The following is a 71856-nucleotide window of genomic DNA, read 5'->3' as shown; positions in this document are numbered from 1 at the left end:
CATTTTAGAGTCAAAACTAAGGTATCTCCAAAAAGCCGTATAATAACCTAATTAATGGAAATATCTCTTGAATCCATCTATTAACACACCACACATTGAAAAAAAATGGAAGATTAAGACCCTTTATTTGATGTGTCTTCAACACCTGATGAATTTAGGTATTCGTCAAGGTTTTCTAAACAACTTGCTCACTATAGTCTGAAGCCCCAAAACATTTTTGACAATAAATGAGAGATATCTAATTTTTGATCTGTTATCCTTCCCCCTGCTTTCCAGAAGCGTGTAAAAAGCACCAAATTGTAACATCAACCCTCAGACAGGCAATACAAAATTCAAAGCTTTTGAACCCCGAAAAACAGTTTGCCTACCCCCCCCCCTCCGAAAATTTGGTTTGGATCTGCCCCTGCGTCTGTCCCGTGTCTTGCACAATTTATGCACGGAAACTTGTTTACAATCTACGTACAGGACTATTCAGCTTATTATTCTTAATAATATGTGCCTAAATGATGTGTACGTAGGTGACACCTTACTCACACATCATGTACCTGGTGACTTTTTAATGCATGTTCAACCATGGAAGTGAACGTAGCCTAGCCGGGTAGAAGATCTAACATCTTGTGATGGTATCACATTAAGTTTGCTTATCATCCAGTCTTCATGTGGTACTTGCGTAAGGACAGGCCCAGAAGTAAATACGGGGGGAGGGGGCTTGTTTTGGGGGCCTAAAAATGGATTTTTTTAGGTAGCCTTTTATGGCCTTTCTGAAGGAATTGCTAAATTTGGAAGCTTTTGCACGCTTTTTCAAAGACGGAAATGAAATAGGCCCGAAAATTAACCGTTCTCATCATAAAACCAATCTTTTTTTTGAGTTGGGGTCCTTTGCCCCCGGAGACACACACACTCAGATTCGGGCACTTTCATTTCTAATTTCTAGACCACCACAAATTTTGACCACCATTGTGCCAATAACGTTTCCAGAAAATTCAGTCTTGGTTGGCAACAATTTCTGCTTCAAAATGCCCATTTTACATATCTGTCTTATAAATTGGGAGACAATTCTATTTAGCAGTCAATACAAATACATGTACATGTATCTACTATTTTACTGTAATAGTGTTTTAATATTTGCATAAGATTTTTAATACTTTTTATAAACTGTTCTTTTGGTTTTGTACGTGCGGCCACCTATAGTTTTGCAACAATGGCTGGCCAAAACGAGTGCTTTTGACCTAGCAAAACAAAGATCTGTTGCGGGTTTCTGCAGCGTGAACCGAACGTTCAGTTGTCTTGCGGGATGCCTCGTGAGTGATTGCTTCAAGTTCACTGAACATCCATTACATTTAACAAGTGTGAAAGAGAAGCGTTGCGAAACTGTAAATCAATTCACTCTGTCGGGCAATAATTAAACAACTGTAACTACACTGTAAGAAAGAGAAGGGTATTTCGTTATTCAGCTTCACTGTGCAGAAATCATCGCTTTTAGTTAGAAGAGATGTTAATGTGGGGGGAGGGGCGCACAGGGCTGGGGCACGTGCCCCCAATGGAGGTCCATGCTCCCGGGTATTCCCACACTGAATCTTTGAAATGTACACAGCGTATAATAAAATATGCACGAGCCGCAATTAATCAGCTTTTGTGCACCCTTGAAATAATGCCCGCATCCCTCAGGTTCCCCCTACCAAATGTCAACCTACTTTACGCCTCTGTTCATTAGTATACCTATGAACCACGAAAGGGGATCATATCAAAACCTAACATCATACACCTTGACTGTTTTCACTAGCATCTCTGTAAATCAGAATGTATTGTGGGCAAGGCGGTATTGTTGGGTTCGGCAATTAAGACTTGAAACTTTGCATGGTGGAAGGTACATGAGATTTTTGCTTGTGAGTACACCATAGAATAAATCTCTTTTGGATGAGGTGTGGTTCTTAGAAGAATCAGTAAGTGTTAACTCGACGTTTCGGCCAGACTCTCTGGCCGTCCTCTAGAGAGTGTGCCAGACTCGGTTGTTGTCTTAATGGCGCTTTCAGCTACTAAAGCTATTTGTGCCAGTAACTATACGTTTATTCTTAACCTTTATTAATCAGCATCCCATGACGGAGTTAGGAAGAAGGTCCAGTTTTTAGAGGCAGGAGGAAACCAGAGAAAACCTGTGAGAGCGAGTATGGACTGGAAACAAAATGCACTTAAAGCCAGGGCCAAGCCGGGACTTAAAGCCGGGCCTCAATGGTGCAAAGCCAGGAAAGAACCACTCAGCTAACCCGCTCCCCCGATGCCGGACTCAAATGGAGATAAAAGTAATTTGGAGGCGGTGGAGCATGAAGTGGTAGTCGCGGGTTGGGTAACTGCTGTGTGTGCGTGGGCATGAAGGTGTTGGATCCTGTGGTGGTGCGGGGATGCAGAAATGGCGGGAAACCTTGAGTTCGGGAATAGGGGACCCTTATGCCAAAGGGGAGAGGTGGTGATGTGGCTTCGGGTAGAGAAGACCCTAACACCTGGGGTGGTTGGTATGGGTTTCGGATATAGGGGACCCTACTGCCCGGGTTGGGTGTCGTTTTGAGGTGCTAGTAGTGTGCATGGTCGGAGATCACGAAGGGCTTCAAGTTCTGGCTTCGTGAGGTTGCAATGGACTTAGTCGGTTTGGCGTGGCGAAGGGCGTGGCAGATCTTGACGCGGCTGTCATCGGCCGTGGTCGTGTCAAGCTTGCGTAGTGCTGGTTGCGTGGCTTTGATGATGTCGACTAAGGGGATGAAGTGTGATGGAGTGGCGAAGTTCATGCCTAGGGACAGGACATCCGTCTCTGCGGATGACAGAGTGCGTTGGCTGAGGCTAACGACGGTGTAACTGCGGATTTCGTCTTGGCTACGGAGGTGGGCTAGGCTGAGAGGGGCGTAGATGACAATCACCTTCGAGATATATAGAAGGTCCTTTAGGCTCAACCTATTGGAAAAGATAAATAGATGATCTCATTTTCCGGTAGGAAATGGGGTGCGCGGGTTGTGTAACTGCTGCGCGTGCACATGGGATCTCCTATATCTCCGGTCCTAGCTAACATCTTCATGGAAGAATTCGAAACGTCATCACTCCTCACCGCCGACCCCAAACCCTCCCTATGTTCATCAGCCTTTCCAAGCCCAAGGGCGATAGGGTCTTCATATGACTGCGCTGTGTTGACGACACATTGGTCATATTGCGCCATGGACAAGGTCACCTCCAAGAATTCCTCGAGTATCTCAACCAGCACACCCACCATAAGGTTCACCGAGAGAAAGACCAACAACCCTCCCTCCTGAATGTCCACCTGTCCAGGAACCCAGACGGCACCCTCAACCACCGTGTCCACAGCTAGCCCATCCACACCGGTCGGTACCTGCACCAGAGATCCTTCCACCACCGAGCCATCAAAACCTCAGTCAACCGCACCCTCGTCCGTAGAGACTTCGAGATCTGTGACCAGAGCAACCTGCGCCAAGAACTCCAGCACATCAAGACCACCCTGCAAATGAACGGGTACCACCACAAGCGCATCAGTCTTTCCAAGCCCCCTTCCAAGGGCGCTAGGTTCTCCTATACCCAAAGCCCCCTCTTCTCCAGCGGCGTTATGGTCGCCTATACCAGAAGCCCCCCCCCCACAGTATGTCTACCGTACCTGGGCCCCACTTCCCACCCACTCCATAGTATCCTGCACTCGACCAACATCTTAGTCTATCACTCGGCACTCAACAAGCTGCAGTCTGTACTCTACACCCCAAGGACAAGCACCCACCCAGCAGTCGCCCCGGTGTTTATCGCATTCCATGTAAATGCGGCCAAGCAGACATCGGAGAAACCGGCAGGAACCCTCCCCACCAGGCTCCAAGAGCACCGCGTGCAAGGCCATCGTCAAACATGCATACTCCTCGGACCACCGCATAAAGGAGGACGATACGCCCATGCGCAGCAAACTGAAAAACCATAAACAGTGGACGGGGTCAATTCTGAGGTATTTTCAAATTGATGATTATAATGAATGATTCTTTATCAATGCAGGTAACAAACAGGAACAGTTGGCAATCTGGCAGCGCAAGTCGGTGCCCCATCCACCCTTGGCCACTCAACTGTGCGGGGCGTACAGTTAAAAAAAGGAAAGACATGCAATCACGCTGAATTTGCCATTTTGAAAATTGGAACGAAAGTTTCCTGCATATTCAATTACCAATGTCAATTTATTTCAATTTCTACACACTAGTGCAACTACCTGTACTTGGATGCGCTGATACCGTGAACTTGTCAAAAGTTATTGACCCCCGAGGAGTGGCCTACGTGGAGTACACAGTGCTGGGGGCACTCAGTGGATTTGGTCACGGTTCAAACGCTGACCCAGGATGATTTTCTGAGAAAGCGCCCGGGTCTCAAGCGGGGAGGGGGCGCTCCCCTTCCCCATCTTACGCCACCATGTGCTGTCAATAATGAAAGCGACAAATGCACGTCCGAAGAAAGAAGACTTTGAAGTGATTTTTTAATTGCAGTTTGATGTCTTTACGAGCAAAAAGGGCTTAACTGAACACTGTCAAGGTTGTTACTGATTAGTTGAAGAGACCGTTTAGGAGGTTTGTTACCGCCATATCAAATTAATATCTAATCAACCTTTGATAATGCTCCAAGCAGGCCTGGACGTCACCAATATTTAAGATGCAAAGTGGACGAGTAAAGCACACTCGCTCCGCCAGCAAACCTCAGCTTGAAGATCTTCGACAGGTAAGTCAAACTTTTCTACTTTCCCTTTCCTCTGCCTTTGAGGTGGTGTGAACATCCATCGTTGTACCACACATTTGTGCCGTAGCTGCACAATATACTTACGTTCAATTTCAATGTGCAACTTTTTAAATATATGAAATTTCTAGGACGAGAAATAATTATCAATGCTTAAACAACTGTCTCTTTGCGGTATTATAGCAGCCATAAAACAGTCGTCGAATTACTTCCACCCACCATTTAAAAAAGGTTTTGTCTTTTCTTCGTAGGAATTGGACAAAAAATCTTTCACAGCAAAACACTTTCCATTGCCTTCTGAAACAAAGTTTCTCATAGTAAACCGTGTTAAGTTAAGCAATGTTCAGCCTTAACCGAAAACGATAGCTGAGTTCGGACGGCTTGTTCTTGTATGTTCACGAACATCGTTAGATTTGTTGTTCGTGGGTCGGCCGCTCGACCGCCTGGACCAAACAACCGGTTATTATTGCTGCTACTTAGTGGCAAGTCACACGCATATGGTGGCGTCCATTTTACATTACTTGAGAGTTAATGTTTGAACAGGATGAATTCTTCTCAGATTCTTGACTGGACATCGCCGCAATGCATCATTATCCACTTTAATCAGGAACATTCGTTTCTGTGTTGTGGAAAACAATTGATGTTAATTTTGCAAATCTTCTCACCGTCCTTGGCCTTGGAGGCCATTTCTCTACTTTTTGTAGCTGTTCAAAAATCTAAATCTCACGAGTTTTTGGTGGTGTGGGATCCTTTTCCGAGAACAGTGTTCTTGATTAGTGTTCCCGCATCGGATTCTGCGCAGGAATAAGAGATGACCAAGTACTTTTACACAGAGATCATAAACTATTTTGATCTCTGATATGGAAGCGACGTCCTTTAGGTGCGTGCACAAGTTTATGTGCGTTCGGTGCACAGGCAGTAGCCGATTTTACGAAACTTTTCACAATGGCATATCTACATGGACTACAGGCTCGTTAGTAAAACTATCCCATTTTCCTCTGAGTGCCACAAAATTGTGCGATTATGTCAATTTTATAAACATGAATACGAAATGTTTGATTTGGAATTGCTGATAGGCCTATGAGTTAACCCGTGGTTATATTCGCTCCTATACAGGAGGCAAACGTTGGTCATGGCATCAGTTGACTCATCAACCCCACTCCCTGATTTGAACGACAGTGACACAAGCTCGGGCCTAGAGATAGTTATCGATCCTGTCTACGGCAAGCCCATGCAAAAAGGCATCGGCATTGTCACCTTTGTCATCGTCGCTGTCGGTCTTGTGGCCAACTCGGCTGTCATCTATGTCGTAATGCGACACCGTGACATGCACACCACTTCTAACTTTGCCTTCGCTAATCTGGCTCTTACCGACATTCTTTTGCTTATTTGTCAAGCGTTGTCCTCCTCCCTGGATATTTTTGGCGTTGGTGTGTCGGTATACCTCAACTGCTGGCCGACATTCTACTCTCGATACGTACGTAAAACTATTTATGTTTGAAGGTCTAGAGGGCGTACTCTGTTCGTTGATTTAAAGCTGGCGTTAAATAAGTGCTTCAAAAAGACCACATGGATTCCCTTTTCCGATTATATGGACTGCTTCGAGTGGTATATGGTAAAAATGGTAAAACTAGTCTCTCAAGGTAATTCGTTGTAATTCAAATTTGGAAATCATAGAGTAATAAATCATTAGAGTGGCCACCCACGGTATAGCCTTGCTCAAGGCGTTCGTCGTTAGCCACACAGTACTGGCTAGTCTTGCACCAAGACTGGTTTTACTGTTTTGGCCAGTGAACCTTACAGGCGACATACGGTGGCGAGCTCAGCTGAATAGTGTTATACCAGTAGAGCACGCTATATTTATCAGGGGCGAATTGCTTGAAAACCAGTCTTGTAGAATCTGGCAGGAGGCCGTGTCCGAATTAACTTGGCCGTGGCCTGAAATTATGCATGAGTCTGTGGAAGTGGCCACAGACAGTTCTCATAGGCTGTGTCCGAATCCCTCCGCTACGGCTGGAAATTACGCATGATTCTATGGCAGTGGCTGCGGTCAGTTCCTTCGGACACGACCTGTTTAAATAGAGTCGTGTGTAATTCCAAGCCATAGCCAAGTAATTTGGACACTGCCTTTATCCAAAAAAGTCCGAAAATATCTCACGCCCTCAAGTTACCATGAATAATTGCGCATGCACACTGCTGCCGAAAACCACAGTTTCCATGGTCTTCGGCAGTGCGTACGTGCAATATGGGCATTTCAGTGCACGAAATCTGTCGACCCAACGCGCGTTTGGAAACAGTCGACAGATTTTGAGCACTATGATTGGTGAAGAAATAATGTTTTGTTTTAAAGTATCTCATAAGAAAGAACAAGAGAATGTATATCTCGTACAAACGAACTCTGGAAAATGTATCTCATGAAAACGAAGTTGTAAAAAATATATTTCATAAACATAAAATTCGAAAAACATACTTTCTTTGTTGAAAATTTGTACTTGATGGCACCACAGGGCTCCCGTCAGCGTGCAGTTTTGGGGTACGTTGCACTTCTATCATATCCAGCTCTGAAAGCTCTGGTACCCAACTCGAGATCTTGTTTTGTACTTATAAGGAAAGCTAGGAGTTCGCTACTTTCCTCCGACATAAAGCAAGCGAAACAAAAGCCATTTTTATAGTCTGCCGGGGACTAGCTCGCCTCGACAATTAGGTTTTAAAAGTTCCAGTGCCGTTTCCACTATTCACTTTCAAACCTTGTTATAGAGTAGACGTATTAATCTTTATAAGTGCAACACTACAAATAATTTTAATTAAGAGTAACAAAAAATCCAGTGGTGAAGTATGAACCCCATTCTAACAACTCCTAGCGATGACAACCTATACCGCATATCCTATACTGAAGGTTAACTGCGCCCTCAATGCTTTTTGACGTATACTAGGTGGTTGGCGAGGCCACGGCTCTGACCTTGGCGATGATGTCATACGACCGATGGAGACTAGTTGCTTACCCACTGGAGGCCGTGAAGCACGCCCGAAGACGCAAACGGGCCTTTCTGTTCGGTGTATTGATGCTTTGGACCGGTGAGGGACATCAAGGCGTAATTAAGTAGAAAAATAAGCAACCAAATACAAAACCAAGTCAAAATGAAAAAAGTATATATTTTGAATTAATATTGTTTCGATGGGGGACAATATTTTGTTGACGCTTTTAACTCTTTGACTGTTACTTTTTTCACCCCACAGCTTCACTTGTCCTGTATTCTCCCGTCACCAAATACGCGATTAAGGCCACAGCTGATCATTCGAACTTACCCCGCCGCTTTATCTATTGTACCATGTATTTCCCTTGGGAACACGGTCTGAAGCTTTTCGAAACCTTTACTGCGACTTGTACGTACATCATTCCACTGATCTTCATTTCTATATGCTACCTGAAGATTTGGCTTAAACTTCGAGAGAAGAAACCAGGCCAGGATAGGGCCGGCATGAACTCCAGTTCTCGACGCATGCGCCGAACCCTCCGTTTAATCTTAATCGTAATCGTAGCTTTTGCATTGTCATGGTTGCCCTTTCGAGTATTTATTATTTGGGTTGTATGGGATCCTTCGTTTCTGGCAACTACGAGCATTTTTCAAATCTTTTTAGCTGTTTCGGGTTTAATCCTTTACTTGAATAGCGTCATCAACCCTTTCATATACCCGTTTGCCGGTACCGGTTTTAGGAAGCACATTCACTGCCTGCGCACCCGAGAACAGACGCCTACATCAAGAACAACCAAGATGTCTGCCGTGGCAGCCTCATCTTCGATTAAGAACACAAACGTGATGAGTCTGAGTGTAATCAGCTAAATGTCAACCAAGCTGCAACACGACTCTCTTTGCTTAACTTAGTCACGAAGTGTGCCTAGAGTCGAATCAAGTTCAACTGTACCTCTGTCAAGGACAACGTCAATGTCCTAGCCAGGCAAGTCACTGTGATACCTTTCCTGGGAATTCCAACAAAAAGATCACCACGGTTCTTATGTTCTACAGTCACTGTTTGCTTAAATTACAGCACGTACATGCACGTACACTGTTAAAAATTGTGTTGTGCTCAATGCGTTTTCTGTAAAATGTATCAGAAATTAACAGAGAATCTTTGTAACGGGCGTAACAAATTAATTGTAAATCACTGCACAGTGATTTTTGTGTGTTACAACAGAACCCACGTAAAATGTTTTGTAAATTTACAGTTTTCCTCTGTAATATGAATTAACATAAATTTGCATATTGAATTTGGTGAAGAAAACCAGTCTCATAAAGTTTTCTCGTGTTTCCCGTTATTGCGATATTTCCCATCGTCTTGCGTTCCAAAATATAAGAACTGCTAACAAGTATGTTTTTGACCTACCATCCAGCCAACTGTGACTAAATTTGAAAGAAAAAGCGATGCACATGTAAGTGAGCTGCGTGCCATTATAGATTAGTCTAGGAGCAACCATGTAAATGTACATATGTGTATATTACTTCTGCATAGGGAAAGCATGAGTTTGCCGACCAGATCGGTTCATAGGCTTATATGAGGTAAGATTTCTTTCGTATATGGCATTTTCTGAAACAAAAAGATAGAGATAATAATTTACTCTCCACCATTGGCTAATAGGAACGCAACTTTAACGTCAGCACACTAACATCAAAGTCTAGACCGCAACCATTGACCCTGGCATAGATGCTGTACATCATGGCTAATGATAGGTTAACCAATGATGCTATACCTCGATTAAATACGATTGGTCCAAAAAGACAAATTGACCGTCGTCGACTGGTGTGTAGGACAGATGAGGACATTTGGATTTGACTGTCTATCGAACTTGTTAGTTGCGGTAGATCGTCCTATGAGGCTGCTACACCAATTAAGCTTTTTACACTGCCAGTTTGTGAGAGTCACTAAAGTATAGAATTATGGCTAGACTACTTTTCACAAGCATAAATTCGTCAAATCTGAAGTACGCCAACACATTAAATGACTCAGATGTTTTCTTGTAATCCATTATCATTCAAAACTGCAAGACACGCCATAATTAGCAGTACCAAAAAGTTTCAAGGTAGCTTAGCGGGGATGAAAGTGGGGCGTTAAAATACTACTTGTTTGCGCTTAGATTCATGTTTAAAATGTTCAATGTTCTTAATTATGCGTAATACTGTTGTATGTACATTTAAAACACATGACACCTGGTTAGTTTTAATGCACTAAATGTACCTGCGCAGGATCCTTCAATCAGTTATAAAAATCAGATGAAAATTATTGTGTTTGAATATTCGGAAAACTTCTCTGAATGATAACATGAAATATCTGCGGAAATATCTACCATCATTTTTCTATAAAAGGCAATCTTTTATCTGTCTCAGTAAATAATACTGCATCTAACTGTTCATCGAAATACTTAAGCTCAATACGGGCGATTCACAGTAGTGCACCTTCAAGAGTTTGCAATGCGTTGGCCAATCACAGTGCGCGAAATTAAATATGGGTCGACAGATTTCGCGCGTTGTGATTTGCCAACGCGTTGCAAACTCTGGGAGGCGCACTATTGTGAATCGCCCGTATTGCAGCAATTTGTCTTTTCATGAAAACATTTTCAAGGGGGAAATCAAATTCAATTCTAGACCTTGGCAACTTTTTCTTTACTAAAAACAAAGAGAACCACCAGTTTAGATGGACAAATGCACATCACCGTATAAATATCATAAACGTGTTTATCTTTAAAGGCCGATTTGGTTTGACACCAGACTCATAAGTGTATACAGCCCTGCTGGTCCTGAGAGACGACTCTGCATACACGTATTTGTACTGTAATCTTCGCACTACTGTCTTCTTTGTTATTTGAATCAAGTAATTCTGTATTAATACGAAATTAACTTGTGTTACTAATTATCACTAATCACCAATGTATGAATAAAAAATCTGGACGAAAATAAATATACCCAGCTTGATGCTGTACGTCTGAGGTTTTGGGTTTACTAAAACACGCACAGAGAAGAGAGTACGACTTGTCACAAGCAGTTAAATGGTCCTTCCGACCGCGACAGATGTCACAGAAAGTGAGCGGCGGGTAGGGATTGGGGAATGTATTCAACGCGTGTGACACTACTCGTCGACTTTTTAAAAGTATAATTTTGCTATCGCTCGTGTGATGATATCCACTGTAACAGCCCAAGTCAATTCAAGACTTTTATCACGAAATCTCATTGTCTTAACCTTCTGCTGTATGGTGTGCGTTCGATAGTCTCAACATCGCTCTCAACGGTATCTTTGCTACGTTTCTGTAACCTTGTGGTGCTGTTCATTCAGTGTAATTTAACGCAAATGCAAACATACATTATGCGTTTCACAACCACTTAACTTAAGTCCAGAAGCATCAAATACCAAACCATTGGCAACAAATGCACAACGGTATCGAGGAGACTGAAAGTAAGCTGAACTGAATCTGCATAGTGGGAACTACTCTACCAACCAACGGGAGATTATGAGACGCTGGTGGGAGCAGACATACCGGCCCTTTCTCAAGGTGTTGAGCGTGCTCAGAACTTTGCACGCATGCTCAAAAAAACGAGCGCATGCTCAAAACCACTGGCCTCTATTTTATTATAGAGATCAGTGCTGAAAACTGGTAAAAAGGACCAGTATGTTTGTCGCCACCAAGCGTCTCGAATTCTCCGTTCTGTATAGTTACTGCACTGACTTCACTTCCTTGGCAGCATCTCTCGACGGGTCCAAATTACATGGCAATTAAATAATTGGGCTGCTTAAACACAAAATCTGTTTAAGAGCGAAAAAACCTAACTTAAAAACAAAGGTTACCAGGTCAAACTCTATCTGATAGCCAAAAGACAGCTAAATTCGATCCCAAAACAATAATACATCACATGGATTTGGGCTGGTTACCTGATTTATCAAGCAAGGTTTTCTCGCGCTTAAGCAAATTTTGTGCTTAAGCAGCTCTATGAAATTTGCCCCCCCCCGGCCGGTATTGGCAGCAAGTACGGTAAACGCAGTTTACTACACCTCATAAATATTCATGAGCAAATCGGAGCACGTCATTGGCCGATTCCACCTCGTGTCTGGGAAATAATACGCCCCCAATTGACGTCATACTGGTGAGTATCCACCTCGCTGCCGTGCGGTAATTTTTTTTGGTAGCATCAAAAAATCTCTCTGGAGCCCGCCGCGTAAAGATGTAGTTTGTATCATTTAATCTTTACGTAACCAGTCTGGATATGTATCCTTATAACTATTACAGTAAAGAACCAAAGCGTATGTCTGAACATGACCTTATTGTGCTGAATAAAATTCAAAATCAATGAAAGCAGTTATTGACAAGGCAGGTCAGTGAGGCTCCCGAAAAAATACAGTCAGACAAAAAAACTGGATTTTGAAGAGGTTTCTCATTCAGAACTTGAAGAATTAAACATTTCATTGAATATTTATGACATGCAGTAAAACAAATACAGCACGGAAATAGTGGCAATTATACTGGTCCCGAGGTGCCGGTGTAGGTCAGTTTGACTACCTTCCGATGTACTACTTCCCCTAAAACCACGCTGTATTTGTATAACACTGGCTCTCACGTTATTTTCAGTCGCAGTGATCATGTTCTGGGGCAGCTTCTTACGTTTCCATACCGTACCCAAGCTAAACAAATGGACTACACGCATAATGTGTAGCTATACAATGAATTTCGGGACTTTTCTTAAACTTTGTGTTCTTCTTCAGAGTACGAAAATTCTCTTACATTCCTATTCGGTTAAACGCGTTGAAAAGTGCACTTCTTGTTGCTTGTTGCTATTCACATGAACAAACCCATGAACAAAATCGCAAAAACCTTGATGAAAAAAATTGCTCTGTACACGCGTTATGTATGATTCCTACTGCAACCAATCATTTGCTGCCCCTTTGGGTTATTTTCCCAGAGACTGGGAGTAGACTTGTCACTGGAGACTGGGAGTAGACTTGTCACTGGAGACTGGGAGTAGACTTGTCACTGGAGACTGGGAGTAGACTTGTCACTGGAGACTGGGAGTAGACTTGTCACTAACCCCTCCCCCTTTCAAAGTCTACATCAGCGGGCAAAAATGACGACGGAGGTCTTTAACCCCCTCCCCGTACGGTTTGTGCACTCGTAAAAATAATGAAAATTAAGGAAAGCCCCTAACTTGTTCACGGGAACTGGCATAAACGAATTCACTCGTACAATAAGCGTGTGAGATGGCTCTTCAACCAAAATGATTGAATCACGTGAATTTTACTAAAACGGAGTGTGTTTGGCGTGGGATTAAAGAAAGATGATGCCTCCAAACCAAACTTCCCTCTATCGTAAAAGTTTGCGATCCGTGCCGGTTGTATACCTTAGGTGTTTATGAAATTTTACCTGAAATGAATATTTTTTGCCCTGTGAATAAAGCCCTAAACCAAGAGTCCCTGCACTTCGTTGCAATTCAATCCCGTCGTGCCTTAATAGGCATTTTGAGTGTATTCATTTCAGGTAGAAAACCTTGCTAAGTCTTGGCCTAAGACTGGACTTGGATCCCAATATCGAGCTCAAGCATCTGGTCGGTTGAAATATTGACCTCATGACTATTATTAAGCGTATATAGGCCTTATCCGAAATAGCTAGGCTTCTAGATCTTACGGATACATTTGCACATCTATTATCAGCGTGTCCCAGCGTGTTTTCAACGGGGGAAACATGGACTTAGTTCATAGTCAAAGATTCGGGTGCAGCCACAATTACAGACGATTTCACCTTGTCGAGGAAAAGAACATGTAAATCTAGGCGCTGGCGAGGCATGCATATGTTTCCTACAGGCCTCAACCAGTTTTCTCAGTGGTACAAGTTGCACCACTCACGACCACTAGATAAGGTACACTCTGGGAGTCCCTGAAGGATCATGGATAGCGGTAGGAATCTTCGGGGGAGCAAGCACTTTTTTTGGAGGGAAAGCCGCGAAATGACTTCATTCGGTAGGAGGAGGTCAGTTCTGAGGTATTGTAAAGCGTTCCCATCATCTTTCATACCATTTGTTGGTTTTGCTCGCTTTTTTCTGTTATTCATTCTTTTTGGGGGGGGCACTTTTGTCCCCTGCGACGTCTGTGCTGGGTTCCCCTGAAGATGTTTTGAACTTATCTCGACAGCTGCCCATGTTCAATTGCGATCCTCTTCACATTTGATTTTACCATAGAGGAAGGACACAGAAGGAGTTTGAACTGCACATCTAGCCAATTACTGCTTTCTGGCATGCCTTGTATGTCCATAGCCAGAGCGCAGAGAAAGCTTGCTACGTACCCTCTGTTAGAACCACGAAACCCCTTTGTGCCCTATGATCGCTGCGCCACTTTGTCACTGGTAATCTACATCTTTAAAACTTTATGCACTGAGGCATAGGAAATTGAATATTCATGTCTTTGTTGGTGCTTGGTATGATCTCATGACAACATCAAATTTAATGCTTGCGCAGTTGCTTGCATTATACGCTGTGTGCCCTAAATCTATATGTGCAGTCGTTGCCCTTAATGAGCTCTTTCTTCTGGTGTTATTTTGGAATAAATAACCCGGTTATTTACAATTTTTTTTTGTTTTGTTTGAATCATTTTTATTATGGCATTTACACAAAAGCGTATTTTGTGAGATTTCATGATCACTACCTCTGATGAAATAGCACACTTTGTTAATTATGAACTTAGCTTTGCAGTAAAAGTCAACATTTTGTCGGCCAGTCTTAGCCAATTTCGAACAAGTCTTTGAAAACTGATGTGTTGGAGGGAGGAGAATAAAATTACAAACTTTGCATAGATAATGGAACAGTGTGTCAAAATGTTAAGAAAATTATTTACGATGGCAAAAGTAGGTGTAATATCAGGGATTTCTCTTTATTTCCTGGCAACAGCAATAATTTGTGTTTCATTGCAAGCAAAAGACTATAAGTATTGCCAAAATATTACTGACCCTGTCCGGCTAAGATGCAGGCAGTAATCGGGCATTTTGGGAATGTTTTCTACTATTCGTCTGACTCGGCAGGGACCATCATTGAACACTTTGAATTGCTAGAGTTGCATCTCCTTCTGTGTCCTTCCTCTTTGCTGATAGTATGCAGATCGACCTGACAAGATTTACCCAATGCATATCGGATGGATGAAGGAAATTTATTCATGGTCCAAAGATTTGAAATATGAACTTTCTAAAGATTCACAATAGTGCACCTCCGAGAGTTTGCAATGCGTTGACCAATCACAAAGCGCGAAATCTGTCGACCCTTTCGAAACGCGCATACACAGATTTCGCGCATTGTGATTGATAAACGCGTTGCAAACTCTTGGAGGCGCACTATTGTGAATCGCCCGTATTCACAATAAAACTCATAACTGAACTAACTAAGAAGCCCTTACAGCAGCGTATGCACCGAAAGGAACGTGGGGAGTTGCTACCCCGACGAGTTTTATTTTTGTTGTGATTGTGTTGTTGATCAGTCAACAATGAAAACTTGGGACAGTTACAGTTGTGTTACACAAAATTCCCCTCCCCAAGACCCTGGACACGCCACTTGTCCGTTACCGCAACTCAGCTTGCAATTACAATGCACTTAACCGGGTCGTAAGTACGGAATGCCACGAACAGCATCAATCGACAAAAAAAAAATGACTGATCCTCTAAATCTCGCATTCGCTCTGTGACGCTGCAGCATTACCTGGCGGAGGGAAGCGACTCAAGTTTCATAGTTTTGTACGTGCGACCACCTATCGTTTTGCAAAAATGGCTGGCCAAAAAGGTGCTTTTGACGTTACTCGCAAAACAAAATCAGTTGTGGGTTTCTGCAGCGTGAACCGAACGTGCAGTTGTCTTGCGGGATGCCTCGTGGGTTATCGCTTCATGTTCACTGAACATCCATTACATTTACTAAGTATGAAAGAGAAGCGTTGCGAAACTGTAAATCAAGTCACTCTGTCGGGCAATAATTAAACAACTGTAACTACACTGTAAGAAAGAGAAGGGTATTTCGTTATTCAGCTTCACTGTGCAGAAATCATCGCTTTTAGTTAGAAGAGGCGTAACATGTATGGAGGGTCACGGGGCTGGGGCACGTGCCCCCAATGGAGGTCCATGCTCCCGGGTATCCCCACACTGAATCGTTGAAATGTACACAGCGTATAATAAATATGCACTAGCCGCAATTCATCGGCTTTTGTGCACCCTTGAAATAATGCGCGCATCTCCCAGGTTCCCCTACCAAATGTCAACCTACTTACGCCTCTGTTCATTAGTATACCTTTGTGTGCTGGACTCAGTTGTTGTTTTAATGGTGTTTTCAGCTACTATTTTTCAGCGAAGCTATTTGCGTCAATAACTAGGCTTATACGCTTATCCATAACCCTTCTTAATCAGCATCACCTGACGGAGTTAGGAAGAAGGTCCAGTTTTTAGATGCAGGAGGAAACCGGAGAAAACCTGTGAGAGCGAGTATGGATTGGAAACGAAATGCACTTAAAGCCTGGGGTAAACTGGGACTCCAACCAGGGCCTCATTGGTGCAAGGCGAGGAGAACCATTACGCTAACCCACTCCCCCAATGCCGCACTCGAGTGGAGAGCTGGGTTATAAAAGTAACCCGGAGGCGGTGGAGCATAAAACGGTATTCGCAGGTCGTGTAACGGTTGCACATGGCATGAAGGTGTTGGATCCTGTGGTGGTGCAGGGATGCAGGATTGGCGGGAAACCTTGAGTTCGGGAACAGGGGACCCTTATGCCAAGAGGGGAAAGGGGGTTATGTGGCTTCGGGTAGAGAAGACCCTATCGCCTGGAGTGGGTGGTATGGGTTTCGGGTACAGGGGACCCTACTGCCAAGGATGGGAGTGGTCTTGAGGTGCTAGTAGTGGGCGCCAGATATCGCTTAGCCTGCAACAGATGTCTTTGTGCGGTTTGGTTTGGCGTGGCGAAAGGTGTGGTGGATCCTGACGTGAATGTCATCGGCTGTGGTCTTGTTGAGCTTGCGTAGTGCTGGTTCTGTGGCTTGGATGATGTCGGCTAAGGGGATGAAGTGTGATGGAGTGGCGAAGTTCATGCCTCGGAATAGGACATCCGTCTCCGTGGTTGATGGGTGCGTTGGCTGGGGTTGACCACGGTGTGTCTGCAGAGTTCGTCTTGGCTACGGAAGTGGACTGGAAGGGGTGCGAATGACGATCACCTTCGAGATATAGGAGATCCCTATAGGTTCGTAGTGTTGGAATGAAGATATTGATGATCTCATCTTCCAATAGAAAACAACCCCCGATATGGCTGTGCTATGTTGACATCACATTCGTTATGGCCCCATGAATAAGATTGTTTTCACGAAATCCTCGAGTATCTCAATGAGCAACACCCCACCATCAAGTTCACCACGGAACAAGTACAAGAAAGACAACTCTCCTTCCTGGATGTCAACCTATTCAGGAACCCAGACGGCACCCTTAACCACCGTGTCCACAGCAAGCCCATCCACACCGAGTGGTACCTACACCAGAGATCCTTTCACCACCCAGCCATCAAGACCTCAGTCAACCGTACCCTTGTCCGCAGAGCCTTTGAGATCTACGACCAGAGCCAAGAACTCCAGCACATCAAGACCACCCTGCAAATGAACGGGTACCACCACAAGCGCATCAGCCTTTCCAAGCCCCCTCCAAGGGCGCTAGGTTCTCCTATACCCAAAGCCCCCTTTTCTCCAGCGGTGTTATGGTCGCTTATACCAGAAGCCCCCCCCCACAGTATGTCTACCGTACCTGGGCCCCACTTCCCACCCACTCCACAGTATCCTGCACTCGACCAACATCTTAGTCTATCACTCGGCACTCAACAAGCTGCAGTCTGTACTCTACACCCCAAGGACAAGCACCCACCCAGCAGTCGCCCCGGTGTTTATCGCATTCCATGTAAATGCGGCCAAGCAGACATCGGAGAAACCGGCAGGAACCCTCCCCACCAGGCTCCAAGAGCACCGCGCGCAAGGCCATCGTCAAACATGCATACCCCTCGGACCACCGCATCAAGGAGGACGATACGCCCATGCGCAGCAAACTGACAAACCATAAACAGTGGACGGGGTTAATTCTGAGGTATTTTCTAATTGATGATTATTATGAATGATTCTTTATCAATGCAGGTAACAAAAACCTGGAACAGTTGGCAATGCCACTCGGTGCCCCATCCACCCTTGGCCATTCAACTGTGCGGGGCGTACAGTTAAAAAAAGGAAAGACATGCAATCACGCTGAATTTGCCATTTTGAAAATTGGAACAAAAGGTTCGTGCGTATTCAATTACCAATGTCAGTTTAATTCAATTTCTACACTACCAGTGCAACTACCTGTACTTGGATGCGCTGATACCGTGAACTTTTCAAAAGTTATTGACCCCCGAGGAGTGGCCTACATGGAGTACACAGTGCTGGGGGCACTCAGTGGATTTGGTCACGGTTCAAACGCTTACCCAGGCGGATTTTCTGAGAAAGCGCCCGGGTCTCAAGCGGGGAGGGGGCGCTCCCCTTCCCCATCTTACGCCACCATTTGCCGTCAATAATGAAAGCGACAAATGCACTTCCGAAGAAAGGAGACTTTGAAGTGATTTTTTAAAGGCAATTTGATGTCTTTACAAGCAAAAAGGGCTTAACTGAACACTGTCAAGGTTGTTACTGATTGGTGGAAGAGACCGTTTAGGAGATTTGTTACCGCCATATCAAATTAATATCTAATCAACCTGTGATAATGCTCCAAGCAGGCCTGGACGTCACCAATATTTAAGATGCAAAGTGGACGAGTAAAGCACACTCGCTCCGCCAGCAAACCTCAGCTTGAAGATCTTCGACAGGTAAGTCAAACTTTTCTACTTTCCCTTTCCTCTGCCTTTGAGGTGGTGTGAACATCCATCGTTGTACCACAAATTTGTGCCGTAGCTGCACAATATACATACGTTCAATTTTGCTGTGCAACTTTTTAAATATATGAAATTTCTAGGACGAGAAATAATTATCAATGCTTAAACGACAGCTGTTTCTTTGTGGTATTATAGAAACCATAAAACAGTCGTCGAATTACTTCCACCCACCATTTAAAAAAGGTTTTGTCTTTTCTTCGTAGGAATTGGACAAAAAATCTCTCACAGTAAAACACTTTCCATTGCCTTCTGAAACAAAGTTTCTCATAGTAAACCGTGTTAAGTTAAGCAATGATGAGCCTTAACCGAAAACGATAGCTGAGTTCGGACGGCTTGTTCTTGCATGTTCACGAACATCGATAGATTTGTTGTTCGTGGGTTGGCCGCTCGATCGCCTGGAACAAACAACCGGTTATTATTGCTGCTACTTAGTGGCAAGTAACATGCATATGGCGACGTCCATTTACATTACTCGAGAGTTAATGTTTGGACAGGATGAATTCTTCTCAGATTCTTGACTGGACATCGCCGCAATGCATCATTATCCACTTTAATCAGGAACATTCGTTTCTGTGTTGTGGAAAACAATTGATGTTAATTTTGCAAATCTTCCCATCGTCCTTGGCCTTGGAGGCCATTTCTCTACTTTTTGTAACTGTTCAAAAATTTAAATCTCACGAGTTTTTGGTGGTGTGTGATCCTTTTCCGAGAACAGTGTTCTTGATTAGTGTTCCCGCATCGGATTCTACGCAGGAATAAGAGATGGCCAAGTACCTTTAAACAGGGATCATAAACTATTTTGATCTTTGATATGGAAGCGACGTCCTTTAGGTGCGTGCACAAGTTTATGTGCGTTCGGTGCACGGGCAGTAGCCGATTTTACGAAACTTTTCGCAATGGCGTATCTACATAGACTACATTTTCCTCTGAGTGCCACAAAATTGTGCGATTATGTCAATTTTATAAACATGAATACGAAATGTTTGATTTGGAATTGCTGATAGGCCTATGAATTAACCCATGGTTTGCATCTCAATGGTCTAAGGGAAGAAAAAACACCATGATTTGTTTATACACAGCTGTCCTCAAGCTTGGTAGACGTAAACGCTAGCAATGACTCTCAATGTCTCGGACTCTTATACTACAATGACTCTATTGTTTTCCAATGTAACGTCTAAAAGTAAATCCCCAAGTTCACGAGGTGTGTTATATTCGTTACTATACAGGAGGAAAACGTTGGTCATGGCATCAGTTGACTCATCAACCCCACTCCCTGATTTGAACGACAGTGACACAAGCTCGGGCATAGAGATAGTCATCGATCCTGTCTACGGCAAGCCCATGCAAAAAGGCATCGGCATTATCACCTTTGTCATCGTCGCTGTCGGTCTTGTGGCCAACTCGGCTGTCATCTATGTCGTAATGCGGCACCGTGACATGCACACCACTTCTAACTTTGCCTTCGCTAATCTGGCTCTTACCGACATTCTTTTGCTTATTTGTCAAGCGTTGTCCTCCACCCTTGATATTTTTGGCGTTGGTGTGTCGGTATTCCTCAACTGCTGGCCGACATTCTACTTTCGATACGTACGTAAAACTTTGTTCTTATTTATGTTTGAAGGTCTAGAGGGCGTACTCTGTCCGTTGATTTAAAGCTGGCGTTAAATAAGTGCTCCAAAAAGACCACATGGATTCCCTTTTCCGATTAAATGGACTGCTTTGAGTGGTATGGTAAAAATGGTAAAACTAATCTCTCAAGGTGATTCGTTGTAATCGGATGACCGATTCAAGTTCTTTTTTATGAGTTAAATATTTTAGAAATTCGTTTCAATGAGATACAAATTCAAATTTGGAAATCATGGAGCAGTAAATCATTAGAGTGGCCACCCACGGTATAGCCTTGCTCAAGGCGTTCGTCGTTAGCCACACAGTACTGGCTAGTCTTGCACCAAGACTGGTTTTACTGTTTTGGCCAGTGTACCTTATAGGCGACATACGCTGGCGAGCACGGCTTAATAATATTATACCAGTAGAGGACGCTATATTTATCAGGGGCGAACTGCTTAAAACCAGTCTTGTAGAATCTGGCAGGCGGCTGTGTCCGAATTAACTTGGCCGTGGCCTGAAATTATGCATGAGTCTGTGGAAGTGGCCACAGACAGTTCTCATAGGCTGCATCCGAATCACTCCGCTACGGCTGGAAATTACGCATGATTCTTGGGCAGTGGCTGCGGCCAGTTCCTTCGGACACGACCTGTATAAATAGAGTCGTGTGTAATTTCAAGCCATAGCCAAGTAATTTGGACACTGCTTTTACCCCCAAAAAAGTCTCATGCGCTCAAGTTACCATGAATAATTGCGCATGCACGCTGCTGCCGAAAACCACAGTTTCCATGGTACACGGTCTTCGGCAGTGCGTACGTGCAATATGGGCATTTCAGTGCACGAAATCTGTCGACCTAACGCGCGTTTGGAAACAGTCGACAGATTTTGAGCACTATGATTGGTCAAGAAATAATGTTTTGTTTTAAAGTATCTCATAAGAAAGAACTAGAGAACGTATATCTCGTACAAACAAACAACTCTGGAAAATGTATCTCATAAAAACGAAGTTGTAAAAATATATTTCATAAACATAAAATTCGAAAAACATACTTTCTTTGTTGAAAATATGTACTTGATGGCACCACAGGGCTCCCGTCAGCGTGCACTTTTGGAGTACCTTGCACTTCTATCGTATCCAGCTCTGGAAGCTCTGGTACCCAACTCGAGATCTTGTTTTGTACTTATAAGGAAAGCTAGGAGTTCGCTACTTTCCTCCGACATAAAGCGAGCGAAACAAAAGCCATGTTTATAGTCTGCCGGGGACTAGCTCGCCTCGACAATTAGGTATTGAGAGTTCCAGTGCCGTTTCCACTATCCACCTCCAAACCTTGTGGTATAGTAGACGTATTAATCTTTATAAGTGCAACACTACAAATAATTTTAATTAAGAGTAACAAAAAATCTAGTGATGAAGTATGAACCCCATTCTAACAACTCCTAGCGATGACAACCTATACCGCATATCCTATACTGAAGGTTAACTGCGCCCTCAATGCTTTTTGACGTATACTAGGTGGTTGGCGAGGCCACGGCTCTGACCTTGGCGATGATGTCATACGACCGATGGAGACTAGTTGCTTACCCACTGGAGGCCGTGAAACACGCCCGAAGACGCAAACGGGTCTTTCTGTTCGGTGTATTGATGCTTTGGACCGGTGAGGGACATCAAGGCGTAATTAAGTAGAAAAATAAGCAACCAAATACAAAACCAAGCAAAATGAAAAAAAAGTATATATTTTGAATTAATATTGTTTCGATGGGGGACAATATTTTGTTGACGCTTTTAACTCTTTGACTGTTCCTTTTTTCACCCCACAGCGTCGCTTGTCCTGTATTCTCCCGTCATCAAATACTCGATCAAGATCACAAGTGACCATTACACCTTGCCCCGCCGCTTCATCTATTGTACCATGTATTTCCCTTGGGAACTTGGGCAGGAGCTTTTCGAAACCTTTACTGTGACTTGTATGTACATCATTCCGCTGATCTTCATTTCTGTATGCTACCTGAAGATTTGGCTGAAACTTCGAGAGAAAAAACCAGGCCAGGATGGGGACGGCATAAACTCCAGTTCTCAACGCATGCGCCGAACTCTCCGTTTAATCTTAATCGTAATCGTAGTTTTTGCATTGTCGTGGTTGCCCTATCGAATACTTATTATTTGGTTGGTATGGGATCCCAATTTTCTGGCAACTGCAAGCATTTTTCAAATCTGCTTAGCTGTTTCGAATGTAATCATTTACATGAACAGCGTCATCAACCCTTTCATATACCCGTTTGCCGGTACCGGTTTTAGGAAGCACATTCGTTGCTTGCGCACCCGAGAACAGACGCTTACATCAAGAACAACCAAGATATCTGCCGTGGCAGCCTCATCTTCGGTTAAGAACACAAACGTGATGAGTCTGAGCGTAAGCTGTCAAACAGCACCCCAGATGTAACACGGCTCTCTTTGCTTAACTTAGTCACGAAGTGTGCCTAGAGTCGAATCAAGTTCAACTGTACCTCTGTCAAAGACAACGTCAATGTCCTAGCCAGGCATGTGACTGTGATACCTTTCCTGGGAATTCCAACAAAAAGAATACCACGGTTCTTATGTTCTACAGTCACTGTTTGCTTGCATTACAGCACGTACATGCATTTACACTGTTAAAAATTGTGTTGTGCTCAATGCGTTTTCTGTGAAATGTATCAGAAATTAACAGAGAATCTTTGTAACGGGCGTAACAAATCAATTGTAAATCATTGTACAGTGATTTTTGTGTGTTTCAACAAAATGTTTTGTAAATTTACAGTTTTCCTCTGTAACATGAATTAACATAAATTTGCATATTGAATTTGGTGAAGAAAACCAGTTTCATAAAGTTTTTCTCGTGTTTCCCGTTATTGCGAGAGGCAATGTTTTTGTGGAGCGAGAATTTTAGTGTAAGTCATCTTGTTTGCCAAAAAATAAGAACTGCAAACAATTATGCCATCCAGCCAACTGTGACTTAATTTGAAAGAAAAAGCGACGCACATATAAGCGAGCTGCGTGCCATTATAGATTAGTCTAAGAGCAACCGTGATCACACTGCAGCTATCAGGTGAGGACCTGTGTTTGAACATATTAGGCCTCAATAAAAATGAGCCTCTGTACATTAACATGACATTTGTAATAACAATTGACATAAGATTCTATGTAAATGTACATAAGTGTTTATTACTTCTGCATAGAGAAAGCATGAGTATGCCAGACCAGATCGGACCAGATGAGGTAAGACTTCTTTTCGTATATGGCATTTTCTGAAACAAAAATATAGAGATAATAATTTACTCTCAACCATTGGCTAACAGGAACGCAACTTTAACGTCAGCACACTAACATCAAAGTCTAGACCGCAACCATTGACCCTGGCATAGATGCTGTACATCATGGCTAATGATAGGTTAACCAATGATGCTATACCTCGATTAAGTAGGATTGTTCCGAAAAGACAAATTGACCGTCGTCGACTGGTGTGTAGGACAGATGAGCACGGTTGGACTATGACCGTCTATCGAACTTGTTGGTTGCGGTAGATCGTCCTATGAGGCTGCTACACCAATTAAGCTTTTTACACTGCCAGTTTGTGAGAGTCACTGGAGTTTAGAGTTATGGCTAGACTACTTCAACACAAGCATAAATTTGTCAAATCTGAAGTACGCCAACACATCAAATGACTCAGATGTTTTCTTGTAATTCATTATCATTCAAGACTGCAAGACACGCCGTAATTAGCAGTACCAAAAAAATTCAATGTAGCGTAGCGGGGATGAAAGTGGGGCAGTGAAATACTACTTGTTTGCACTCAGATTCATGTTTAAAATGTTCAATGTTCTTAACTATGCGTAATAATGTTGCTTTTACATTTTTATCACGTGACAGACACCTGGTTAGTTTTGATGCACTAAATGTACCTGCGCAGGATCTTAAATCAGTTATAAAAATCAGATGAAAATTATTGTTTTTGAATATTCGGAAAACTTCTCTGAACAGTAACATGGAATATCTGCGGAAATATCTACCATCATCTTTCTATAAAAGGCAATCTTTTATCTGTCTCAGTAAATAATACTGCATCTAACTGTTCATCGAAATACTCAAGCTCAATACGGGTGATTCACAATAGTGCACCTTCAAGAGTTTGCAATGCGTTGGCCAACCACAGTGCGCAAATTAAATATGTCGACCCAATGCAAACTGTGGGAGGCGCACTATTGTGAATCGCCCGTATTGCAGCAATTTGTCTTTTCATGAAAACATTTTCAAGGGGGAAATCAAATTCAATCAAATTCAATTCTGGACTTTGACAGCTTTTTCTTTACTAGAAACAAAGAGAACCACCAGTTTAGATGGACAAATGCACATCACCGTATAAATATTATACACGTGCTTATCTTTAAAGGCCGATTTGGTTTGACGCCAGACTCATAAGTGGATACAGCCCTGCTGGTCCTGAGAGACGATTCTGCATACACGTATTTGTACTGTAATCTTCGCACTACTGTCTTCTTTGTTATTTGAATCAAGTAATTCTATATTAACACGAAATTAACTTGTGTTACTAATTATCACTAACCACAAATGTATGAATAAAAATCCTGGACGAAGGTAAATATACCCAGCTTCGGTTAATTATTGAGCCAACTTGATGCTGTATGTCTGAGGTTTTGGGTTTACTAAAACACGCACAGTGAAGAGAGTACGACTTGTCACTTGTCAAAAAATAGGCCCTGTGCAGCGGAGGGTTATAACACTGGCTCTCATGTTATTTTCAGTCGCAGTGATCATGTTCTGGGGCAGCTTGGACTACACGCATAATGTGTAGCTATACAATGAATTTCGGGACAACCTTTCTTAAACTTTGTGTTCTTCTTCAAAGTACAAAAATTCTCTTACATTCCTATTCGGTTAAACGCGTTGAAAAGTGCACGTCTTGTTGCTATTCACATGAACAAACCCTCAAAATGAGACAGGTTGGCGTAGTATATCTTTCCTGGCCTTCCACCTCTGCGGTCTGGGTTCGAATCCGGCTCGGTCCCTACGCAGGGTTTTCCTCCCACGTCTAAAACTGAATATTTCTTCTTTCAATGTGTTCTTCGCTCATTAGGTCGTATGAATAAAATCTAGCGAATGCTATGAAGTTCAAGCAAACACCAAAAGCATTTACTGAGAAGTCAAACCATTAAGAATAAGCAAATGCTTGAATTTGTAGGAATAAAATGTTTCTTTTACTGTTCAGCATCTACTAGTAAAAATATTAGCAAATGCTTTACGCTTGTGGCTGACTGCACAGCCGAATAGTTTTGTACAGACGCATAGTGCAGCACGGTGCTGTATCTTGAGACCTCAGCATAGCAGATAAGCTCGATGGCAGTAATTTTGATCGCAAAAACCTTGATGAAAAAAATTGCTCTGCCACTCTCAAATCGGTACAGCTGCCTGCATCTGGTTTCTTGAGATTCCCTCCTTAAGGCATACAGCTTTTCCTTTCGAATGACATACATGAAGGCTGCCATTTTAAACATTAGCAAATGCTCCTCGTTTTCAAGCTTGCCCTGACCCAGTCTTGAAAAATGTCAAGTAAATACTCCAATTCTGTAGAACGTACTCATTTTTATTCATACAAAAGGAAACAACTGCGAATTGTCAAGCACAAGCTTAAAAAGTAAAAGTGAATACTTTTTAGAAATTGTACTGAAGCAAAAGCCTTTGCTTCCTTAGTATTCATACAACACAAGTAAATGCTTCGAAAAAGGTAGTAAAAGCAAATGCTACTTTTTATTCATACGGCACATTATCAGTCTCTAATTGGCGCTAAATGCGCTGTTGGATGAACAGATATTATACACGGCGATGATTTATTCAAGAAGACTGAATTCTCCTCTACAAAAATGCAGGACTTTGTTGTGTACAAATCAATGCAACATGAAGGTTTCCACCTGGAATTATATCATAGTTTTGCTCATGAACATGGAAATCCTCAGCAAAAAACCCTAAGCAGTAAAAGCGGTGAAGTAGTGAAGCAAAACTTTACAAGATGAAAAGTTGAAAACAATGTGACCAAGTTAGTGGGAGAATGGAAAAAAATCACTTGGACTGTTTTACAGGTTGCTCTCGAGATTTTTTTTTTTTTAAACTAGGGCTCTGAACAGAAATTCTGAACATGTATTGGATCCGATTATTGAACAAGTTTCTTGGAAAGACAAGAATTTATGGTGAAAATTGTGCGACTGACATAAACTCGGCGAAAATAAATCTAAGGGGACAGCAAGTGAGAACTAAGGGAAGACAACTGAGAACTAGGGGAAAACACAATTTAGAACGGGGGGGGGCAAGGCTACCAGAAGATGAGGGATCTGCCAGAAGATTATTGAAGGGGAAGGATCTACAGCATTCCAGGCTTCGTATTGGCAGAAACGGTATTACGCGCTAGAATCTTGTCCCCCAAGACCAAATTGCCGTCGGCCACAGCCACTGGTCTGGACTCAACTGATGCAGCAATAGCTTTTACAATCAGAAATACAACCAAGGAGGAAATTATCGCGGCTATAAACCAAGGAAACACAAAAAAACAAACGAAGAAAGAAGAGCACTCTACGTGACTCCTCTTACGACGGCATGTGCAGGGATGGCTGTCTGGCGCTGCACTACGCCAAAACCGGCACATGCTTGGCTGGGCATCAACAACACAGTTTGCCCAGGCTACGTAAGAAAGAAAGTCCTAATACATGTGGGAAGTACGTAACGAATGGAATTCGTAGTGCTCGAAACTCGGTCGGTTACAATACGATTATATGCGACACAAAGGTACAAAGGTTTTTTCAAGCAAATTGATTGCAGCTACCCTTAAAGACGTACACGCGTTATGTATGATTCCTACTGCAACCAATCATTTACTGCCTCTTTGGGTTATTTTCCCAGAGACTGGGAGTAGACTTGTCACTGGAGACTGGGATTAGATTTGTCACTAACCCCTCCCCCTTTCAAAGTCTACATCAGCGGGCAAAAATAACGACGGAGGTCTTTAACCCCCTCCCCGTACGGTTTGTACACTCTTAAAATGATGAAAACTATGGACAGCCCGCAACTTGTTCACAGAAACTGGCATAAACGAATTCACTCGTACAATAAACGTGTGAAATGGCTCTTCAACCAAAATGATTGAATCACGTGGATTTTACTAAAACGGAGTGCGTTTGGCGTGGGATTAAAGAAAGATGATACCTCCAAACCAAACTTCCCTCTGTCGTAAATGTTTGCGATCCATGCCAGTTGTATATACCTTAGGTGTTTATGAAATTTTACATGAAATGAGTATTTTTGCCCTGTGAATAAAGCCCTAAACCAAGAGTCCCTGCACTTCGTTGCAATTCAATCCCGTCGTGCCTTAATAGGCATTTTGAGTGTATTAATTTCAGGTAGAAAACCTTGCTAAGTCTTGGCCTAAGAATGGACTTGGATCCCAATATCGAGCTCAAGCATCTGGTCGGTTGAAATATTGACCTCATGACTATTATTAAGCGTATATAGGCCTAATCCGAAATAGCTAGGCTTCTAGATCTTACGGATACATTTGTACATCTATTATCAGCGTGTCCCAGCGTGTTTTCAACGGGGGAAACATGGACTTAGTTCATAGTCACAGATTCGGGTGCAGCCCCAATTACAGACGATTTCACCTTGTCGAGGAAAAGAACATGTAAATCTAGGCGCTGGCGAGGCATGCATTGGGTTTCTCCCTCATATGTTTACTACAGGCTTCAACCAGTTTTCTCAGTAGTACAAGTTGCACCACTCGCGACCACTAGATAAGGTACACTCTGGGAGTCCCTGAAGGATCGTGGATAGCGGTAGGAATCTTCGGGGGAGCAAGCACTTTTTTTAGGAGGGAAAGCCGCGAAATGACTTAATTCGGTGGGAGGAGGTCAGTTCTGAGGTATTGTAAAGCGTTCCCATCATCTTTCATACCATTTGTTGGTTTTGCTCGCTTTTTTCTGTTATTCATTCTTTATTTTTTTTGGGGGGGCACTTTTGTCCCCTGCGACGTCTGTGCTGGGTTCCGCTGAAGATGTTATCTCGACAGCTGCCCATGTGCAATTGCGATCCTCTTCACACCAAAGAGGAAGGACACAGAAGGAGTGTGAACTGCACATCTAGCCAATTACTGCTGTCTGGCATGCCTTGTATGTCCATAGCCAGAGCGCAGCGAACGCTTCCTACGTACCCTCTGTTAGAACCACGAAACCCCTTTGTGCCCTATGATCGCTGCGCCACTTTGTCACTGGTATTATCTACATCCTTAAAACTTTATGCACTGAGGCATAGGAAATTCATGTCTTTGTTGGTGCTTGGTATGATCTCATGACAACATCAAATTTAATGCTTGCGCAGTTGCTTGCATTATACGCTGTGTGCCCTAAATCTATATGTGCAGTCGTTGCCCTTAATGAGCTCTTTCTTCTGGTGTTATTTTGGGAATAAATAACCCGGTTATTTACAAAATTTTGTTTTGTTTTGTTTGAATCATTTTTATTATGGCATTTACACAAAAGCGTATTTTGTGAGATTTCATGATCACTCCCTCTGATGAAATAGCACACTTTGTTAATTATGAACTTAGCTTTGCAGTAAAAGTCAACATTTTGTCGGCCAGTCTTAGCCAATTTCGTACCAAGTCTTTGAAAACTGATGTATTGGAGGGAGGAGAATAAAATTACAAACTTTGCATAGATAATGGAACAGTGTGTCAAAATGTTAAGAAAATTATTTACGATGGCAAAAGTAGGTGTAATATCAGGGATTTTTCTTTATTTCCTTGCAACATGAATAATTTGTGTTTGCGCGAAATCTGTCGACCCTTTCGAAACGCGCATTGCGTCCACAGATTTCGCGCATTGTGATTGATAAACGCGTTGCAAACTCTTGGAGGCGCACTATTGTGAATCGCCCGTATTCAGAATAAAACTCATAACTGAACTAACTAAGGGGCCCTTACAGCAGCGTATGCACCGAAAGGAACGTGGGGAGTTGCTACCCCGACGAGTTTTATTTTTGTTGTTATTGTTGCTGTTGATCAGTCAACAATGAAAACTTGGGACAGTTACAGTTGTGTTACACAAAATTCCCCTCCCCAAGACCCTGGACACGCCACTTGTCCGTTATCGCAACTCAGCTTGCAATTACAATGCACTTAACCGGGTCGTAAGTACGGAGTGCTCTGAACAGCATCAATCGACAAAAAAAAAGGATGATCCTCTAAATCTTGCATTCTCTCTGTGAACCTGCAGCATTACCTGGCGGAGGGAAGCGACTCAAGTTTCATGGTTTTGTACGTGCGACCACCTATAGTTTTGCAAAAATGGCTGGCCAAAAAGGTGCTTTTGACGTTACTAGCAAAACAAAATCAGTTGTGGGTTTCTGCAGCGTGAACCGAACGTGCAGTTGTCTTGCGGGATGCCTCGTGGGTGATCACTTCATGTTCACTGAACATCCATTACATTTAGCAAGTGAAAGAGAAGCGTTGCAAAACTGTAAATCAAGTCACTCTGTCGGGCAATAATTAAACAACTGTAACTACACTGTAAGAAAGAGAAGGGTATTTCGTTATTCAGCTTCACTGTGCAGAAATCATCGCTTTTAGTCAGAAGAGGCGTAACATGTATGGGGGGTCACAGGGCTGGGGCACGTGCCCCCAATGGAAGTCCATGCTCCCGGGTATTCCCACACTGAATCGTTGAAATGTACACAGCGTATAATAAATATGCACTAGCCGCAATTAATCAGCTTTTGTGCACCCGTGAAATAATGCGCGCATCTCCCAGGTTCCCCTACCAAATGTCAACCTACTTTACGCCTCTGTTCATTAGTATACCTATGAACCACGAAAGGGGATCATATCAAAACTTAACATCATACACCTTGACACCATGGAATAAATCTCTTTTGGATGAGGTTTCGTTCTACGAGGTGTGGTTCTGGCTGTGCTCAAGAGAGTGTGCTGGACTCAGTTGTTGTTTTAATGGTGTTTTCAACTTCTATTTTTCAGCTAAGCTTTTTGCGTCAATAACTAGGCCTATATGCGCTTATTCATTACCTTTATTAATCAGCACCACACTACGGAGTTAGGAAGAAGGTCTAGTTTTTAGAGGCAGGAGGAAACCGGAGAAAACCTGTGAGAGCGAGTATGTACTGGAAACCAAATGCACTTAAAGCCTGGGGTAAACTGGGACTCCAACCAGGGCCTCATTGGTGCAAGGCGAGGAGAACCATTACGCTAACCCACTCCCCCAATGCCGGACTCGAGTGGAGAGCTGGGTTATAAAAGTAATCCGGGGGCGGTGGAGCATGAAGTGGTATTCGCAGGTCGTGTAACTGCTGCATACAGCATGAAGGCTTTTCATCCTGTGGTGGTGCGGGCATGCAGAATTGGTGGGAAACATTGAGTTCGGGTATAGGGGACCCTTATGCCAAGAGGGGAGAGGTGGTGATGTGGCTTCGGGTAGAGAAGACCCTACCGCCTGGAGTGGGTGGTATGGGTTTCGGGTACAGGGGACCCTACTGCCCAAGGGTGGGAGTCGTCTCGGAGTGCTAGTAGTGGGCGCCAAATATCGCTTAGCTTGAAACAGTTTGTGAGGTTGGGCTTGGCTGGTTTGGCGTGACGAAGGGTATGGGTCGTGCTTGCGTCGTGCTAGTTCCGTGGCTTAGATGATGTCGGCAAAGGGGATGAAGCGTGATGGAGTGGCGACGTTTCGTCTTGGCTACAGAAGTGGCCAAGTGGAAGCTGGGAGGGGCGCGGATGACGATCATCTTCGCGATATAGAAGATCCCTATAGGTTCGACGTGTTGGAATGGAGATATAAATGATCTCATCTTCCAATATGAAACAGAGTTCACGGGTTGTGTAATTGCTGCGTGTGCACATGGGATCTCCTATATCTCCGGTCCTAGCTAACATGGAAGAATTTGAAACGTCATTGCTTCTCACAGCCGACCACAAAGCCTCCATATGGCTGTGGTATGTTGAAATCACATTCGTTATATGGCCCCATGGATAAGATTGTCTTCAAGAAATCCTCGAGTATCTCAATGAGCAACACCCCACCATCAAGTTCACCATGGAACAAATGCAAGACAGACAACTCTCCTTCCTGGATGTCAACCTATCCAGGAACCCAGACGGCAACCTCAACCACCATGTCCATCGCAAGCCCATCCACACCGGTGGGTACCTGCACCAGAGATCCTTCCACCACCCAGCCATCAAAACCTCAGTCAACCGCACCCTCGTCCGTAGAGACTTCGAGATCTGTGACCAGAGCAACCTGCGCCAAGAACTCCAGCACATCAAGACCACCCTGCAAATGAACGGGTACCACCACAAGCGCATCAGCCTTTCCAAGCCCCCCTCCAAGGGCGCTAGGTTCTCCTATACCCAAAGCCCCCTCTTCTCCAGCGGCGTTATGGTCGCCTATACCAGAAGCGCCCCCCCACAGTATGTTTACCGTACCTGGGCCCCACTTCCCACCCACTCCACAGTATCCTGCACTCGACCAACATCTTAGTCTATCACTCGGCACTCAACAAGCTGTGGTCTGTACTCTACACCCACAAGGACAAGCACCCACCCAGCAGTCGCCCCGGTGTTTATCGCATTCCATGTAAATGCGGCCAAGCAGACATCGGAGAAACCGGCAGGAACCCTCCCCACCAGGCTCCAAGAGCACCGCGCGCAAGGCCATCGTCAAACGTGCATACTCCTCGGACCACCGCATCAAGGAGGACGATACGCCCATGCGCAGCAAACTGACAAACCATAAACAGTGAACGGGGTCAATTCTGAGGTATTTTCAAATTGATGATTATAATGAATGATTCTTTATCAATGCAGGTAACAAACAGGAACAATAGGCAATCTGGCAGCGCAAGTCGGTGCCCCATCCACCCTTGGCCACTCAACTGTGCGGGGCATACAGTTAGAAAAAGGAAAGACATGCAATCACGCTGAATTTGCCATTTCAAAAATTGGAATTAAAGTTTCCTGCGTTTTAAGTTACCAATGTCAATTTCAATTCAATTTCCACACGCCAGTGCAACGACATGTACCTGGATGCGCTGATACTGTGAATTTTTCAAAAGTTAAAGGCATGGAAACAGTGGCCTACCTAGGGTAGATTGTGCAGGGGGAACTGTACTTCGGGCCTTCATTTTCTGGAGGGAACACTCAGTGGATTTGGTCACTGATTTTCTGAGAAAGCGCCCGGGCCTCAAGCGGGGAGGGGGCGCTCCCCTTTCACCCTGCTACGCCACCATATGCCGTCAATGATGAAAGCGGCAAATACACAAACCAGGAAAGAAGACTTTGAAGTGATTTTTTTATGCAACTTGGTGTCTTTTCGAGCAAAAGCGACTTAACTGAACACTGTCAAGGTTGTTACTGATTGGTGGAAGAAACCGTTTAGGAGGTTTGTTACCGCCATATCGAATTGCTGTCTAATCGACCCGTGATAATGCTCCAAGCAGGCCTGGATGTCACCAATATTTAAGATGCCAAGTGGACGAAGAAAGCGCACTCGCTCCACCGGCAAACCTCAGCTTGAAGATCTTCGACAGGTAAGTCAAGCTTTTTCTAGTTTTCCCTGGAACAAAACGAGGCTTTCCCCTGCCTTTGAGGTGGTGTGAATATCCATCCTTGTACCACAAATTTGTGCCGTAGCTGCACAATATACTAACGTTCAATTTCGCTGAGCAACTTTTTAAATATATTAAATTTCGACAAACTGTTTCTTTTTGGTATTGTAGCAGCCATACAGTCGTCGTCTAATTCCCTGCACCCGCCATTTAGAAAAGCTTTTGTGGGTTTTTTTCTGGACAGAACCGGACCGAAAATCAAAATCCCTCAGCAAAACACTTTCCATTACCTTCTAAAACAAAGTTGAACGTTTCTCGTAGTAAACCGTGTTCAGTTAAGCAATGATGAGCTTTAGCCAAACACGATGAGTTAGTCAAATCATCCATTTTCACTTTGTTAGGCGCAACGCTACCTAAAAGGATTGCGTACTTACGCCATAATTTGTGGTGCAAGTTGCAGACTTTATTAAAAAGCAGCCTTTCTATATAATAATATATTATGTTCCTTTTTTGGGTGCGTACTCAATGCGTTCTTACATTTCACTTTCACGGACACAAAAATCGACTCCATTAACATCACACACGTGTGCGTTGCGTTCAGCCGTCAAAATCGCGCGGAGAGGCAACGCTTGCCGCAAGTGTTGACGTGCATATGGAAAGACACCTATGGTGCACCTCAACGCGCATCAAATTCTACACAGGAACAAGAGATGGCCAAGTATTTTTATATAGAGATCATAAACTGTTTTGATCTCTGATCTCTAATATGGAAGCGACGTCCTTTAGGTGCATGCACAAGTTTATGTGCGTTCGGTGCACAGACAGTAGCCGATTTTACGAAACTTTTCGCAATGGCCTATCTACATAGACTACAGGCTCGTTAGTAAAACTATCCCATTTTCCTCTGAGTGCCACAAAATTGTGCGATTATGTCAATTTTATAAACATGAATACGAAATGTTTGATTTGGAATTGCTGATAGGCCTATGAGTTAACCCATGGTTTGCATCTCAATGGTCTAAGGGAAGAAAAAACACCATGATTTGTTTATACACAGCTGTCCTCAAGCTTGGTAAACGCAAACACTAGCAATGACTCTCAGGGCATATTCGAAACCCCGTTCTCGTGTTAGACGGACATGAGAACGAGGTTTCGAACGGGGAGAATCAAAACGCTAACAATGTTCACGGACAAGATTCGCATGTAACTTAATTTTGGTTTGGCTACATAAAATAGAAAACACTCACAAAAAGGAAAATAATACCCATATGACAAATACTCATGGCTATGGGAGAGAATTTACCCTGACCATTTAATGTGGATATTTGGGGATATATTTATTATGTGAGATGGTAAATGTCATGCCATCTTTTCATTTGGTGTCAACATGGCGACTGCTATCTTGACCTTTAGGGCAGCTGTACTCCTTGTGCACTTCGGTGTTCGTAATCAACGACCCAAGAGCACTGTTTGTGGGTCCCATGAGAATGAGGTTTCGAATATCCACCGTCAATGTCCCTGTCTCTCATACGAGAATGACTCTATTGTTTTCCAATATAACGTCTCAAAGTAAAATACCACTTTCACGAGTTGTGTTATATTCGTTACTATACAGGAGGAAAACGTTGGTCATGGCATCAGTTGACTCATCAACCCCACTCCCTGATTTGAACGGCAGTAATACAAGCTCGGGCCCAGTGATAGTCATCGATCCGGACTACGGCCAGCCCGCGCAAAAAGGCATTGGCATTGTCACCTTTGTCATCGTCGCTGTCGGTATTGTGGCCAACTCGGCTGTCATCTATGTGGTACTACGACACCGCGACATGCACACCACTACTAACTTTGCTTTCGCTAATCTGGCTCTTACCGACATTCTCTTGCTTATCTTTCAAGCGTTGTCCTCCACCCTTGATGCGTTTGGCGTTAGTGTGTCGGTATACCTCAACTGCTGGCCGACATTCTACTTTCGATACGTACGTAAATACTTTGTTCCTATTTATGTTTGAAGGTCTACAGGGCGTACTCTGTCCGTTGATTTAAAGCTGGCGTTAAATAAGTGCTCCAAAAAGACCACATGGATTCCCTTTTCCGATTATATGGACTGCTTTGAGTGGTATGGTAAAAATGGTAAAACTAATCTCTCAAGGTGATTCGTTGTAATCGGATCACCGATTCAAGTTCTTTTTCATGAGTTAAATATTTTAGAAATTCGTTTTAATGAGACACAAATTCAAATTTGGAAATCAAACAGTAATAGAGTGTCCACCCGCAGTATAGCCTTGCTCAAGGCGGTCGTCGTTAGCCACACAGTACTGGCTAGTCTTGCACCAAGACTGATTTTACTGTTTTGGCCAGTGAACCTTACAGGCGACATACGCTGGCGAGCACGGCTGAATAGTATTATACCAGTAGAGGACGCTATATTCATCAGGGGCGAACTGCTTGAAAACCAGTCTTGTAGAATCTTGCAGGTGGCCGTGTCCGAATTAACTTGGCTGGTGGCCTGAAATTATGCATGAGTCCGTGGTAGTGGCCACAGACAGTTCTCAGAGGCCGAGTCCGAATCACTCCGCTACGGCTGGAAATTGCCCATGATTCTTGGGCAGTGGCTGCGGCCAGTTCCTTCGGACACAACCTATAATAGAGTCGTGTGTAATTTCAAGCCATAGCCAAGTAATTTGGACACTGCTTTTACCCAAAAAAGTCCGAGCATATCTCATGCGCTCAGGTTACCATGAATAATTGCGCATGCACGCTGCTGCCGAGAACCACAGTTTCCATGGTCTTCGGCAGTGCGTACGTGCAATATGGGCATTTCAGTGCACGAAATCTGTCGACCCAATGCGCGTTTGGAAACGGTCGACAGATTTTGAGCACTATGATTGGTCAAGAAATAATATTTTGTTTTAAAGTATCTCATAAGAAAGAACTAGAGAACGTATATCTCGTACAAACGAACAACTCTGGAAAATGTATCTCATGAAAACGAAGTTGTAAAAATATATTTCATAAACATAAAATTCGAAAAACCTTTCTTTGTTGAAAATTTGTACTTGATGGCACCACGGGGCTCCCGTCAGCGTGCAGTTTTGGAGTACCTTGCACTTCTATCGTATCAAGCTCTGGAAGCTCTGGTACCCAACTCGAGATCTTGTTTTTTCCTTAGGAAAGCTGGGAGTTCGCTAATTTCTTTCGAAACAAAAGCTATTTTTATAGTCTGTATGGGACTAGCTTGTCTTGATAATTAGGTTTTGAAACTTCCATTGCCGTTTCCACTATCCACCTTCAAACCACGTTGTAAAGTAGATTGTATTAATCTTTATTAGTGCAACACTATAAATAATTAACAAAAACAACAAAAAATCAAGTGCGTGAAGTATGAACCCCATTATAATAACTCCTTGCGATGACAACCTATACCGCATATCCTATACTGAAGGTTAACTGCGCCCTCAATGCTTTTTGACGTATACTAGGTGGTTGGCGAGGCCACGGCTCTGACCTTGGCGATGATGTCATACGACCGATGGAGACTAGTTGCTTACCCACTGGAGGCCGTGAAACACGCCCGAAGACGCAAATTGGCCTTTCTGTTCGGTGTATTGATGGTTTGGACCGGTGAGGGACATCAAGGCGTAATTAAGTAGAAAAATAAGCAAACAAATACAAAACCAAGCAAAACGATAAATAAGACACATGTATATATTTTCAATTAATACTCTTTGGATGCGGGAGAATATTTTGTTGACGCTTTTAACTCTAAAACTGTTACTTTTTTCACCCCACAGCTTCGCTTGTCATGTATACTCCTGTCATCATATACTCGATCAAGGCAAGGAATGATTCGAAGTTGCCCTACAGCTTTATCTTTTGTACCCTGTATTTCCCTTGGGAACACGGTCAGAAGCTTTTCCAAACCTTAACTGTGACTTGTACGTACATCATTCCGCTGATCTTCATTTCTGTATGCTACCTGAAGATTTGGCTGAAACTTCGAGGGAAGAAACCAGGCCAGGATGGGGCCGGCATAAACTCCAGTTCTCGACGCATGCGCCGAACTCTTCGTTTAATCCTAATCGTAATCGTAGTGTTTGCGTTATCGTGGTTGCCCTATCGAATACTGATTGTGTGGGTGGTATGGGATCCCAATTTTCTGGCAAATAGTAGCGTTTTTCTAATCTGCTCAGCTATTTCGAGTTTAATCATTTACTTGAATAGCGTCATCAACCCTTTCATATACCCGTTTGCCGGTACCGGTTTTAGGAAGCACATTCGTTGCTTGCGCACCCGAGAACAGACGCTTACATCAAGAACAACCAAGATGTCTGCCGTGTCAGCCCCATCTTCGGTTAAGAACACAAACGTGATGAGTCTGAGCGTAAGCTGTCAAACAGCACCCCAGATGTAACACGGCTCTCTTTGCTTAACTTAGTCACGAAGTGTGCCTAGAGTCGAATAAAGTTCAACTGTACCCCTGTCAAGGACAATGTCAATGTCCTAGCCAGGCATGTCACTGTGATACCTTTCCTGGGAATTCCAACAAGAAGAAGACTACGGTTCTTATGTTCTACAGTCACTGTTTGCTTAAATTACAGCACGTACATGTATACTTGTGCACAGAGAAAGCATGAGTATGCCGACCACATCGGTTCAAAGGCCTATATGAGGTAAGATTTATTTCGTATTATGGCATTTTCTGTAAAAAGATAGAGATAACAATTCACTCTCAGCAATTGCCTAACAGGGACACAGCTTTCTCGTCAGCACACTAACATTAAGTGTAAATGTCAGAGATCAAAGTCGAGACCGCAACCATTGACCCTGGCATAGATCCTGTACATCATGGCTATTGATAGGTTAACCAATGATGCTATACCTCGATTAAATGGGATTGCTCCGAAAAGACAAATTGACCGTCGTCGACTGGTGTGTAGGACAGATGAGCACGGTTGGACTATGACCGTCTATCGAACTTGTTGGTTGCGGTAGATCGTCCTATGAGGCTGCTACACCAATTAAGCTTTTTACACTGCCAGTTTGTGAGAGTCACTGAAGTTTAGAATTATGGCTAGACTACTTCGACACAAGCATAAATTTGTCAAATCTGAAGTACGCCAACACATTAAATGATGTTTTCTTGTTATTCATTATCATTCAAAACTGCAAGACACGCCGTAATTAGCAGTACCAAAAAGTTTCAAGGTAGCGTAGCGGGGATGAAAGTGGGGCGGTGAAATACTACTTGTTTGCACTCAGATTCATGTTTAAAATGTTCAATGTTTTTAATTATGCGTAATACTGTTGTATGTACATTTAAACCATGTGACACCTGGTTAGTTTTGATGCACTACATGTATTTGCGCAGGATGCTTAAATCAGTTATAAAAATCAAATGAAAATTATTGTGTTTGAATATTCAGAAAACTTCTCTGAACAGTAAATTTAAAATATTTGCGGAAATATCTACCATCATCTTTCTTTAAAAACAAATCTTTTAAATTTCTCAGTAAATACTACTGCATCTAACTGTTCATTAAAATACTCAAACCACAGACAAACACATAGACGGAACTGCTCCTATTCAAAACAACGCCGGGGTACCGTAGCCGAGACGGCACCTGACTAAATCCAAAAGCGTGGGCAAAGTCACCCCTCGGTATAAAAGAATTTATATAGAGAATTATATAGAGAGATTGGCTTTGGCCAATCACAGTGCCCGAAATCTGTCGACCCAAAGCGCGTTTGGAAATCAAAAAGGGTGGACAGATTTCGCTTGTTGTGATTGGCCAAACGTTGCAAACTCTAGGAGGCGCACTATTGTGAATCGCCGGTATTTGCAGCAATTTGTCTTTTCATGAGGACATTTTTAACGGAAAATAATGAGTCACAAATTCAACTTTTCAAGTGTAGAGTTTGAATTTGGCAGCTTTTCCTTCACTAAAAACAAAGACAACCACTAATTTAGATACGATAATAATACGGGGCTCTGGAAGTGCCATCCGACTTATTCAGATACCGAGATAATTATTCTTATTAAATCTTATTTTTTTCTTTACTTATAAAGTGTATTAAGTCGATTTAATGAGATAAATGATGTAGTCAAGTCGACTTCCAAATTATAGTAAGTCGACTTGGGAGATATTTCATGACATCAAGTCTACTTTCGGGATTCCCTATGTCGACTTGGCGAGATTATTTATGTAGTTACTCGACTCCCTTATTTGGTGAGACGACTTGGCGAGATGTCTTCAAGACTGCTTTTGGAATTCGCGGTGTCAACTCGGCGAGATAATTTATCAAGTCAAGTCGACTTTACAATTGTGGGAAGACGACTTGGCAAAAAAATTTCTGTAGTCAATCCAACTTCCTAATTCTGCTAGGTCGACTTGAAAATATAATCTATGTCAGTGAGTCGACTTCCTAATTCTAGTAAGTGAACGTGATCGACTTGACAGCAAAATTAATTTCGACGAGTCGACATAGTAAATTCTGAAAGTGGACTTGATGACATGAATTGTATCGACAAGTCGACTTAATAAAATTAAGAATTCCACTTGAGCATTTAACTTATCTCGCCAAGTTGACACAAGCAAGATCCGCAAGTAGACTTGACAACAAAAATTATCTCTCCGAGACGACATACTGAGTTCTGGAAGTAGACTTGATGACATAAATTATCTCACCAAGTCGACTTACTTGAATTAGGAAGTCGACTTAATTAAGTCGGATGGCACTTCTAGAGCTTCGTAAAAATAGACAAAAGCACATCACCTTATAAATATCATAAACGCGTTTATCTTTAAAGGCTGATTTGGTTTGACACCAGACTCATAAGTGGATACAGCCCTGCTGGTCCTGAGAGACGACTCTGCATACACGTATTTGTACTGTAATCTTCGCACTACTGCCTTCTTTGTTATTTGAATCAAGTAATTCTGTATGAACACGAAATTAACTTGTGTTACTAATTATCACTAACCACCAATGTGTGAATAAAAAATCTGGACGAAGATAAATATACCCAGCTTCAGTTAATTATTGAGCCAACTTGATGCTGTACGTCTGAGGTTTTGGGTTTACTAAAACACGCACAGTGAAGAGAAAATACGACTTGTCACAAGAAGTTACATGGTCCTTCCGACCACGACATATGTCACATAAAGTGAGCGGCGGCGGGAATGTATTTAACGCGTGCGACACTTCTCGTCGACTTTTTAAAAGTATAATTTTGCTATCGCTCGTGTGATGATATCCACTGTAACAGCCCAAGTCAATTCAAGACTTTTATCACGAAATCTCATTGTCTTAACCTTCTGCTGTATGGTGTGCGTTCGATAGTCTCAACATCGCTCTCAACGGTATCTTTGCTACGCTTCTGTAACCTTGTGGTGCTGTTCATTCAGTGAAATTTAACGCAAATGTGAACACATATTATGCGTTGCATAACCACTTTATTTAAACACAGAAGCATCAAATACCAAACCTTTCGCAACCCATGCACAACGGTATCGATGTTAGGGCCTTTCCAAGAGACTGAGAGTAAGCTGAACTGAATCTGCAGAGTGGGAACTATACCCTACAACCAACGGGAGACTATGAGACACTGGTGGGGCCGCGAGCAGACATACCACCGGTCCCTTCTCAAGGTGTTGAGCGTGCTCAAAACTTTGCACGCAGGCTCAAAACAATGCGCGCATGCTCAGTACGTGTGAAAGGATGGGTATGTTTGTCGCCACCTAGCGTGTCGAAGTCTCAGTTCTGTATAGTCACTTCACTGACTTCACTTCTTTGGCGGCATCTCTAGCCGGCTCCAAATTACATGGCAAGGGCAGGCCGGTAAACGCAGTTTACTACACCTTACAAATATTCATGAGCAAATCAGCGCGCGTCATTGGCCGATTCCAACTCGCGTCTGGGAAGTAGAAATGATACGCGCCCAGGTGACTTCGCACCTGTGAGTACCCACCCTACTGCCATGCAGAAGTTTTCTCCTGGTAGCAAACACTTCTGGAACCCGTCGCATAAATAGTCTGTGTCATATGTAATCTTTACGAAACCAGTCTGGAGTTGTATCCTCATAACAGTAAAGACCCAAAATGTGTGTCAGCATCAGACTACTGAAGCCCTGTTGCTATGCACATGTGCACTCGATTATCATTACACAGAAATTTAGCATCTGAGAAATAACAATGGTGTTATAGTGAGTACAATTAATGTTAGATTTCCGTCTTTATCGGAACATGAACTTATTGTGCTGAATAAAGACGTAAAATCTACGAAGGCAATTATTGACAAGGCAGTGAGGCTCCCGGATGCGGAAAAATACTGTGACGCCACGCCCCTCCTTCTCAAGGCGTGACGGCTGACGGCACGTAGGCTACCGGAAGGTTTCTAAGCGGCTAAAGACGAGTCTGGTGGGATGGAAGTATACCGTCCCCGTCTGGAAACTCCGTTGACTGGGCTGTTGGGCACCGAAGGCCGACGTGATTGACCAGGTGCCTCATGACGTAACCAAAACAACACGTGACTCAGTAAATAAGACGGCTTATGACTCGAATAACGACCCTTGGATGCCTGACCTATGTACATCAACAAAATGGTAGCTGGTTTATTCATCAATGCCAATCATACACAGAACCAATACACCGGTAGGGGGCGCTCTTAATAAGGACTGTGCAGCTAGACTTTGCCCGGTGAGCCCCACAATTACTTGTGTGCAACAAGTGCCACCGGGACCTGAATAAGTCAAAAGGGCTATCTTAGGGTTAATACGCCACTAACAACTCGTGTTGCAAGATAGCAATCCACCCTTTAATCGACCGTAAGCTTCCACAAGGAGCTCTTTAACCGCACCACCGAATAGCCCCTCAATCCCCCAAGCCCCTCAACGACACTCGGACCCAGGAAATAGAAACCCTAACGACTCAACGTACGATGACCTTAGTACACGCCCGCTCAGTTGCTAGCTAGCCTGCCTTAACCATAGTTCAGGGTTTTTACAGCAGAATCAAACCAAATGCAAGGTTCTGCTGTACATGTAACCAAACATCGTATAGCGCCGCTTAGCAGCGCAAGATGGAGAACCTCACCGTGAATACACGTAAAACGTTGTAGGGTGCATTCCACAAAATGGTTGTATTTCTGCACGCGAGCTCATTCGTGTTTTGTGATCCCACGGGGTAAGACAGGCCATAATCAGGAGGCATCATAGAAATATTTCTACAAATCCCGAATTTGGGACTGATAGTTTCCAGTTCGGGGTATTTCTTTCACAAAAGCCCGATATTGCTGGCCTATTTGAATAGAGGTGGGCGGCTACATTCAGAAATGAGTGCTTAGGTTTACAGCTGTTTTGGGGGTATATTCCTTGAAAGGCGAATAAAAAAAGATTTTTGTGGCTAACCCCCAGGAAATTGAAACGAAAAGTGATCTTCTGGCCATAACCTTGAATTTCCAGTAAAAAAAAGAGGCCAACCTCTTCACGAGAGTCAACAGGCGGCGCTATTTCTGTCCAATATTGCACTGTTTTCAAGGAAAGACAAGAATATATGGTGAAAATTGTGCGACTGACATAAACTCGGCGAAAATAAATCTAAGGGGACAGCAAGTGAGAACTAAGGGAAGACAACTGAGAACTAGGGGAAAACACAATTTAGAACGGGGGGGGGGGCAAGGCTACCAGAAGATGAGGGATCTGCCAGAAGATTATTGAAGGGGAAGGATCTACAGCATTCCAGGCTTCGTATTGGCAGAAACGGTATAATACACCAGAATCTAGTCCTGCACGACCAAATTGCCGTCCATCACAGCCACCGGTCTGGACTCAGCTGATGCAGCAAAAGCTTTTGCAATCAGAAATACAACCAAGGAGGAAATTATCGCGGCTATAAACCAAGGAAACACAAAAAAACCAACGAAGAAAGAAGAGCAAGCACTCTACGTGACTCTTCTAACGACTGCATGCGCAGGAATGGCTGTCTGGCGCTGCTTTAGTCCCTAACCTGCGCATGCTTGGCTAGGTATGGACAATACACAGTTAGCCTAGGCTATATGCAAGAAAGAAATGCCTATTACATTTTGGGAAGGGCAGTACGTAATCAAATGATTTTGCAGTGCTTAAAATTCAGTTGGTTACAATAAGATTATATGAGACACAAAAGTGCAAGGTTTTTTTTAAAGCAAATTGATCTCAGCTACCATTACGAAAGACGTACACACGTTTATTCCCACTGCAACCAATCATTTGCTGCCTCTTTGCGTTTTTCCAAGTCTCAATATTTTTTGAGTGTTGAGACTGGGAGTAGACTTGTCACTACCCCCTCCCCCTTTCAAAGTCTACATCAGCGGGCAAAAATGACGACGGAGGTCTTTAACCCCCTCCCCGTACGGTTTGTACACTCGTGAAAATGATGAAAATTACGGAAAGCCCCTAACATGTTCACGAGAACTGCTATAAGCGAATCCACCCGTACAATAAGCATGTGAGATGGCTCTTCAACCAAAATGATTGAATCACGTGAATTTTACTAAAACAGAGTGTGTTTGGCGTGGGATTAAAGAAAGATGATGCCTCCAGACCAAACTTCCCTCTATCGTAAAAGTTTGCGATCCTTGCCGGTTCAGGCAAATCATCACCTTGCATCAGGTGTTTTTGAAATTTTACCTGAAATGAGTATTTTTGCCCTGTCAACAGAGCAACAAACCAAGAGACACTGCACTTCGTCGCAATTCAATTTCATCGTGCCTTAATAGGCATGTTGAGTGTATTTTCTTGCTAATTCTTGTCCCAAGGCTGGATTTGGACCCGTGATCTATAGCACAGACATCTGGTCGGTTAAAATATTGTCCTCGTAACTATTATTAAGCGTATATAGGCCTTATCCGAAATAGCTAGGCTTCTAGATCTTACGGATACATTTGCACATCTATTATCAGCGTGTCCCAGCGTGTTTTCAACGGGGGAAACATGGACTTAGTTCATATAGTCACAGATTCGGGTGCAGCCACAATTACAGACGATTTCACCTTGTCGAGGAAAAGAGCATGTAAATCTAAGCGCTGGCGAGGCATGCATTGGGTTTCTCCCTCATATGTTTACTACAGGCCTCAACCAGTTGTCTCAGTAGCACAAGTTGCACCACTTACAACCAGTCGATAAAGTATACTCTAGGAGTCACTGATAGATCATGGCTGGCATTAGGAGTTTTCTGAGGGGGGGAGGGGAGCAAGCACTTTTTTAAGGAGGGAAAGCCGCGAAATGACTTAATTCGCCTGTATTCACAAAATAACTGATAACTGAAATCATCAAGGGGGCCCTTAGAGCAGTGTATACACCGAAGGGGCGTGGGGAGTTGCTACCCCGACAAGTTTTAATTCTTTTGTTAAACAGTCAACAATGAAACTTGGGACAGTTGTGTTACACAAAATTCTCCTCCCCAAGACCATGGATACGCCACTTGTCCATTACCGCAACTCGGCTTGCAATTACAGTGCACTTAACCGGGTCGTAAGTACAGAGTGCTTTGAACAGCATCAATCGACATAAAAATGACTGATCCTCTAAATCTGGCATTCGCTCTGTGACGCTGCAGCATTGCCTGGCGGAAGGAAGCGACTCAAGTTTCATGCACAACTGGGTTTTGTGGACTGCCAGCGTGCAACTGGAAAACGTGGCCCCGGGAGTGAGAAAAACGAACAAAACGAAACATAACAAATCTTGAACTTTCGTTAAAGTACAGATCAACATGCAGAAAGAACAGTTTGACAAGCATTTTAATTGGGCGTATCAGTGTGTACCCGAATCTCCTGCAGTCCCGTCATACGAGCGAGAATAGTCAAAATATAAAACAGAGCACGGCGGACGAGTGTCATCCATTGCTGGAAAACATTTGGTGAGGAAAGCCTCAACTTTTGGAAATTATATTGGTAAGTTTTTCTTGTTTTTTCTCGTCTTTCAATGTTTCATGGAACCGGGGTGTGCGTTTCCGATACCCAAAGTGCAATATAGGCCTAGGGTATGTAGCAGCCCTCTGTTCGGGCACATGAGCCTGGTGTTACTGCTATCTCATCCAGCAGTATCCAAAATAAAGCACTTCCACGCTGCGGTATATTTTGCAGAAAAATGTAAAAAGTTTAACCCAGCCAAGTACATGTATATCTATTTTAAACAGGGCACAACCAAAAATTTAATCTTTACTCTTAGATTTTTTCACTAAAGTTCGAACAGAATTATTTGGATTTTATCAATTATCAATTTCTCTACTTTTTGTAGATTATTTTACTTTCGTATTGAAAGTAGTATGTGCCTAACAAATGAAAGATGTCTTACAATACAGGGGAATGGTAAATTTAAATTGAATAGTATCCAGGGCAAGTGTACAATAAGTAAAGGGAATCTTATGAATACTGTTTGATGAGTTCGTATAAGTTTGTGGATGTGCTGCGAAACATTATACAAGATTTGCCCGGTGAATCATGGGTTTTTGCTGTTGCTTGGACCAACAAACTCATCTCGACGACGTACAAGACTTATGTACAGGGGGGAGATTTAAATCAACTTTGTGTATGGAATTTTTCCTACAGAGAGTGAATAGAAGAGGCAGCCTTGCAGCCAGAGGCAAACCCTTGTTCTTTAAATAGAACGATTTTCCAATGAATGCACATGGTGATTAGCACCCTAGGCCCTTATTCCTGAATGCGTTTCACCACACGCGACACTGTTGACCAGCTTAGCAGTGAGCAATGAAGGATGATGTGTAATTACAGGTGGCTTATAGGTGTATAACTCATGTCATTTAGTTGTCATTTAGAGGTGAAATAGTCAGCTAAGAATCTGAGTGGATGGGTTGAATGGGGTCATAGATCTCTAGGACGTAAAACTAGTCCTAAATCTCCATATAATACAGTGCTAGATATAAAGTGCTCGGGCGTCCAATTTTAAAAACTTTGATCCGCAAAGAAGGGGACTCGGGGAGATGTAGTTGGTAGACTGCTGGATATGAAATCGCGGTCTGGCTACTACGTCATCTTTGTTTTGAAATATCATAAATACTAAGCAGATTTCCACTCCTGTCTAAAATAAAACTATCGCGCGACATTACCTCTGTTTGTTACCGCTTTCTGGTACCACGCGTGTGACAATGAGCCATTAGAATTATAGATTTAAGGAAAAAGGATGACACCTCGCCCCGTTCTACTTTAATATCGACCACAAGCAATTTCATTCCTTTTCTTTTTTAATTTGGAGCGGGCACAAACCTGATGCTTAGAACCGTTCTGCTCTGCAAAATGATTTTTTTTTGTTCTTTTGCAAATTTCATTTTCCTGCATACTCAGAAGAAACTGAAAATGGAATCAGCCCTCGCATCAACCTTTCCACCACCAGTTTTCAACGACACTAACCAAAGTGCGTCCCGTCCCCCACCGGACACCGACGTGTTTTACGGCACACTCTCGCAAAAAGCCGTCAGCATTCTCATCTTTTTCATCGTCGCTGTCGGTCTTGTGGCTAACTCAGCGGTCATCTACGTCGTGGTGCGACACCGTGACATGCACACCACTACTAATTTCGCTTTCGCAAACCTGGCGCTTACCGACATTCTTCTGCTTCTTTTTTACGCCTTGTCCAAGTCCCTCGATTCGTTTGGCTTCAGCGTGTCGATATACCTCAACTGCTGGCCGACATTCTACTGTCGATTCGTATGTATTGGATTATGTTTTTCTATTTTGAATGTTAACCAATCTTCATGTGTACCAGCTGCAATGAGTAATAAGTGGTGATGTGTGGTTTTATGTTTCCAAGTAGTTAAAATGCAGCAGCAAATGGAATTTGTGTGGTTTCCAACCGTTACAATTGGTATTGAACTGAGTTGCATGGTTACCAATAGTAAAACTAATGGGGTTTACACAGTGTACTCACTGTGAACAGACAGTGTGCATGCTTTTCTGTTGACTTACAGGAAGTTAGTAGCATCTGGATCTGCAAAATATGCGAATCACCCCAAAAAGCCTTTTGCGAGTTAAGTTCGAATAAAATCTGGCACCCTGAGTTATCTGAGTGCCCATAAACGCCACAATTTCAATTCCCTAGACTGAAGACATTGTTGCTATACCTCGCGATTCGGGGCAAGCTTTTGCATAGCGACCATCATCTCTGGAATGCAGGACTGGTTCCTTTGTGCCCTTCTTAGGCCAATCCATTGAAAACAGTGTACTGATGCAAGGCGTCTCTAATGTAACTAAGCAAAAGCTTAGGCCAATTGTAGCGACATGTCTTTATGGAGAATTCAAAATGTTATGTACGCGTGAATATAAAGAAGTCAGTGCACTAGATTTTATTCAAGTTTAACTCGTAATAGGCTAAGGCTGCATCCGAATCTGTTATTATATTATAGACTTAGGTCTAGGTCTTCGGGCCATTGGAAATGTGTGGAGACGCGTAGACAACAGACCTAGCCGTAGCTCTCGAAGCCTGTTTTGGACACGGCCTTATTTAAGGCAAAATCCGAAAGTATATGCCAAAGAGAGCTTCTCACATGAGGTCTAAAATGGCCAGTTTACGAGGGTTGGATGAACAGTTATTAGCTCATGATGGAGTAATGACAATTCATTGAAACTTGGGAAGCATTTCTTTCAACTTATCAGATGACTATCGGGTATTCACGGCGTATATAGTTGGTTTTGATACAGGACTTTTAAAGTTGGACCATAGCAATGCTGCAGTGCCTGGATCCCTGTTTCCAGCATCGGTGGCAGCAGTGCACAGGCCACCATGGGCAAATAAACTCACTTCTGACGGGCATCATCATCTTCTCATCCAACACTTGTAGTGTGTCCTATATATAATATATTGGCCTTTCTTTCCTATAAATTATTTTATCAGTTGCCTGTACAGGAGTAAAAAGTAATTCTGAAGGAATCTATGGTATATTCAGGTTAGGAGTTACAGGACGGCCACAAGCACGGTTAACAGAAAAGTTTTAACATGTATACGATTTATGCAGCGTTCAAAATTATGACACACCTATGTATCCAATATGTAGCCGATAAAACTGACTAAAAAATGTTATATCGATTGAAGGTTAATAGCCCGCCCTATGCGTGATGAACCATGTTTGCTATTGTCATGCAATACATACTATAGGTGGTTGGCGAGGTCACGGGTCTGACCTTGGCGATGATGTCATACGACCGATGGAGACTGGTTGCTTACCCACTGGAAGCCGTGAAACACCCCAAAAGACGCAAATGGGTCTTTCTGTTTACCGTATTCATGCTCTGGGTCGGTAAGTTCAATAGAAATAAAAGAAAGTTAACAGCAATTCATATCTATCAGGTGTTTTTTTTAAATCGAAGAGATGTAGTGACTTTTTTACAAGACCTTTTTACCGTGTTACTTTTTTCCTCCCCAGTTTCATGTGTCATGTGCATTCCTATCGTCATGTACTCGGTGAAAATCACCACCACGAGGGTCCTTTGCACCCTGCATTTTCCGTGGGAACACGGCATCAAGGCTTTCTACACTTATTATTCGACCTGTATGTACGTCGTGCCGTTGATGTTAATTTCCATATGCTACCTGAAGATGTGGCTGAGACTCCGAAAGAGGACGCCAGGCGCAGCTACAGGCCCAAGGAGCAGCCAGAACGCAGCTTCCCAACGCACGCAGCGTACCCTCCGCTTAATCGTGATCGTAATCGTGGCCTTTGCATTGGCATGGCTGCCTCAGCGCGTTCTGATTCTGTGGTTGGTGTGGGACCCCACTTTTAAAGCTGCCTCGCCCATTTACAGCATAAGTGCAACCATAACGAATTTGATCATCGACCTGAATAGCGTCATCAACCCTTTCATATATCCCTTTGCCGGCACTGGTTTTAGGAAGCACATTGGCTGCCTGCGCAAGCGAGAGGGGACGGTTTCATCGAAAACGACTCAAAGCCAGCGAGGGGACGCACAGTCTAAAATGTCTACCGTGGTAGCGTCATCTTCGGTTAAGAACACAAACGTGACGAGTCTTAGTGTAAGCTGTCAAACGGCACCCCAGATGCAACACGGCTCTCTTTGCTCAACTTAGTCGCAAAGTACACACAAGTAGAGTCGAGTTGTGACAGGGAGCTGCTGGTGTATAACATTTTAAACCCGGTGTTCCAAAATATTGAATATTGTAACGGTTGCCTTTCACTTTTTTCTGTTTTGGCGCAGAATAATACTATATTACTTCCACATAATATATAGGGCTCTATGTATGCAGCAGACGCTTACCACAGTAGAGGGATTTCACATTAGCGCCGTCTGCGCATATCTGCATCGAAACCGAGGCTCTCTGTGTTGAACTTCCTCGCGCGCGCCCGCGGAGTCCACACAGTACGTCGGGTATCAGGTTCGTAAGTGTGACGCCACTTCAGTTTAAACCACGCCCACTGCACAAGATTCACGACCATCGCAGGTACGTTAGTTCGCGGTCAACTGTCGTTATTTTTTCTTTTGATTTTACGTGTCGAATCATCGTGAAAGACTATTCCACAAACATTTTTAGCCTGAAAAGTCTGAATTTAACATACCTTGATGTATTTTGTGTCTTGACTCCTTACTTTCAATCGTCTGACCGTATTAAGAATTGAAGCTGACACATACAGCCTCGTTTTCAAACGCGGAAGTGAGATCAACGTTAAAAGCGTCATATTGGGATCCCTCTATAGGCCTACCGGTAAGATCGGTTATGGGGGGGGGGACTGGCTGGTGACTCACAGACCAAGGGGTCCAGTCTGAGGTGGCTGCTCCGTTGTCAGTTTGCAGCACATTAAATGTCACGACGTAACCTCAGCTGCTCGCTCCCTTTCCAAATCTTTCTCATCGAAATGATGGTTCCGCGATGTTCCTTGCCCCATGAATCATTTTAACAATGTCAAGAGTGTCCTTTTGAAGACATTGTGTTGTGCAAGAATGTCTATAATGAAAAGCTTAATAATAAGCATACAACGTGTTGTGGCGCATAGCAGCGTGTGCATACACCACAAAACAAGATAAAGAAATTTCTGTACATGTACCGTCTTCGAGGCAAAATTTTGTACTTTAATCGGTTCTTATTCTGGACAAATTCTTGTTTTCCTTCAGGATATTATCAAAGAACGGGAACGTATTATCGCCACGCATATCATTTTTTCCCACGTACGTACGTGAAAGTTTTCACGTCACGAGCAAGTTCCCCTACCTATGGGCCTCAGTGCTTATTTCACACGGATCGGGATCGCAATCGTGATCCAAAAGCTGGTTAGCGCTATCGAGTAGGTAGGTTCTGGTGTCAGTGAACCAGCGACGGATAAACGCGATCCGGGTCTGTGTGAAACAAACAGGCCCATAGGTAGTGGAACTTGTTCGTGACATGAAACTATCACGTACGTACGTGAATATCACGCACGTACGTGAAAACACGTACGTGATATACGTGAAACTATCTCATATACAATGAAACTATCATGTACATACGCGAAAAAAAATTATATGCGAGGTGGTAATACGTTTCCGTATGAAAGCGTATACGGGATGCCCCTGAGTTCAAGGTTAGTAGACTGCAAAGTTATATATCGTATATCTATCGTCTATCGTATTTATTATATCTATAGTCATAATTATTGTCTATCGTCACCACTACTGTGCAGTAACTTTGCCAGTTTAAATAGAATTCGATAAGTGTTCTTGATACATCTAGGCTATTGGATGCTTTCAAATTTGGGTATAGTGTCAACTTTCCACAAACACGAGCACAACATCATGATGATATCAAACCGAGTTCAAATGGCGCATCTGAATGCATCAGATGGCGCATCAAAATGAAACTGGAGTCTTTGTTTTTCCTCATCTCATTTCTTTGATCTTTTACACCCTTCTCGAGTATAAACTAGCCAAGCTATCAGTTTAAAAGCGCTTTATTTCTCCCGAATCGCGAGTTGATTTTGTTCGTGTGCAAAAAACATATACATCTAAGCTGTTTTCAAAGGGTTTTGAAGACTGCACAGCAGGATAGAAGTAATTATGTGTCTGTAAATCGCATTTAAAAGAACGTTCCTTGACATTTTCACGCGCTCTTATTAGTTTAGATTATATCCATGGGTAACCATTGAGGGGTAGTCTGGTCTGCTCTCCTATTGTATTAATCATCTATTTCATCTGGTATTTACCTAGCATTAATGTATTCATCTGTAGCTTCATGTATACAGTGTGTATATTTAATCTCAGACATATGTGATTCAAATTTCCATGCATGACGTATGCCAAAATTTTAGACAAATCACTGTTCAAACAGAGTAAAGATTGCACCACAATTGATAAAAAAAGGCAAAGTTCAACAAGAAACATTGTGTTTTTTCACTCACAAATCCTGTTTGTAATTGTTCTCGATTTGTAATGTCAAATGTACTAAGATTAAAACATTGTTGGTACAGTTTACTTTAGGTATCGGCGCGTTAGGTGTAAAGTTTAATGGAATGGCAAATAAAACAAAACGAACCTCAGGTCGAGTCAGGTTTGAAGCGAACAGAGAAAAGTACAGACCAAAGTGCTAGATGTTCAGCACTATAGGGCGTACCAGTAAAGGACCAGCCTTCACGCGTGTAAAAACACTGAACGTTATAGCATCGGGTCAGACCTGTTTTTACTTCCATTGAACTGTCGTCAGTTTCCATTTTTTTACGCCTACTTCGCAATGGAAAGTCAAACCAGCGTGAGGTCTTACTTGAAGATCTTCGTGTTATATGTGTGCACAGCTACAATATCCGAATGCACTCCAACTCTCGGTACGAAAATGCTTTACTCTGGGCCCGAAGCGAGTGTCACTGTAGCAAACAAACCTTTCCGCATAAAGGGCACGGATGCAATATCTCATCAGCAGCTAGAACCCACGGAAAGCCAACAAGATAACTACAGTTCTTGCGGGCAATTCTTTCAGAAGGCCATATGTAACGAGGCAAGTATTTATGACCGATCGGAAGCACTTGTGACGAGGTGATTCTTGTGCACACGGCAGAGTTCAAATCGAAAGCTTTACCTAAAACTTCATTTCCAAGTCGTGACATTATCATATCATTACCAAAGTATTTTGAAATAGTTCAGTAAATACACATTGCTCATAAGACTTGCAAAACAGGACGAAAATCAAACCAAATCCAAACATACAGAACAAGACAAACAATGTGTTTTGTTTTACAACCCCTCTTGTGTTAGTGTTTTCCAGAGAACGGCGGAACGTCCCGAGGGGGCACACCATTGCACAGCACACACATATTGCGGAATAATCTTAACTTCTCCGTCTCGACCAACGAACTGACTCGCATAAGCTCACTCCTCATCACTAAGCTTAGGGAGGGAACGTGCGCCTGGCAACAGTCCCCGCCCAGTCGGGTGCGAAGAACCGTGGCGGTGGGTGACGCAAAACCCTTCATGTTTCTCCAGGCAGTCTACAGCAAGTATGGCAAATCCGGAGTCATTAGTGAAGATCGTGAGTTTACAATTTGCCTAGCTTCGGAAATCAGTAATGATCTTGCATTAGTTAAATGACAGGAAATTTCAAAAATTAATTCCCTGACACAACGTCAGTTTTATACGAAGAATGTTGAAGACAATTTGTTTACAGTCATTTTTATTATTTAGCTACACAACTGCAAAGCTCCATGCAAAACGTTAAATTAACAGATTTGTAGACATTAACATTTGAAACCGAAATAATTATTGAATATATTGCATTTTGTTCAATTATTCAATTATATTTCGTTTTGGGAGAATGGAACTATACTCTGTTAAATAAAAATTTCCAAGAGGAAGGAGTAGGCCAGTATTAAAATAATCATCATCCAACTCCGTCAAGCTTGACTTGGCAAAACACAACCATGTTGACTACTTCTGAGAAGTATTTATTTTTGTCTTTTTTTCCTGACAGAACTCGGAATTTTACTTGAAGATCTAGGCATTGGGAAACTTTTACAGACGAACCACTCCAATTCCTCCGGTGATCATAGTGTGATACAACGGGTAAGGAATGAGTTGCTTGTCTGAATGGATTTTAATGCACGTAAGAATCGCTAACTGCAGTCACCGATAAACAATTTGTATTGTTTGTAAACTGTATACGGCCAAAGCTTCTGTCAGTCAATTCTACATGTGCAAAAAGACAATTCAAAGCTTGGTATAAATACGCAAATGCGGTTGGCGTGTAACGTTCGACGGGTTGAATACTTTACAGTTTACTTTAAAAACTATGGTCTTAAACCTCCATGACATGGTAATGCTTTATAGTGCACGAGGAATTTCATTGCTTAGATGTAAAAAAAATTTCGTTTTACGTTGATAGCTTCTGGTGAATTGCAAAAAATACGAGAATTATTACGCCTGACCAAGTCTGAAATGCTTGTAAAAGAGAAAGGCACGCTGCATCTCCCAAAATCTTGCACATACGGATGCATATTGGTTTTTAAACTTGAACTATAAAAAAACAAATTATTAAAATTATCCAAAAGGTGTTTCAAGAGATTTGTCTCCATCATTCAGAAACTTTCCTTGGAAGACGCTTTCTGAATCGTCCATTTCAGATTCAAACATACCGGTATGCATTAATGTAGGAAGATTAGCCAATGTCGCCATCTGTCCCATTATTTTAATGTAAAAACTATTTATCTGAGACCTTTTTTCATTCTTGTTAAATAGTGCTTCTTAGCCACCGAACTTATTGACATCTTTAACACAAGCGGGGGCATTCCAATGGAGAATTTTGCCTCAGTTTGCCCGTCTCTCATCCAGCAAATCACGCAAGGGTGCGTGATCCCAGTTACCCCACCAACGGAGTTGGATCTGAAAAGTAAGTTAAATACCGGCTACTCTTTCCGGTTAGCACACCTCTCTGTCAGTGCAAAATTCAAAGACTGACCTGATCGATTTTGTTTCCAAAGGTGGCAATTTAGTCACCTGTACATTCTTTATCGTCACACCAAACTGCCAGTTGAGAAATATGTCTGGCGAGGCATAGGTGTGTACATGTACTTTCTGGACATCCTTTTGATAGATCCATGAGACTGGTGACGTTTCTTAGAATTCGTGGAAAATGGTTTCAACTGGAGGTAGAGATTGTGCCGCATGCTTGATTCCGGAAAAGGGAAGATAACAATGAACATTATCTAAATAAACCCAAAATGATGTTATGCATAAACTTTCGTAGGCACGACAAAGGACCGCCCCCATGTCGCCACAGGGCGTACGTAACGTTTATCATTGGTGAATAGTTTTGACAGACTTCGCCCTTCAAAGTAAAATGCTACCTGCAGTCTATTGTCATCCCATTGAGTTTCTCCAAAAACTTTGGTTTCAGTACGGGGTCTTTTCCCTTTTCTATGGACAGTGTATGGATGGGCTACCCTTGCCGTGGCGTCTATTACGGTCCTATCTATGTTAGCGATGGTAGCCGTTCCAACCCACGGGTCCAGATTCTATGCTGCTGTCATGCAGTTTTTTGTCGCTCTAGCCGTTAGCTCGCTGTCCGGGGATGCCCTGCTGCATCTTCTACCTGAGGTCGGTGCCACTTTGTGATTTCACTCTAACACGATTCGCAACAGGGGATGGAATTTTATACATAAGTCAAACCAGATTAAAGAGCACCTCTAAGGAAAACACGTTTTCTGTGATTTTATCTGTTAAAATAATTTAATATGGAAGCATCAAAATCGCCGAATGCATGCAGAGTCATTTGTCTTCAGAGCTCAATTATAACAAGCTTAACAGGTCTTTTTTCTGTTCATGCCAAAATGCGAATTCTGCACTTAGATTGCGTCATTCTGAAATAGAAAACGTGGGGAACCCTCGCCCTGTGTTCGTAGTGGACAATTCATTTGTGCACGCCAAACCATGGCCAAGGGTTTATCCATTATGAACACCGGGCGAGGGTTCCCCTCGTTTTCTATAATTTCTCGGAATGACGCAATCTACATTCAGAATTTGCATCTTGGCATGAACAGAAAAAAAGCTTTTTAAGCTTGTTACAGTTGAGCTCTGAAGACAAGACACTACATTCGATTTGGATGCTTCCATATTTATTTGAAAAGATGAAATCAGAGAAAACGTGTTTTCGTTAGAGGTGCTCTTTAAAGCAGGTTGACAAACATTGTGCCGGCAATAAGCCGCCTGTACTGTATCCAAGGAAAGAGTAATCGTTATGCAGAACAACGAACCAAATAACAATGCCAGCCAGCTTGAAGCAAGATGATAAGTGCTTGTAAAGTGAACGAGCAAACCCCACAGATAGCCAAGGAAAGTCACAACCACCAACTATATCTTCCTTTTCCCGTGGCTCAAGGCTCTTGGTATCCATGACATCCAAAAGACGGAAGACCAACCAAACCACACATTCATCATTCTCACCGTCATCTTAGCTGTCTACTTCTTCTTCATCTTCGAGCGGGTGATGTCGCTGTGTCTTAAAGAAAAACCGTACGGACACGGCCATGTGCATTCCCGGCCTCGGCGAGAGGCAAGTCTGCATTTATATTGAAAGAAAAACCTTTCGAACATAATTTCACCCCAGTCAAAGATCTTTATTACCATCTGCTAATCTGGATTTAATAGTATTAGGTGAAACAATTAACGAAAGGGCATTTTCGTACATGTTAATTGTCTAGCTTCCTACTTTTTCAGAGCAAATTTAAATGAAGGATCAATGTAGTAGTTGTAATATTAGGCCTACGTTACCAAGCAATTTGTGTAATCTTTATAATATTGTTAACAAAGTGTCCAAAGCTTTTCTTTCGGTTATGTCGGGCTTTAATGATGAGATATAGCACATCAACATGATCATGGTCAACGAATGGTATTCCATTGCCCAAACAGAGAGCTATGTGTGTGGGGGTTTTTTTCACAGACTTTCGTTGATGAGAATAGCTGTGACATGCACGCTGATGCAATGATGGCAGTCGCCATGGAGAACCAAGATGACAAGAAGACAAATGAAACTGACGATGGACAGCAAGACGATAAGGAGGCAAGATAGGGGATATATAGATTTGCCACAATGGATGTAAAGTAGTGAAAGTGGAGCTCCTTTGCTACTGTAACCGGCCGCGTGGAAATAACACGTGCCGATTGTTTAAAGGAAAGTTTTTACATGGACAGATAGACAGTTGCCGACACAAAATACATTTACCAGGGCCCTGACGAGGCAACGGGATTTCGAAAGAGGCCTAGTGTTAAGGATAGAACTACCACACTGTTTATTCCATTAATATCCCTCATATTACAATGTCATCCTTCTTAGTCGTTTCTTCTATAAAGGTGGAAGAAGAAATATCCACGGAAAAGAAAATGGACAAAGAAGAGGAAGTTTCCAAAGTCCAAAAACCACAACCAAGAATATTTGGTATGGCTTTCAGTTACATCTTCGGCCAAGAAGGTCAACTTGAAAAACAAAACAAACAAAACTAGAGTTTGTTAAGCGGTTCGTTTACTAGTTTGGTTCGGTAGCGCATACCAGCTTTGTGTCAAGTACAACAGTCGACGTTCTCATTTAGATGTCAAACAGCACGTTCGGTGATACCGACATCAAAGTAACTCAAACACATTATCAAAATAACCCAAACATATTACTTAACCAACAGGTGAATGGGTTCAAGGAACAGACACTGCCGCAAATGAAAAATACCAGTAAAGTAGTGTTTCAGTCAACAAATAACCAAAGTGCAATGGTAAGAAAAAAATAATCGCGAGGCGGCAAATGGAATGTGCCATTCATTCACTCGTTTAGCAGGAGAAAAACTATGGTTTCTTCTTGTAAAGAATATTTAGCTTTTTCCGGGTTTTTCTTTACCCTCGGTAGGTCTGAATATGCTGTCGATCATGGTGTTGATCGGAGACGCAGTTCATAACGTCACCGATGGTATCACCATTGGTGTCTCTTTCGTCAAAGGTCCGTTCGTTGGTGCATCGACAACCATCGCTGTCTTCTTCCACGAGGTTCCGCACGAAGTTGGTAAGCGTCCCCAATCGGCATACATCCCGAGAGCAATGCTTTATCTTGAAAGGTGACTGAAGTTATATTGTCGGTGATCAATTTCAGGTGATTTTGCTGTGATGCTTCGGAATGGTGTTTCATTTCGGAAGGCCATGGTGTGCAGTCTGCTCAGTAATTTAGCAGGATTCGCTGGGCTGTACGCCGGGCTCCTTCTGGGCAGCGAAAACGTGGTTCAGAGGTGGATCTTCGCCGCTACAGCGGGGATGTTCCTCTATATAGCATTAGTCAGCCTGGTAGGTTTCCATATCAAAGCTCAACGTTCATTAACATGAATGTGCTCACATATTCCAAACTGAATGTCAAGAAAATGGATAACAGTCCACGTACGGATAGCATTAGCAAACAATATCCTAAAATAAAATTGAGTGCACTTATGATGACATTGCGCGTCTGGTGAGCCAGTAAATTGGCACATGTACAAGCCACCCTCAAGACCTCAGTATAGATCAAATTCTTACGTTCCTAATTGCTGCTTCACAACTTCACAGGTTCCAGAGATGAACCAACAGGCAGAGGAGGCTGATCACAAGCCCTGGAGGGTTTTCCTCAGGCATAACATCGGTCTACTACTGGGTTGGGCCATCATGTTGGCTCTTGGGGTATTCGAGTAGAACACTGAGAATTTATGTTAGACGTGCATTAGGCTGAACAAGTACTTGACGAAGTAGACCATTTTAACAGAGCTGATTGAGGTTAAAGCGGCATTCTTTTCAAACTGAATGACAACAGAGTTCGTGCATTCCGGTTTACAGTGAAAGAAATCGCTTATTGTTTTAGTACTAGATTCTAAACATCTCGTTGGATTCATTTCGTCCAGAATGGACGGGAAAGTGTAAATGCAACGACTCGAGAAGAAGTCGAAAATGGGAAAACTATTGTTTGTACACACAAAGGCATCGAGGGAGAAGGGGGCAAGTGAAAATAAAAAAGAAAAAAATTGAAAAAAGCGACAGAAATGAGCGATGAAAGAGGATTAAAATCGCCAATTTGCTTGAAAAAAAAATAATATATATATATATAAAATATAATAATATTCCAGCCGTCGATTATTCAAGTCGCGAGTGCTTCCCGTTTTCGAAATTTCCCTCCTGAAAAAAGATGGTTTGCCTTCCCCCTGGCAAATCCTGGCGACGCCCATGTGTACATACATTATTAAGAAAGAATTCAGAATGAGTTGCTCTGATCACATTTTCCTGTTTAATGACTTACAACTGTCTGGCCTTCCTGAGGGAACGGGAGAGGGCACTTTGTAAGCAACAACTTAACTTTGGACCAAAGATCGTATAGCGCCGCCAAGCGGCGCAAGATGGAGACCTTCACCGTGAATACACGTAAAACGTTGTAATCGCATAGGCATCATTTGCGACAGGCATCATAGGCATCATAAGCGATACACCTGCGCAACGCACATTAAAGCGCAGATGCCGCGGCAGACACGTACACCTGGTGGGCCTGCGCATTACCGTGAACCGCGCAGGGGTATCGCTTGTTCAAATGGCGCCCACGGCGATTACACCTTTGGGCAAAGTTATCTATCTTGCGCCTTCGGCGCTATACTCTCTTTGCTTTGGACCGATACTGCTAACCGATATGCACACTTGCTGATTGGCGCGTGCTGTTTCTTGTTTATTCAGTCACCGAGTCTTTAAAGAACAACTCTAAGGAAACATGTTTCTATGAGTTTATCTGTTCAATAAATATGGAAGCATCCACATCGAACGCAATGTCATTTGTCCTCAGAGCTCATGTACATGTATAACAAGCTATGAACATGTTGAATGTAGATTTGTTTTCCTTTGAGTTGCTCTTTAAGGACACTTTTTGGACAAAGGACTCACTAAATGGCTTCCTGCTGATTTCAGAAGCGTGTCTTTTTTTAAGTTTAAATACATTTTGTAATTAAAATACCGAGTTTGTAATGAAAACGAAAAAGGATTATTTCAATATCAAGCGAACTATCGACAAAATTTATTTCATTCTTTTTAATAAAGTCTTTTACATTCGTTTTTGGATTATACCTTGAGAAATTACGACGGATTACATTTCATTTATAACATCGAACACAAATTAAACTGGGCGTTTAATTGTCTAATTGACGTATACAATTTTATATTATGTTTATAAACAAGAATATAATACAACTACTCGTAAGAGGTTTTTACAATAAATTTCCTTACAGCATTTTCCGCAAAGCCTTTACTGTTTTTTCAGTGAGGATGTTTTTTAGAAAACATATTCAACTTAATATTATGCAGACTCCATAAAGACTAATGAAAGCCATGTTTGATTCAATATTTCGTTCTTTATTCAGAACATCTTCAGGAATGAGATAAACCATGCAGTTGTAACCTTATAACATGAGTCAGAGGGGGAGTAATTGGCCAATCAGAGAGTCTAAACAGTAAACAAAGAATTGAATGGCTCACAGACAGCATCATCTTATAAACCAGTGGTAACAAGGTGTTAGGAGGCCAGCAGTAAGGTACATGTAACAAAGGAGAAGTGAGGTGAATCATCCCATAAATGGAAATAAACAGAGTTAGCCAAACAAAGCAAGCTCTTTGGAGGCCCTTAATCCAGTGTTTAGAGATGGCTTGTAGCGACTGATGGCTAAAGCTTCCTTAAATATTCAACTTCCCCTCAATAAATAAATAATGAGAATCTTTCAATAGAAATTAACAATGGTCAAGTGCTCTTTCATGCAAAAAAGCGAATTCTTTATAAACTGCGCATTAAAGTATTGTTTCTTTTAATTTTCTAAAGTCTTGTTTCCCTAAAAGTTTCATCACTTGGTTGCAGCATAACAAATGAACCTCCATCATCTACCTGAGTTGATTAAGATAAACCAAGAGCTAAAATCACAAGCGCATTATGTCTAAAGGGGATTCAAAACAGCCGCAAATTTTCGTGGGAATCGCATGAGTTGCATGCAACTCACATTAGCCCACACACCAACTGCCTGAACCATAAAATGAACCACAACTTTATTACTTCAAGTCAGAGCAATAATCTCACATCACTTAATCTAGAGTGCTGGAGTAAAACACACACACACACAAGAGAAGAAGGAATTCTTCTGTGGTTCAGTGAAATTAAGGCATGGAAAAAACACCAACACGGCTGAGTTTGAAGATAAATCAATCTCTCCCGAATGGCTACGGTTTTATGCAAACAACAAGATCTGATTGCAACTATTAAAATCCACAATGTTAGGGTCAAAATCCTGAAATATAAATGCTGAGAAATCGACCTGTGGTTTTTTGTCACTAAAAACAAAGTCACAATACCCCCAATTTAAACAAGAGAACGTGTGAAGCTATAATGTACCATGAAATCTGGAAATTTTTGTGTGAGTTACTCCTATTAATTCAAGTCAGGTTTAATCATGTCAAGATATGATGGTAACTTGGTTGGCATGGCTTCGGCATTAGGCCGGAAATTTCGAAACTTGACCCTGTTACGTCTGGACAGTGCATCAGCAGCCTGGTGAAAGGGGTTATGCTTCTTATCGTTTGAATAAATTGGTTTCACTTCCAAATGCATTCCATAGTTGTGGGCCCTTTCTTTTATCTTCGATACCAATATCCTGATGCTCTCTTTTGACTTACAAGCATTGTTAACGCCCTGCACTACACCGCTATGATCACAGTAAAAGTGAACATGGTGGGCCGCCAGGCTTGGCCCAAAGGCTTCAATGCCACACAAAACTGCATAGGTTTCATAAAACAAGGTATTGCCACTGTATATATTGTAGCACTCTTCAGTCCAGCGACCGCTCGCCCATCTGTTTCCCAAGACACAGCCAAAACCATAAAGGGGATGTGCATCTGAGTATATACTAATTGGCTCTTTACAAACAGTCTGAAGCCTGCGCCCCTGCTCTTGACATACTATGACATTATTGTCAGGGTTCAAAAGAGATAACTCGACCATTCTCCTACACTGCAGACTGCCTACACTGTGGATCCGCCTCTTGAGGGTTGCTAGATTCGGTTGATACAAGTATGCCAACTCTGTTTTCCAGTTCTCTAGAGAGGACAGTAGCCGTCTGTCAGGGGAGTGGCAAACAACAGTGGCGCATCTTGAGCCAGCGCTGGACAGCATACTCCGGACCTTCCTTGCTTGTTGAGACCACATTGGGGTAGATTCGTTTGATGTCACAGTGACTGGTATTAAGGCTACGGATTACCAAACTGCCTCCAGGTAGAGATGACTCGATGGTGGAGCTGAACAGTCTTTCAGTCAATGGAATTCTGTTCGTACTCTGCAAGAACTCTCTGGAATAATTCCTCGTCCACACGGTGTTTCATCAGGAACTTGCCGTTGAAATGGAAGACTGGGATGTCATAGCGATATCTGGCTAAGTACTCCCTGTTCTCCGGCTCGGTGATGTAAACCTCCTCCAGAGCAAACTGAAAATGTGAGAGTCACGATTCTAGTCTAGTTTGTCCCAATTTGGAAAAGATACCTTGTTAATAATTCGGACTTGGCAGCTGACCTTGTTACAACGGAAACGTTGTATTATCAGGAATGAAAACAATCAAGAACGAAGACTTTGGAACCTAAAAAATTTCCCTGTTCAAAGCAAAATTTTGTATGAACAGTGCTCTTATTAACAAGGTTGGAATGTAATAGTGCAAAGTACTGATACAAATCACACTCAGGTACTGATATGCTCACTGCAAGTTAAGCCGACCTGAAAATCTTAAGTTGAGCAACAAAAGCATCTACAAGTATCCTATTTGAAATTAAAAAAAACTTACCCACTTGCTCACAAATAGGTTATATGTTGTAACAGTTAAATCAATGCACAGCCAGTGATAAAGTTCTTAACTAAGCTCTGCTGCTTGTACCCCGATATGGTTTAAATTGTTACATTTTCATGGTTTTAGTACATGTACATCTCTTATATAGGATGCCTACTAAGACAAACATGAGTCACGGGAAGTGTTTACAACGCACTAAGCACTGTATTGCACAGAGGGGGAATCCCCATTTAAATGTTGACATTTCGGCAACAGATTCCTTTTTTAAACCAATATCGTGACAAACTTAATACGTGGAGAGACATGAATCTGTGAATACTGCCATTGTGAAAAATTTGCACTTCAGGTGCCAAGGGAAAGAGTGACTTTGCACCTTGTCAAATGCTCCATTGGTAGTGGGTTGCAATGACCATGATCTACCTTTAACAGACAATTGAGGAAGTGTCTAAATTCATGTGTGGGCGACACCATAGCACATACATGGTACAAATAATGTACTTTTTTCAATCACATGTGGGGGTCGTATCAATTTCCTGTGTTGTACTCTGAAATGCTACACTCTGCTTTCTGCCACATCTGAAGAGCTTACATTTTTTTAACACAAGTCATCGCTGTTTTCTTTAAGAGACACACATGTGGATTTGAAAGACAAGCTGGTTGTGGAGATAATCACAACAAATGTTTCTTTATTTAGAAAAAATCTAAATTGCAAAAACTAATACTTTGCAACAACTTCAAGTACCATGAGTACAGTGGTAAGGAAATCTATGAATCATTCTCTGAAAGGTAAACTTTTACATGAGCCCAGTAATTGGAATGAATGTAGTGGTTAATTAGCAAAGATGGGTATCCCTTCAAGAAAATGAAAATCCTCATTTTCCTACATTCTGGCCCTTGTGTTCAATGTGTTTTTACACGGGGAAGACGCACCCATGTACAATGTGCATGTATGTAATAAGGATGTATGTCCATACAGCTCATGAAAACAAAAATCAAGTCAAGTGTATGATGTGTTCAAATTAACGATAAAATGGAAATACAAAATTCTTATCTTTTCATTTCCTCTTTATGAAATTGGAGACGAAATGTAAAAATATCAGGATGGGGGTGCGGGGGGGGTATGCATTTATACAGTTATTAGAAGAGAGGTGTCTTCACCCTCATCTTACTGTCGTTGCAACTGTAATTTCAAGAGATGAAGCGACGATTACCTGTCAAGGAAAAACTTCTTCCTGCCATTGTCATACTGAGGTTAACCAACGTGATTTTCACAATGAAAACCAAGTTCCAACAACATGTTACTCAGTTATTAGGTGGGTTCTGTTTAGTTTAGAGACACTGATCAATGTTGCTAATGCTATGTCATTGTCTTCCTGTTTGGGTCAGTTTGAACTGAAGTGAACACCATCAAGGTGCCGGTGCACATTTGTTGAAAATTTCTTTGTCTCAGACTGAGAGAACATTAAAATCACAGGGAAGTATCTTCTGACTGTACTTGCAGAGGACAGATTTTGAAGCTGTTTTGCTGAGCGATGTGTTTTGTTTGAAGTCAACTGAGAGGACATGAGAGGAAATGTCAAATTTAAACTTGGGAGGGAAACCCGCAGTAACATTCTGAGGGAGACCTTGTTACTAGTGGAAAAAAAAGAACAACACAGAACAATGTGTAAATATTGATCAACTACATGTATGTCGACCACACAATCCCCCAAGTGATTTTACACTATAATGCATTTAACTGCAAAGATGAATCACATTCACGTAAAATCACGTAAAATGATTATTTAACAGGGCATTGGTTATTGTTACCCGTATCATGACTAACATTGCAGCTTCTCTTCATATTTAAAAAAAAATCATTATTTGGGAGTTCAGTTCCGCCAACAGAATGCTCAAGAGTAGAAAACAAATATATCGATAAGGGTGGCAAACAAATCTAGCGATCTGGTGATGTCACAACACTGCTCTAGTCCTCCAGAGACTCTTGACCTGGCGGCCATAATAGGGGGCTTTATAGCTCAAGCACGGAGAAAAACCAGGTAAAGTAAGTTAGATGTCATTCTCGGCAAGTGACCATGCCATCTGCTTGATATTCATCAGGGGGTTACTCCAGTTCAAATTGGGATGGCTGATTTTTATTATACAATCCAGTGTTGAGCAACACTGTTGATGGGAAAGTATTTCAAAGTCACTGTCACTGCCTGACACTGTTTAATTCAAGCTTAAGTGGGAGCGAGCACAGCGCTCACGCATGCGGGCGCATTCATCCCGAAATAATGATACAGTCGTTGCAGAGCCGTAATGTGGCATTATCAAACCAGGTTTCAATTGGATGCTAATGACGACTTTTGTTTTCATTTTGCCTGATGCATGGATGAAGGACTTCAACTCATGCTTTTGACGTCAGTAGCAATCTTTATTTAGTTTTTACATAAAAGATAATATAACTAAATTTCATAAAAAGTGAAATTGTGAATTACAAATGTGATTGATTTTTAACACCTGCTCACTGACATCCATGTTAAAGTCAGAAATGCCCATTGACATAATTCTGTAGTACCAATAGGCTGATATCCTGAATGGGTATGCGAGGGGAGGATTCATTGGGTTACCAATGATTATAAAACAAAAAATAAGAACATGTCTCACCCTGCCAGTGTATTTCTGTAAAACTCCTTTAGCATCATCACACAGTGGGCAGTTGTCCTACCAGAGTGAAAGAAAATAAAAAGTAATGATAATGTTTTATTATTTATTCATTTTTATGTTTTGACACACGTTAAAGAACAACATTTGGATTTGCTTTTGTACCCTAACCTATTGACAGACATACATACATGTACTATAACATAGGACAATACAAGACATGAACATGTTTTGGCAATGATACACATACGGACGAACACTGACAGGCAGGAGACAATACAACACATCAAAATCCAATTCTAGTCAATGCAGGTGATGTATTCAGAAAGTATTAGATTTTTCAACTTCAGAGCAAATGTTAACGTGGGCACTGCTTTTATAATTTCATTTAGGCTATTCCAGTATTGGACACCGCATTGTACAAGACTATTTCTGTGTGGGAAGATGTCGATGAATATTATTAAATCAGGGTAATTCCACCGTCTTGAGTGATCCACATCCTCTACACAAAGCCACATGGAAAAAAAAAGAAGACCAAAAAATTGAACTTATAAATAAGAGTACCATCTCTCACAAAATCACACCAACACACTAACAAGCAAAACTAAAACAATAAATTCAATAATGCAAGTTTTTTGCAATTTTTGTCCCAATTTGCAGTAGACATGTACTAGTACATGTACATACTGTATGTACAAACCACCATCATGGGCCTTCATTTTTAAGCACTCACTTGAATGTAAAGACAAATACATACACGAATATGTAGATACCACAACATTTGGCAAATGAAAAGTTCCACACAAGGTGTGTCTGTGTCATGTCCTGTGAATCTATGACACGAGGCCATTGCCCTTGCCCACGTTTGTGGTAAATGGAATGGTGAGCCATACATGCTGGGATGCCAACATAAACATGATCTCGTACCTCACAGTACTGTGTCAAAACAATGATGAGTTGGCAATGGTTGATACGGCAAAAAACGCAAACATATGCCACAAAGCGTTTCGCCTTTTACGCAATGACTGAGTGGGAAATGTAGGAAAGAACGAAACAAAGGGTCTTTGAAGCCTCAACTACATGTAATGTTAAAACTTTAACAATTGACAAGTGACTGCTTTTGTTTTTGAAATTCTGGAAAAGGCTGATACTTTTGAAAAGGAAAAAAAAAAGGTACTTAATGAAGCAATGCACAACCGAATAGGGAGAAACTGACATAGAAAGTACTGGGACATCAACTTTCAGTCTGCCCTCTATTAAGATCAACTGAGCTGCTCTGGTGGGATTTCAAGCTATTCATGGTGACAGATAACTAAGATGGAAAACTTGCGGTAAACACCATGCAATATCTCTTTTTCGAGTCTGTGTGGTTCTGATCAGATCACGCAGTAACCACTGTTGCACCACAGCTGTGGCAACTGTGCATATACATGTACATGTAGTACAGCAGCTGGGTCAGCTAAACTATAATTGGGACTGATGTTATAGTTGGACTAAAACAATCTTGCAGTTGTACAAATAAGGCAGAGAAAAAGTTGGCTGTCCAATTTCACCCTATGCAGTTTGTAACAGCCCTAAAGCCCTACCTTGGTGAACAGGGTTAAGGTTGGCACCTTCGTGTGACTGGAGAAAGCAGTGCAGGACACGAGGATGTATCTGTTAGCACATTGATATACCAATGGTGCTAGCACTGCCAACTTCTGCGGACTGACACAGACAGCCATGCTGTTTATCTGCAGGGTCAAAGCAAAGGCAAGAAATAGCATTTCTCACTTAAACTCAATCATCTCTGAAGACAATGTATACATGTACATGTATTTGTACAATGTGCATGTGTGTAAACAGTCCTTTAAACACTGTGACAATCCATGGTCAATGTACAACTGGCAAAATATTTGCTGGAACATAATACAATTACCAAGTAATGCACTTGTTGTACACATGTAAAAGAAAGACCCATGTGTATAGTGCTTCCACCAACATGTACATGTGTGTGTACATGTATTTACATACCGGTATATAGTCATTTCAATATTTAACAGCCTGCAAGGGGTCTAAGCCCCATGACTTTCAGGCTCTGACAGCTGAGAGGAGCTGTCGGGTACCCTGGTCAGTCATAAATTACACAAATTCTATAAACAATTAGTGAATCATGAAAAATTAACACAAAAAAATTCAAGCAGAAAGGAGGGATGAAAAAAGTCACGATGATTTCAAGTTTCAACTGAAAATGAACTCGAATGGCTGACATTTTCTCTGACACCAGGTACACGTACTAAAGGCAGAAATTGACCAACACGTCTGTTACCTACATGTGTGTACATGTACATGCAAAGTTACTGTAATTTTTGTAAATATTTGCATGTGACTTGACATTTACACACAATTTGAAAGCTACAAAAGTGCACTTCTTTTGAAGAGTGTACGTTTACATTTTACTACCACAAGTAAGAAACAAGAAAACACATGTTCATTAATTTGATGTAATTGACAGCTTACTGATTAACTACTGAAAACTACACTATAAATGAGCAGCATGAGTCACACCCTAAATATTAAACAGGAGCATGACAAGTGTTTGTCACAATATGTTGTAGGTGATCACAAAGGGGCACAGGAGGCCGTGGCCCTGCCTGTTCCAAAATCATGCAGGCTATTCTTTTTGAAAATGTGATGCACTTGCATTCACCTGTGATGTCAGAGTGCCCTCTGGCATGACATTGTCAGGTCTCAAGTTGTGTTATGCCCCTACTGAATCTCTCTTACTAACATGTACTAAAGTTGGGCCCATGGGTGTCATGAGGAAGGGCAAGGTGGGGTTAATCATGTAAATCCCCCCCCCTGAAAAAAAAAAGTTTCAGGAGATCAGGTCAAGTGGTGACATTCTTCAGCTCCAGGATGACCTCAACACCATCAGTGATTGGTCTAAAAAGAACTTGTTTGCTCTCAATGCCATAAAAGTCAGTACAGCTCTTACCAGGACAAAACAACAACTTATCCTTCCTTGTATGTTTTGGATGGTACTCTCATTCAAGAGGTAAAAACTCATATATTAATAGGTGTCCGTACACAGCATAACTCATGCTGGGATGAGCATTTACAGTATGTCACTACTACGGCCTATAAGACCCTCGGCTTCATGGGTCATGTTATGGGTGATTGTAAAACAATGACCTTCCTTGCCTTGTACAAAGCAATTGATATGCCCATTTTTGATCATTGTTCTCCTGCTTGGCCTATGTATGGAGCTGGACATATTGCTCAGCTTGAAAAAGTTCAAAGGTATGCCACTCGTCTCATTTTGCATCAACGTAGACAGGAGCAACCTGAGCATGACGAGAGTTTTATGTTTATGAAGTTTGTGTGTAAGCAATTGCTATTTGGTAATTTGTGCAATTGCCATCCCTCATTTTTGAGTTTAATTAATGTTAACAGCAGACATGCCAATAAATTTCACCATCAGTATGCTCGCTCTGATGTATTCAAGTACTCCGTTCCCTGCATGTTTGTCAGGAATAGGCGTACTTATCCTGACGGTATAGTCAACGTGTTGACTTATGAGTCTCTGTCTGCTTTTTTGTACAAATTTAAAGGCTACCTTAAATTGTAATTATAATGTGCTGCTTGCTCTGGCTTACTGTGGGTTGGTCAACCTCAACATATTTTCCTTTTAGTGGGTGGTGCCGTGGGAGTAATTTCCTTCCTTGTTGTCTCTCTGCTTAGTCTTTGTCATCTTTTATTTATTACGATTGCTGTTCTCCTTTTTATTATCTTGGTTTTCTTTTCCACGATCTCTTTCTTCCTCTCCTTGTCTTTTCTCTAGTGTGTGTGGCCGTGCTGTGTTTACATGTAGGTGGGATTTGTTGCTGTGATGTCCCTCGTTTTTTGCTTGTGTGTCTGACTGATTGTTGTGCAGGGTCGGAGTGGCACGCCCTTTTGGCAAAAATGACATTTTTCACTCTTGTTTTTCTCCAAGGCAGTCCTGCACTGTCCTCGTTTTTTTCTTATGTATGTCTGTCTTGTCTGTCTCTTGCTTGATCATTCCTCGTCTTTTATTGATTGACTGTCTACATGTGTGCCTCCTTTTTCAATCTGTATTGATCCTCTTTTTATATTATAGTTTGGATTTTTATTGTATGTATATAGCGTGTTGTATCTGCCTGAATAAAATATTAAAATAAATACAAAAGGAAAAGGGAAAGCGAAAGAAGTGACTGAATAGAAGAGATAAAAGTGGGCAAAAATCACAAATTTGCAGGAATAGAACTCAAAGTTGACTCCCTGCCACTGTAGGCCTGGCAACTCATCGGTGACTAACGCTCTACATGTAAGTAACAGTACTGCACTCTACGAATCGCCAAGTTTTATTTTTAACATGTTGAAAGAGGCGATTCATACTCATGGCGTCCTACAACTCGGACTGTTCACGAAGTAGTCAAAGTAATAGAATGTAACGTCAAGCATTAGATATACAAATCACGATTCATGCCTTACCTGATGATGAAAACTCTGTTCGACTAAATATTGTGGAGGAGTGAGTAGGCCTACAAGTTCAACTTCAGCCTCATATTACACATGTACATGTACACTGCGACAATCTCAATCGTACACACAGTCAACTGAGGGCGCCAGTAACAATCAACAACCCCCAAAAAGTCAATGTTCCCAATCTTCCCAGCGGCCATTTTTCAAATGACATCCCTCACCGTGGCCGGCTCTTCTGACAAATTTTCAATCACATTTTTGTCTGCTTTGCCCCCAGATGGGTGCCCCTAAATCTACAGAGATGATCCCGGGCTATACTGGCACAATCCCACGATTTCTTGGCCCAAACAGATCCCTCTTTTTGAAAGAATCTGTGGGGGGGTACTTTTTGTGTGCCTCCTTCTGGCGGAGAATTTTCCTTGAATTGGGGCACTACACCCAGAGGCCTGCTTGTTGCAGGCCTACAGACATACGGGTTGGTTCCGTATGGATACACATTATGATGTCTGTGTGCAGGCCAGTATGGTGATAAATACCCGCCTGCGCGAACTTTAAAAAATCAGGAAAAATCATGCTCACGAGTTTCTCAGGCTCTCGAGATGCACATCAAAGCCCATTTTATGATGTTTCTTTGTTTCGAATTTCCATTCATAATCATTTTAACTCATAGTGAGTGAGTCATACGTCCTCAGCAAAGAGCGGTTGAAGTTTAAACACTGCCAAAAACGAGCACCTCTGCATGGCATGCATGTAGAAACGTCCTCAAGCGAAGTAATTAGCTCAACTTGAGTGGCAAGTTCTGAATTAATAGATCGTTTATGGTATCAATTTAATGCTGGGACCAATAAACACGTGACACTTATCTCGGTGGCAAATAACCTTTCACTTGAATTAGCCAGTTCCCATCGCCCTCGTACGTACAGAGCATTAGTAGGATATAGGAAGGACCGTATGGTCACACATGACTTTTTTATCGAGCACTCATTGGATATGCCGTCTTTTTAATGAAGATCAATGGGATAGCCGGTTATAGTATAGGGCGCACTGAACTTGTAAAGTTTGGAGCCCCACTGTTGGCAACTAAAATCCTGCAGAGTCCTCTCAAACAAAAATGGTTTTGTTTTTGGTCCTTCAGGTTTCATTTGATTTTCAAATTTTAGAAGGTTAACCAATGAATTTTTTAATTATCCGCCCAAAATCCCCCCCCCAAAAAAGTGAACGTTCCTAAGTCTTCTCAGTAGCCATTTTTCAAATGACATCCCTCACCCTTTTGGGCTCTCAAGTGACAATATTTAAATAACATTTTTGTCTGCTTTGCCCCCAGAAGGGAGCCATTGAATCTATAGAGAGAATCCTAGGCCATACTTACACAATCCCACAATTTCTTGGCCCACACAGACTCCTCTTTTGGAAAGAATTTATTAGGGGTATGTTTAGAGCGCCTCCGTCTGGCGGAATTTTCCTTGAATTGGGACAGTGCACCCAGTTGAACAGGTCTTGCACATGTGCGATGAGTGCTCATCAAGTAAGAAGTCCACACTTGCTTGCCATTAACTACGGAAGCCCAAGCGTACCCCACACAAGAAAAATCAGTGGGGAAACTAATTCGCTAATACGAATCAGTAATTCATAGTAACACATTACTTTAATTCGTAATTAGGGATTACTGACACTACGAATTATTAATTCGTAATAACGGATTCACTACGAATTAGTAATTCGTAAAAACAGATTAGTACACTATAATTCGTTATTACAATTGTGACGATTGTGTCATCTATCACCAAGCAAAAACAATTGCAGATTGTCACGGTGAGGCTATTAACTAATATAGGGACGCTGGAGAAATGAGAGCAATGCTGACCGTTCACTTCAAACCCGATAAATGCGATGTTCTTCATTTCACAAATATGGTTCAACGTAGAACAGTCCGGTTCTTAAGTTACTAACTTTACAACCAGGATAACGTACATCAGTCAGTGGCTCTTCTTTACAATACAACTCCCCCGGAGACCATCGGAGACTCGTCACCATGCACAAGATTACTTATAATCAAATCGCTGTCACCTTAAAGGCCTACCGTCTGAAGTTTCATCAAACAAACCGTCATCTATACGAGGAATTCTAGGCCTTATAATGTCTCCAAATACTCTTCACTAGCACCCAAACTTCAACATTTTTTTTTTCATCCCAACTGCACAGAATTCGAATAATCTTGCCCAGCACATCACGGATGGTGGCACTAAAATTTGCCGAAGCCCTGAGGAATTTCAAACGCAGTGCTCATGAATAGCCGTCCACCTTTCCTTGGCTGAGTGTTGCTTCGATAGGAGTTGATCAGCGACTATTTATCAAGATCAAATTAGTAATTCGTAATAACGAATTAGTTTCCCACTGATGTTTTTGTCTGTGGCTCTAATGGGCTCTAATGGGCTTTCGTAGTTAACGATTTCCTCCACGATTTTGTGTACCCTCCCGAGTCGGGAGCACTAGCAACAGGACCAAAGACATCTTGTTCCTTTTCAGTGTAACAAAGTTTCGTTGAATTCTTTTCATGTAACTACTTAAAAATAAAAATTGGCCACACTTTTTGGGGATCGGAGTTTGATCTCACAACCTCTCGCTCCCGAGTCAGGAGCTCCAGCCACAGGAAAACTGCATCTTGCTATTTAGGGTTAAAAAGGGTAAGTTGATTTTCCATGAAATTTTTACTCTTTAAATAATTAGCACTGTTTCTCTCGCAAGGGATTTGATCTCATATCCTCTCGCCCCCGGCTCACTGAGAAGCGCTAGGAACACGATCTCCGAGATCTTTGTCACTTAATTTTTTTGTTTGATTTTTTTCATGCATTGTTTAAAAAAAAAAATTTCAAAGGTTTCCCTCGAACGGTCGATTCGATTTCACAACCTCTCGCTTCCAAATCCAAAGCACTAGCTCAATTTTAACTTGGACCAAAGGTGGATTTTGAACT

General features: G+C 42.3%; 4 protein-coding genes across 4 annotated transcripts; 3 read left to right on the top strand and 1 right to left on the bottom strand.

The window, feature by feature from the left end:
• The first annotated feature begins 5877 nt into the window (after positions 1-5877).
• Positions 5878-10687, top strand: LOC147799056 (G protein-coupled receptor 54-like). The gene is made up of 3 exons (XM_087137012.1): positions 5878-6232; positions 7689-7830; positions 7993-10687. Exons 1-3 carry the CDS (start codon positions 5888-5890, stop codon positions 8595-8597), a joined length of 1092 nt encoding a protein of 363 aa, XP_086993138.1. The 5' UTR covers positions 5878-5887; the 3' UTR covers positions 8598-10687.
• A 34138-nt stretch (positions 10688-44825) lies between these two features.
• Positions 44826-51393, top strand: LOC147799055 (G protein-coupled receptor 54-like). The gene is made up of 4 exons (XM_087137013.1): positions 44826-44872; positions 46283-46645; positions 48090-48231; positions 48358-51393. The coding sequence occupies exons 2-4, from the start codon at positions 46295-46297 to the stop codon at positions 49017-49019; spliced, it is 1155 nt and encodes a 384-aa protein (XP_086993139.1). The 5' UTR covers positions 44826-44872; positions 46283-46294; the 3' UTR covers positions 49020-51393.
• A 120-nt stretch (positions 51394-51513) lies between these two features.
• Positions 51514-59539, top strand: LOC110987965 (metal cation symporter ZIP14-like). The gene is made up of 11 exons (XM_022251149.2): positions 51514-51908; positions 52166-52439; positions 52878-52969; positions 53642-53792; positions 54330-54499; positions 55281-55454; positions 55842-55961; positions 56252-56336; positions 56793-56945; positions 57033-57220; positions 57476-59539. Exons 1-11 carry the CDS (start codon positions 51648-51650, stop codon positions 57596-57598), a joined length of 1791 nt encoding a protein of 596 aa, XP_022106841.2. The 5' UTR covers positions 51514-51647; the 3' UTR covers positions 57599-59539.
• On the bottom strand, positions 59270-69269 carry LOC110988775 (glutaredoxin-like protein C5orf63 homolog). The gene is made up of 5 exons (XM_022252604.2): positions 68946-69269; positions 68894-68912; positions 65986-66132; positions 64403-64459; positions 59270-61399 (listed from the first exon to the last, which is right to left on the bottom strand). Exons 3-5 carry the CDS (start codon positions 66121-66123, stop codon positions 61226-61228), a joined length of 369 nt encoding a protein of 122 aa, XP_022108296.2. The 5' UTR covers positions 66124-66132; positions 68894-68912; positions 68946-69269; the 3' UTR covers positions 59270-61225.
• Between the last annotated feature and the right edge of the window lie 2587 nt (positions 69270-71856).

This window comes from Acanthaster planci, linkage group LG05 (assembly GCF_054643075.1).
Source record: "Acanthaster planci isolate LZ-2023a linkage group LG05, COTS_SCS, whole genome shotgun sequence".
Lineage (NCBI taxonomy): Eukaryota > Metazoa > Echinodermata > Asteroidea > Valvatida > Acanthasteridae > Acanthaster > Acanthaster planci.
Note: the sequence above shows the minus strand (reverse complement) of the source record. Positions and strands in the feature narration are given on the sequence as shown.

Excerpts from the sequence above, each read along its gene's own strand:
- LOC147799056 (XM_087137012.1), top strand. The coding sequence starts at position 5,888 with ATGGCATCAGTTGACTCATCAACCCCACTCCCTGATTTGAACGACAGT. Across the intron at positions 6,233-7,688 it reads CGACATTCTACTCTCGATAC|GTGGTTGGCGAGGCCACGGC; the intron begins GTACGTAAAACT and ends GACGTATACTAG. Across the intron at positions 7,831-7,992 it reads TGTATTGATGCTTTGGACCG|CTTCACTTGTCCTGTATTCT; the intron begins GTGAGGGACATC and ends TTCACCCCACAG.
- LOC147799055 (XM_087137013.1), top strand. The coding sequence starts at position 46,295 with ATGGAATCAGCCCTCGCATCAACCTTTCCACCACCAGTTTTCAACGAC. Across the intron at positions 46,646-48,089 it reads CGACATTCTACTGTCGATTC|GTGGTTGGCGAGGTCACGGG; the intron begins GTATGTATTGGA and ends TACATACTATAG. Across the intron at positions 48,232-48,357 it reads CGTATTCATGCTCTGGGTCG|TTTCATGTGTCATGTGCATT; the intron begins GTAAGTTCAATA and ends TTTCCTCCCCAG.
- LOC110987965 (XM_022251149.2), top strand. The coding sequence starts at position 51,648 with ATGGAAAGTCAAACCAGCGTGAGGTCTTACTTGAAGATCTTCGTGTTA. Across the intron at positions 55,962-56,251 it reads GACAGCAAGACGATAAGGAG|GTGGAAGAAGAAATATCCAC; the intron begins GCAAGATAGGGG and ends TCTTCTATAAAG. Across the intron at positions 56,946-57,032 it reads CGAGGTTCCGCACGAAGTTG|GTGATTTTGCTGTGATGCTT; the intron begins GTAAGCGTCCCC and ends GATCAATTTCAG.
- LOC110988775 (XM_022252604.2), bottom strand. The coding sequence starts at position 66,123 with ATGGCTGTCTGTGTCAGTCCGCAGAAGTTGGCAGTGCTAGCACCATTG. Across the intron at positions 64,460-65,985 it reads CCTTAACCCTGTTCACCAAG|GACAACTGCCCACTGTGTGA; the intron begins GTAGGGCTTTAG and ends TCACTCTGGTAG. Across the intron at positions 61,400-64,402 it reads TACAGAAATACACTGGCAGG|TTTGCTCTGGAGGAGGTTTA; the intron begins GTGAGACATGTT and ends TCACATTTTCAG.